The sequence below is a fragment of the Pinus tabuliformis genome, chromosome 9, assembly GCF_031772625.1.
Source record: "Pinus tabuliformis cultivar Carrire ecotype Pingquan chromosome 9, CPIR1, whole genome shotgun sequence".
Lineage (NCBI taxonomy): Eukaryota > Viridiplantae > Streptophyta > Pinopsida > Pinales > Pinaceae > Pinus > Pinus tabuliformis.
This window is the reverse complement of record NC_142307.1, coordinates 691766222-691838310: the sequence shown is the minus strand read 5'-3', so window position 1 is coordinate 691838310 and position 72089 is coordinate 691766222.

Sequence of the window (72089 nt, the reverse complement as noted above, 5' to 3'; positions counted from 1 at the left end):
TTTGAAAGAATAGGATTTGTACGAATAAGAACCTTATGCTCCTCCAGAAGACGTTCGTTAGACATGAGATATATTTTGCTTGGATCTCCACAATTTAGATGGAATTGTGAATCTATCCCGCTTCGGTGATGATATAGAAAGAAGTATCCCATATCGAATTTATCCAGAGGCCCACCTTTGATCTGTGACCGAAGTCAAAGACCCATTTTCGTGGATCGATCGCTTCGCTGCATCATTTTACCATTTCTGTGATCCTCTTTCCTTGCACTAGGAAGCGCAAGCCCCTCCGGGACCTTATAATTCCCTAGCTTTTTTTCTCTAGCCTCTGGGATCAGATAGGAACTCTGAAAACTCGGGATCGAGCGATCATGCATTTACCTATATTGAATCGGTTCGGTCCAGTTTCAAATATTTGTTCCAACAACGAATCTTCGGAACCCTATTTTTTTTTGAAAGGATGATGGATGAAAAATTGTCCCCAATTCATCGTATACCTTTTGATCATATAGGATGCTCAGAAATGGTCGAAATAGTGAAATAGGAGGATCGATATGACTATAGCCCTTGGAAAGTCTTCTAAAGAAGAAAAAACTTTATTTGATACTGTGGATGACTGGCTACGCAGAGACCGTTTCGTTTTTGTGGGTTGGTCCGGTCTATTGCTCTTTCCTTGTGCCTGTTTTGCCTTAGGTGGATGGTTCATGTGTACAACCTTTGTGACTTCATGGTATACTCACGGATTGGCCAGTTCCTATCTGGAAGGTTGTAATTTCCTAATTGCCGCAGTTTCTACTCCTGCTAATAGTTTAGCACATTCTTTGCTGCTATTATGGGGTCCCGAAGCACAAGGAGATTTGACTCGTTGGTGTCAATTAGGTGGTCTATGGACCTTCATTGCTTCTCATGAAATATCGCTTGATGTATCACTAAATATCTCAATCAATCTAGCTATATTTACACGTTGAGGGTAGTAGTAGTTGTAGTAGTAGTTATAGGCGTATGTTTCATTAGCTTATTCTATAGCTGATTCTATTAAGTTTGTAGTGTATTTCAATGTTGACCATAACGCTAAAGGACATAGTTAGTTGCTCGTCCTTGCCAGCTATGTGGATTTAATAAGCCGATAGATGAAATGCCACGAGAATAGCCGATGCCACGAGAGACACAACCATTAGCTGATCCCTCACCCAAGACACAAGGGGGCTGGCTACAAGGGGCTGGCTTGCCGCTCCTCCATTCATAGATATGCCCTTGCCTTAGGATCCGCTTCAATGGAACCACCATTTGAATGCGTTTTATCGCCGGTAGCTGAGTGTCTCTTTATGCCCCCCCTTAGTTAGCTAACGAACCGTTAGTATCCATTTCAAGTCCTCTTCCAGTTATTCCTCCCGAGTTAGCGGGAACTGAGCCATAACGGGAATATATGCGTAGCAGAGATGGGCGGGCAAGATAGAAGGAGAAAGCCTTTCTTTATTACAACTTGAAAGAGGAGGCTGCCGTATCTCGATTGCTTTCTGCCTGAGATCTTCTCTCCCTCCTAGACTTCTTTCTTGAGGGCTGAAATGCACTCTTCCGCCTATAGATCTCGGGAGGACTCACTATATTAATAATGGATGCATAATGGGGCGCTCGCCCGGGACCGGAAATCGAGACTCTATCTATTGGATAAGTAATATGGATGCATCAACCGATATTACGTTATTAATAGACTTACTATTTAGCAAGGGGGAGCACTCAACCATTTATGCGCTATTACTTAAATGGGTTTTGGAACTCGACCTGGCAACTATAGTTCATTCCAGATTTTCCTGAATAAAGAGATCGACTTCCAACTATAGTAGCCCCGGAAGAGAAAGCTGAAATGCACTCTTAAGTGAAGATAGGGGTGGGATAGTGAATTATTACATATATTCTAAAGGGTTCCGGGTGAAAAGTAGTACTCCTAGCTTTCAATATACCTATGTTTAGCCTTACACACGAAGCCCATAACGGGCGAGTCACTTAACGTCCCTCACCGAGTGAGAGCTAAAGGCGCAGAAAGTAAGGTCCCAGAGGGGCTTGCGCTTCCTAGTGCAAGGGGAATACTACTACAGAGGGGGACAGTCCCTATAGAGGCAGATACTCATACAGAGACACGTAGAGGTTTTGACAACATGAAACTATGAAACCAAAAGCTCTGACCTCCCTCTCCGTTGGATAGATAGAAGGGCAGAGAAAGGTTCTCTACCTGGCCCTAATCCTTTTCAGAATTGGGGCCTCACAATCATTAGCCCCAACCATAGTGGGCCACACTAGTGGAACATATATATATAGGGTGATCATTGGTCTGATGCTTCGGGCGAAATCAACTCCCAGGGTATGACGGGCGGTGTGTACAGGGCCCGGGTACATATTCACCGCGGCATGCTGATTCGCGATTACTAGCGATTCCAACTTCATGTTCTCGAGTTGCAGAGAACAATCTGAACTGAGGCAATCTTTCCGGATTTGCTCCGCCTTATGGCCTTGCTTCCCATTGTCATTGCCATTGTATTGCTTTCATCGCAGCTCCTCCAGTAGATATTGATGGTATTCGTGAACCTGTTTCTGGTTCTCTTCTTTATGGAAACAATATTATCTCCGGTGCCATTATTCCTACCTCTGCAGCTATCGGTTTGCACTTCTATCCCATCTGGGAAGCAGCTTCCGTCGATGAATGGCTATACAACGGGGGTCCTTACGAGCTAATCGTTCTACACTTCCTACTTGGTGTAGCTTGCTATATGGGTCGTGAGTGGGAGCTTAGCTTCCGTCTAGGTATGCGTCCTTGGATTGCTGTTGCATACTCAGCTCCTGTTGCAGCTGCTACTGCCGTTTTCTTGATCTACCCTATTGGTCAAGGAAGCTTCTCTGACGGTATGCCTCTAGGAATCTCTGGTACTTTCAATTTCATGATTGTATTCCAGGCTGAGCACAATATCCTTATGCATCCATTCCACATGTTGGGTGTAGCTGGCGTATTCGGCGACTCTATATTTAGTGCTATGCATGGTTCTTTGGTAACTTCCAGTTTGATCAGGGAAACTACTGAGAATCAGTCCGCAAATGCAGGTTACAAATTTGGTCAGGAGGAAGAAACCTACAATATTGTGGCTGCTCACGGTTATTTCGGCCGATTGATCTTCCAATATGCTAGTTTCAACAACTCCCGTTCTTTACATTTCTTCTTAGCTGCTTGGCCCATAGCAGGTATCTGGTTTACCGCTCTAGGCATAAGCACTATGGCTTTCAACCTAAATGGATTCAATTTCAACCAATCCGTAGTTGACAGTCAAGGCCGTGTAATTAACACTTGGGCTGATATCATTAATCGTGCTAACCTAGGTATGGAAGTTATGCATGAACGTAATGCTCACAACTTTCCTCTGCATCTAGCTGCTTGGACCAAGTGGTCCATACATGAAAAAAAATAATAATAATAATAATAAGATGCTTTTATTTTTCTTCCTACGATTTTCCCTGGCATAGCTGGGCTATCCTGGACTTGAACCAGAGACCTCGCCCGTGAAGTAAATCCTCGCACCTGCGATACTATCCAATCAACTAATTGGAAGAGAATCAATAGATTCTTTTTCAGGAGCGATTGATGGTTATCACTTCGGGCCTCTTGGTTACCCTCAATGCGGGAGGTCTGACTAATGGATATTTTGATTGGAAGGAGCCAGGCCCACTCCAACACTTCAGTAACCGGTACCAGCTCCAGACACGACCGGAGCTCACACTTCGCTAACTAAACATCGCCACCAGCGAGCTAACACGCATAAGAGCCCAGCTGGGGCCGTGGTGATAATTAGCCTAGAGGACGGATTCGGACCAGCGGAGAGACCCGCAAACCATATAAGCTGCATCCTTGAATTTGTTTTCCCCTTGAAGCTTGACAATACCATTACCAATTGTGTGTCTGAATGAAATGTCACAAATCTCCATAATGGTGATGACTTGACTTCTAGAAATCCCGCAACCACTTTACTAAGATATTGATAAGTATAAGGGTCACTATCATAGTCAATGTTTGGAATATGAAAACCATGGGGAATATCTGCAATAACTAGGGCATAATCCCTTTTAGGTATGATTTTAGCAATGTCTTCACAGTCGCCTTGTATTACTTGATATTGAATAGTGTCTAGCCCATTCGAAATGAAATGAGTAAGAGTTGGATCAAGTTCAACATTCTTCATACGTTGCTTCCTCAGTGATTCGATCTTTATTTTTTCAATAAAGGTTCTGAAACTATCTGGTGCTCCATTATCATCCTTCTTCATCTTCTATAAAATAAACAAATATATGTGTAAGTTATAAATTAAAAATAGTACACAGATGAATAAAAATGAATGTATAAATCAAGATACCTTTTTAAATGCAAGATAAAAAACATTTAATGTTGATGTACAACTTGAATTTGGATAGTTACGTACAACATCATCCCAACTATCTTCATTCAACAATTCAACCATTTGGTCTTGAATTTTCATGTAAACTTTGTGACTTCATAGATAAAGTAACAAAAAGTTAATATAATGATATGTATAACAAATACTACCAAGAACAATACGTTTTATTTAAAATAAAATTATAATCTAGAAATAAATAAAAATAATTCAACAAACTTACTTTTGAAATTCCTTAGACATTTCCTCCAATGATAATTCCCCTGACCTCAAATGAGACAATATTGTTTTGACAAATTTTTCATCTTTCACTCCTTGCATTTCTCTCCAAGGTGTGATAGTCATATCTTCTAGAAGTTGCTTCATTTCAGGACCTGATTTACTGCTACTACATATCAATGGCTTAGATTTTTCTACCTTCTGCTTTTAATGCCAATGTTTCACCACATGCTAAAAATATCATTAATCAACTCCCATACATCTCCAGTGCTAAATTCCAATTGGAAAATGTTATCAACACCTCTAAATAAATCACTAATTTTGCCGCCTTTTACACCTTTTGAATTGATTTTCTCTTCAATTTGATAGCCTATTTCCATACAACATTCCTATCGAAAATCTACAGTGACATTTATCCTATCCCCACCACATTTTTCTTGAAATTCACTATGAATAAATCTAACCCTTTGGATGAAAGTCATAGAAATCTTATATTCATTATCTTAATTATAATCCCATGCCACTAACTTTGCTTCTATATCTGATAAACCATCATAAATGATACATTTCATTGTTTCAAAATGTGGGTTATTAGGATATTCCTCCATCAATTGTCTTTGAGCTTCTACAGAATGGTTCCCCCTAAGCACATAATAATTGTATTCAAAACATTTTGACTTATCAAATGCTTCTTTGTTGGGAACATGAACTAGATCAACAAGAAGCACATAACTAACCACATGAGCATATGGATTGTACCTCATCAATGTCTTCAAGTTGTGAACATGCTGATGATGTGGCTTTCTGACTTGATATTGGCACTGTCCCTCACTTGCCTTATAAGTTTGTCTGACATTAAGCTGAAATGTACAAGCACCATCAATTAAGTTTCTCTTTATCAAATTTTGTCGAATGGAATTTTGTTTGTTTTGATAATGCAATCCTCTAAATCATCTCCTGGTGTAATGATTTCTCTGCTTTCTTTTGAGGTTTCACTAGGTTCTTGATTGCTGGTAATGACTACTTCAAAATCTTCAACTTTATTTTCTTCTTCATAACATTCTCATCATTAACTGTAACAGATTTATTCTTGGTCATTGTTACTTTAGGTATTTTATGGCTCTTCTCAGTTCCAATGTCATCTTCAATAATGGAAACATATGCTTCACTGTCAGTTTCAACTTCATCTTCAAAAGTAACTTGTCTACCCTTGCTAGATTTATCCACTAGAGGCCTTTTTTTCTGAAACCTTGGATGTAGTTTTGTAGCATTATCAATTACTACATTTTACTTGTTTTCCATATCTTCTTCTGACACTAAATAGAAACGGCTGACAACTTTCATAATATCATGCTCTATGAAATGAATGCCTCCCAACCTAATTGAACAACTTTCAATAAAATTCTGCCAAACAAAATATTATATGTCAATAAAAACAAAGTTAATAAAAATATAGTGAGACAGTTACAAGAACACAAAATACAAATATAAATAACAATACTTACAATATTTTGTTTCGTCTCATTTACAATTTGTTTACACAGCTTTGTAGATACCTCTCTCGTGTCATACAATGAATATGATAGCCGGTATTTAATCCTTTCATGTGACTTGGGAGGTTTTGTAAGTATGTAAACTTCACCGTCAGGTATTGAACACATATCTATGACTCTTCCCATCACTTCATAAATTCCATTATCATTCGGTATATCAATATATAGATATATATATTCACATTTTGGCTTTCTCTTTCTTTCACATACCAGATTCTTGATGGACATTGCACTTCTTTTGAATTCTTCCAGTATGAAATCATCATCTTATCATTTGAGGCACTTGAAATATTTGTAGCCATGAGCTTAGGTGGAGTTTGTTCACCAATGTTTTTTGAAGATCCACCTTTAAGAGTCATTGGTTCAGAAAGATTCACAGAAATCTTCTTTGATGCCATTTTCTTCAAAATAAGAAACACGTAAATCAATAAATAATGAAAACATATTAACTTAAATTAACAACGAAAATATATCATAAATTTTTAATTTGTATAATCAGATCATTGAAATTAAAAAAATATTAATACTAAGAGAATCGCCCTCCACCCTACGGGCGGGTGTGCCATCGGGGTGGGGGGGGGAGAGGCTGTGGCAACAACTTCTACCATTTCTCACCACATTGATCTCCTTCTCCGTCTTCAATATAACCCTCAAGGGGGAGGCTAAGGTGTACACTGAAGATAGAGAAGGAGATCAATGTGGCGAGAAATGGTAGAAGTTGTTGCCATAGCCCCCCTCCACCCGCACCACCCCGGTCGCTCGCTCGCCCATGGGGTGGCTGCCAAGGTGGCATGGGGGGCTGCCACATCCTTCTCCCTGCGCCATCCCGGTGGCCCGCTGGGCATGGTGGCATGAGGGGGGCTGCAACAACAACTTCTACCATTTCTCCCCACATTGATCTCCTTCTTCATCCTCAATCTACCCCTCAGCCTCCCCCTTGAGGGGTAGATTGAAGATGGAGAAGAAGATCAATATGGAGAGAAATGGTATAAACCCCCTAGTGGCCTGCCCGCTTGTGGGTTGGCAAGTGATTCCACCTCGCGGGTGGGTGGGCCACTGGGCTGGCGTGGGGTGGGGTTTCCGCAACCCACCCCGTGCCACCTCTGCAGCCCGCTCGCCCGCTTGGTGGGCTATTAGGTGATTCTCGGAATCGCCCAACAACGCACCAGGCGGGTGGGCAGGTTGTCGGAGTGGTGTGGGGTGGGGTTATGGTGGCCCACCCCGCGCCACCCCAATGGGCTGCCCGCCTACCTAGTGGGCTATTGGGTGATTCCCGAAATCACCCAACAGCCCACCAGGGAATCACCCAATAGCCCACCAGGCAGGCGGGTGGGTTGCCTGGGTGGGCTATAGCAACCCCACCTAGCGCCACCCCGACGACCTTCCCGCCTGCCCAGTGGGCTATTGGGCGACTCCCGAAATTTCCTAACAGCCCACCTGGCAGGTGAACGGGTCACCAGGGTGGGATGTTGCAGCCCCACCCCGTGCCACATAGTGGCCCGCCCGCTCGCTCGGTGGGCTATTGGGCGATTTCGGGAATCACTCAATAGCCCACTGGGCGAATAGGCGGGCCGTGGGAGTGGCATGGGGTGGGGTTGTAGTAGCCCACCCCACACCACCCTGGTGGCCTGCCTGCCCACCCGGTGGGCTGTTGAGCAATTCCTGGAATCACCGTCGTGAGCTTTACTGGGGTGGCGCGGGGTGGGCTGCCATCGTGACCTTTACCAGGCCCACCATGCTCACGATGGACGTATTGGTTAATTTGGCTCACAAAAAGTATTCAATTAAAAAAACAAAAAATCTGCTTCATTAAACTTCTTTAATATAATAATTTTCAAGGAAAAAAATTTAACTAACCTTTTAATTGTGAGAATTCTTTGTTGAATATGTTGTTGATAGTAATGTAGCTGCTCCAAAAATTCACTCTAATTATTTCAGCGAACCTCAAAAAACCTTGATTTGATTTGAGTAATAGTGATAATGGAATTTATTATATAGGTGAAGTTACGGAGATGTTTTACCGTATGGTTAATGTGGGATTAATTTGTTTTAAAAAAAATTAACATGTTAATTTTTTTATGGCTACGAAGGAAAATATGATAAAGCGAATGTTATGGAATTGTTTTATAGTGGGGTGAATATGGGATTAATTTTTTTTAGAATGTATTATCAAAATTTAAAAAAACATTCAATTGTTTAGTAAATATTATATACTTTAACTATTAAGATAATTTAGCTAGAAGTTGTAGTTTACAATTTTAACTTTAATAATTTATTTCATAAAAAAAGATTAGCTTACATTTTTTAATAAATTGTAGAATAAAATAATGAAGGGAAATAAATCTAACAAGCTTTTTGGAGGGAAATATTTTCACAAAAAATTTTGGAGGGAAATTTCATTCTCTAAGCTATATAATATCTTTAGGAGACTCTCCATTTGTATCATTCAGCATCTTCTATTTGAAATGGATGGATCGTCCTAATAGTGAAGTTTCAATTCATACAGCATCAACATCTTCATTGTGTAACAACTCTATTCATATTGATGAATATAGCGGGAATTCTTCCACTATGAATAGAAAGTCAATTCTTCCACTTAGTCCTGATCCTAAGGACTATGAGAGAAACATTGATGAAAGAGGGGATGGAGAATTTCAAACAAATAAAGAGTCATAGATTCCACTTAGTCCTAATTCTAAGGACTATGAAAGTAGCAGTGATGATGAGCTTGACGAAAAATTTCAAAAGAATGGAGTGTCACGGTGTCCACTTAGTCGTAATTCTAAGGACGATGAGAGCAACAGTAATGAAGAGCATGATGGTGAAGTTCAAAAGAATGGAGTGTCATGGTGTCCACTTAGTCCTAATTCTAAGGAATATGAGAGCAGCAGTGTTGAAGAGCATGATGACGAATTTCAAAAGAATTGAGTGTCACAGTGCCCACTTAGTCCTAATTCTAAGGACTATGAGAGTAGCAGTGATGAAGAGCGGGATAACGAATTTCAAAAGAATGGAGTGTAAAAGTGTCCACTTAGTCCTAATTCTGAGGACTATGAGAGCAGCAGTGATGAAGAGCATGATGATGGATTTCAAAAGTATGGAGTGTCACTGTGTCCACTTAGTCCTAATTCTAAGGACTATGAGAGCAATAGTGATGAAGAGTGGGATGATGAATTTCAAAATGATGTAGTGTCATAGTGTCCACTTAGTCCTAATTCTAAGGACTCTGAGAGCAATAGTGATGAAGAGCGTGATGACGAATTTCAAAAGAATGGAGTGTCACAGTGTCCTCTTAGTCCTAATTCTATGGACTATGAGAGAAGCAGTGATGAAGGACAAGATGATGCACTTAGTCTTAATTCTAATGATTATAAAGGTAGTAGTGACAAAGGATAGGATGTAGCATTTTCAGTAAGTAAATAGTCACATTTTCGACGTAGTCCTAATTCTATGGACTATGAGAACAGCACTGACAATGCACATGAAGAAGGATATCCAATAAACATCGAGTCAAATTTTCCATTTAGTTCGAATTCTAAGGACTATGACAATAGCACTGAAGAAGGGGAGGATGAAGAATATCCTCCAAGTTAGTATTTGAAAAGCACATCTGATCATAGTGTGGATAACATTCCTCTTAATGATGATGAAAATCCTTATACAAATGATGATCCAATGATGGAGATGTTGCCAAGAAATATTGTATTGAGGAGTAGGAGCAGACATTTTTGTATCAATGCAAGATGTTCTAGTTATACAAAGGCTAGAACATAATATCTGACAAGAATAATTTCTATCAGCACTCTCATTTCAAGTGAATGTTGCCAAAAAGATTGTTTGAAACATGTGGATTTAAAATTTGTAGTAGAGAGCAGGAAGAGATATTTGTCAATGAATAAAAGCATGCAAAATTCATATTTAGTTGGGTGCATGAAATCCAAATTGTCGGGTTCTGATTATCATATTAGGACTTTATTTATCTATAGAAAATTTTTCAAATGTTTCATTCAATTGGGAATTTTCATCTCTCGAGAATTCAAGAAAATTTGGAAAAGGATCCCACATTTTATTCAAAAGTACATCATAAAAGACAGTTTGGGCCATTATCAAATACTGCAATGTCATGGATGAAAGATTTCTTTTCAAAGCATGGAGAGTGTATGCCAAATAGAGAGAAAATACATATTCTAGATAATTTTTCAAGACGAGAAATATACAACTTATATAAATAATATGCAGAAGTTGCTGAGGGACATGGCCAGTTTATTACATATCAATATTTTGTGAAGTTATGGAAGAAAGAATTCAACAATGTTCGTATTCCTAAGAAGACAAGGATGGGGATTTGCAGTACATGTGCTTCTCTTAAACCAAAAAGGAACAAATGTGGGGTCAAAAAGAGGTAACCATTCATAACTTTAACTTTTAAAATTGTATAGTCATCAACTATGAAAACATATTTCTTAATGTCTTTCTTTTATGTTGTGTAGATTCAATTGTCAAAAAATTTCAGGAGCATCGCGAACAACAAACAAATGAAAGGAAAAAGTTGTACAAGCATCAAAAGAAGTGTTATGATAATCCGAATAAATATTTGGGTTTGATAATTGATGGTATGGACCAGAAGAAAACACTTTTACCACATTTTGTTTGCACACCCAAAAATTTACAGGAGGAAAATTTTATTCGGTATCACTTGGTCAGTTGTATGGTCTTCAATGGGAAAATGTTGCGAAGGGTGTACTTCATAGCTCCAAATATTCATAATGATGAAAATCTGACCATAACCATAATTCATGATGCGATTTCTCATTGGTATGGTAATCTTCCTGAAGTTTTGTATCTATAATTGGACAACACTTGCTGTGAAAACAAAAATTAGGTTGTTTTTGGATATCTAAACATGCTTGTTGAATTGAGAATTTTTTAGAAGGTAAAGGTTGTTTTCCTTCTTGTTAGGCACACTCATGACCATATTGATCAGATGTTCAGTCGTTTTTCAGTCACATTGAGGAGGAAGGAATTTTGGAGCTTGCCATCATTAATTGAATGTATTAAGAAATCATACATGCCAGAGCCTACTTTTGATGTGTTGGAACAAACTGTTGACATGCGAAGGTTTATTCTGGGATCATATGGTGAGGGGAAATGCATTGAACAACTTAATGACATTAGCTTCCAACATCAATTTCATATCAAAAAAATTGATGGGAAAACACTAATATGGGGCAAGACGTATTCAACTACTTCGAATGGGCACCGTTATCAGGTTTGCAACTTTTGAAGTTCATTCCAGATCATCCAATATTTGCATCAAAAATATTGTTATTACAATCAGTTGGTGAAGTTCATAATGCACAAAGACAAAATAAAGATATAAATTATTCTGATTTCCTAGAATAAATTAAAAAATGTATTAGATATACATATGAGTACTTTGACATTGCTGATTCATTTTGGTGGGAGTAATTTTTCAATAATCAAAGTGATATCATTTCAACAACAACAAATGAATATATACCTTTGAAAAATCCATTTATTTGGCCACAAAATGTGTCGAATGAACATGAGGAAATAAACATTGTTGAACAACAACAATCTCAATGTATTATTAATTCTTGAGAGGCAGAGGAAAGAGAGATGTATATTGGTTCTAGAAGATCTCGTGCACAATGTGAAGCCATGGAAGACCTTTACATGGGTTCAGTACATGATATTAAGGAGGGTTGCATGATCGTAGTGCTAGCAGATGGAGATCCAAATGGCTATCCATTCTAGGTTGCTAAAGTTATAAAGGTCTTTACAGAAAATGAGGATGTTACAGGTGTTGAAGTACATTGGCATGCCACAAATACACACCCATTCAATGGTTTGTATAAGCTATAGATGGTAGTTGACAAAAAAAGGTGGGAAGAGTAAAAGAAAGGGTACAAATATAAATCGTCGTCGCACAGACATATTAAAAATGGAGGATGTTGACAAACTTGTTTATGACCTCAATTTAACAAAGAGAGGAACTCTTCGCTTCAAGACGATAGAGATTCTAAAAAGGTTGTTACTAGAAGGAACAATGTTGAGATGGGAGTCTTCTGAAACCAGTCGTAGATCTAGAAGAGTTTTGAAACCTGAAATGGTGGGCATGCATGTGGACTCAGATGGGGAAATAGTTGGAGAAGAATATGGAACATCTTCATCAGCATCTAGTCACTCCTCTGAAGATGTGAATTATGATGGTGTGTAAGAAAATATGAGTGATTTTGAATAACTGTTTAAGATAGTTTATATAACTGATGTATGCATCGTATCTTGAAATAAATTTTTGATTTCCATATGGTGTTAAATGAGAAGTTATGAAGCATTTTTATGTTGTTGGATTATTTGTCTTAATTATGATAATTTTTATTATTTAGAATATCTACAATGCAACATTAAATTACAGATATAATGTATGTTTCGTTCAATATACAAATAATGACTTGAATTAATTTAGTGATGTAATTTGTTCATAATGTCATGGTTTTTTAATTTTATGGTTGAAAAAAATTCAAATTATTTTGTATCTAGCATGTTATGGTTGAGAACATGTTGAATTTATACTTAGGAAAGAAAATTGTTATTCTACCAAAAACATTAGTGTGTTTTTTTTCCTTATAAACAACTTTGTTTGGCACATAAAAATTCAGTTCTATTAGCCTTTTTTAAAAAAATTGAAGATTGACCATAAAAAAAATCATCGTTCCAGTATCATCACTTTTTCGTTTTCAAGTTGTATTTTGCACGAAAATTTCGTTTTCACTGCCATTTTTAAAACATGTTCAAAATTGACCCTAAAAAAAAAAAAAAACATCATTCCAGTATACACACTTTTCGTTTTTAGCATTGTTTTTGATGTTTTTCGGGGTTTTTTGGCCAAAGTTCCCGTTTTGAGTTTATAGTTCCTGTTTCAAAGTTTACATTGCTTTCATTTAACTTCACAACCTTAGCTCTGATACCATGTTGAAGAATCTAGGACAAATGTAGTTAATATGATTCTTCTTAGCATGATAACTATTTGTGAGGTGTTTTTCCATTTTTCTTATTATTCGAATCTTGATTAATTGTTATTAGAGTGTGTCTTAATTAGTTCATCAAATAGCTACCAAAAAAAAGAGACAAGAACACAAGATGTTGGCATTCTACCAGGGCCAAAATTGGAGAGGAAAACAAGGATAAAATTCTTCTTATAGAGATTCCAATTGACGAATACCAAGACCCTTGACAAAATTGACTCAAGCTTACCTCAAAGATACTTATCACTGTCCTTGGCACTGTTCGGCCTTCAATCCATGGTTTATAGACTTTATGTCATTGTACTCCTTCATTTTTCGTTCTCCTTATACCTTTGTTGTCTTCTCATAGTCCTCAGCTCCTCTTCCATGACTACTACAGTTCTTTACTAAGGAATAAGTTACTTTAATGATGCCACTATCTTGAGACAATCCTTCATGTCCTTTGTTATTCTTATGATGATAGGATGGTATACCACCTAGAGGTGATATGTGTGTATACAGCCTTCTAAAAGCTATATCTAGACTTCACCGAGATTTGTCACTGTGTATATATATAGTCTTCCAAGAGTTATATTAAGCTTCACCGAGAATTGTCACTGTGTATATATATAGTCTTCTGAGAGCTATATTAAACTTCACCAAGAGTTGTCACTATGTATATGTACGAGGCATACTTCATCGAGATATGTATCACCCTTGATCACTGTGTATTGCACTACTTCTTCTTCGTTGACTGTTCTAAGATGATCCAAAGGCTTATCCCTTTGTAATGCCACTTCATGTGTTATATATATGGGTTAGCGTCATGCATTAGGTTGACATGTCAACCATAAGTTGAGTCAACATATCAAGAAGATCACAGCCTTTATGAAGCTGAATTGTAAGGGATAGTGACACTTGTTCGGAGAATTGATATTTTGACAAGATGACTTTGACAATACTTCCGTTAAGACACAAAATCATAAAGACATCAAGAATATGCCTTTGACCTATGGTAAAAATATCTTTCTCATGAAACCCATGATGCAAACAATAATAATTGTTTCTTTTCTTTACATAATATTTACAAGTCATAATGAAAATCGAACCTAGTTACATTTTCTTCAATAAAATGGACCAGCACAAAGATGAGGCTTTAGCTGTTAACAAATGGGTTCAAGAGCTATGGGTGCTTCTCAAAGAAGGATATAAAATTGTGTAATGGTGTATAATACCAAGCTGGGATCTTGTTTCTCGATATCAAACCACCAAGAAGATCACCCATTTGATTGCAAATATAGACAAATATTTAAGATTATCTCCTTTGGTTCACATAGTCCAAACTCAAGAGAATGCTAGGAAGACCATGCAGGGAGAAAAGAAGATTACTGATACCATCCAAGTTTTGGTTTCTGCACGCACTTCTGCAAGCACTTCCCAAATGACACTTCTGCAAGAACTTACCAAATGACACTTGTGAAAGAACATCCCAAACATTTCCTGTCCCAAAATGCACAATGAGGACTAAGTTTATCGACACACCCCTTATAGTGGGACAAGAAAAAGCCTTTATAAGCATGGAAAATGGGTAATAAATTAAGTTGGTTCTAACAACATTGGCATGGTTGACAATTGTGGATGTGAAAAAACTCCACTTCTCAAGCAACTCTTCAAGAACGAAAATGTGAGAAATCACTTCAGTGGTGGTTTTTCACTTTCTAAAATTGTTTCACAAATTTGAACTATTACAAGTATGACGAATGAGCTTTATACACAAATAGATTTTCAAAACAATGTAACATTGGGGAAAAATATGGATGAAGAAGGCTTAAAAACATGATTGAATGAGATAGTGAAATAGAGCAGCAGGCTTTCCTTATTCATGTATGATGTTCGGGAAAAGGAAACCACAAAATTGTTGTAGGGATTAGGCATACTACGAGCTATAACTAATCACTCCATCTCCAAAATCATTGTGAGTCCCAGGTCTCACAAAACATTGTTAAAAATGGGAGTTGGAGATAAGTACATAATAACAATGGAGAAGTTGTGTAAATATTAGAGCTGGAAGTTGTTTTCATATCATGCATTTCCTTATAATAATATAAACATACCAATAATAAACAATGAGGAAAGCAACAAGTTGGTTTGTAGTAAGTGTGGAGGGCTTCCCCTATCACTAAAAGTTGTAGGGAGGGAAATGGTTGGTTGTACCAATCCACAGTAGTGGAAATGGGCTGGTCAAATGCAAGAAAATGACCGCAACCTCGATGCTTGCCTAGGTTGAGTTACGATGCACCATCCAGGGATAATATTCAATTATAGTTATGCTTTCTATTCATGGTTGGAACATTCACATAATATCAAATTAGTCATTCCAGCCATATGATTCAATTGTGTATAGGGGAGGGGTTTATACCAAGGAGATATGGCCATCAATTGATTCCTTAACAATTATTTATACACTTGAATGATTTATTTTGTATCGCCATGGGATACATCATGAGTATTTGTGCAGTCTTGATCATTCTTCCATGGAAAACTCAACAAGTTCATCTCTTCTCTCACTCCAGACTTTTCACTAGAGTTGAATTACTTTCTTAATTTTTCAAGTTTCCCTCTTGGAATTAAATGGAACCGAATATCTAAACTTCCTTTTTTTTAATCAGATTGTAGAAGAATGGGCTTCAAAAGTTAGGAGTGTAGATTTCATTTGCGGCAAGCAACCTACAAATCATAAGTGGTAAGGGACTATTCTCCAAATAATCTTCTTGAAGGAGTGCCAAAATTAATGATAAGTGCATGGATCGTTGCAGAGAGAATGATCAAGCTCATACACCACACAATTCTTACACATGTATAGTACATTAATTGATACATATGGAAAGGCATGACACCTAAAAAAAACATCCAAGTTATTTTCTAAGATGTTAAAAGATGGAATAATCCCAAATGTTGTAAAATTCAACAACATGATTCCCATATGTGGATCTTATGGATATATTGATGAAGCAGATGCCCTCATGGTCAAAATGGAACAACTTCATTGCTTTCCTGAAATAAGGACGTATAACACTCTTATAGCATTATATGCTCAAAATGGAATTATTGATAAACCATTTGTTACTTCACAAAGATGAAAGAAGTAGAACTCATTCTTGATAGTGTGGGTTGTCGAACTATTTTCTATGCATTTTTTATTAGACACATGGTCAGTGAAGTAGAGATTATTTTCAAAGAGATGGATGCATTGGGAATTCATGTGAACGAGTACTCTCAATAAGTTGTTATTATTATTTATATAGATGTTGGGGTGCTGAGGAACACATGGGCATGGTTTGAAAGGTTCAATCTTCTTGGAGGAATGAGTTCTGAATGCTATGCTACCAATATTGATGCATATGGGAAACAAGGTTATTGGTTAGAAGCTAAAAAGGTATATAAGTGCAGTCAAGAGAGGTGAAGGTCAAACTCTATTAAAATTTAATGTCATGAGCAACGCCTATGGGATTGAAAAAGTCCATGACAAGGTTTTGAATCGAGTTCATAGGCCACTCAATTCTTACACATATAATACATTAATTGATACATATGGGAATGCAGGATGCCTAAACAATTTTGTTGATAAATAGGATCCATGTTAGTCTTACTAAAGGTATGAAACATCATTAGAATGGAGTGAAAACTGCATAAACAAGTATGCAAAAGGAATTTGTATAGATTTGTCCAAGTTCATTGTACTTGAAACGTTATATGAAAATTCCATTTCAAAATTCATATCTTCTTTCGAAGAAAAATGCCAAGAACTCAAAAAATGTTTGAATACATTTGATCATTCCCCAAACTAGAATTTAGAATGGTGAGCGTTTATTTTTTAGGTTATGAGCTCCAATTTGTTACATGGCCACTTACTAAAACAACACAATGTAACTAAACAAATTTCTTGTTTCCTAAATAAACCTAAGAAGCATCATATTTTAGCCATGTCATTATTTTTATTGCTACAGTTATATGGCATGGAAGGATCCCCATTTTAGTAATAATAATCCTATTATGCTTATTCAAAGAATGTGCTATCATTTTAATGGAATGTCAGTAATATAATCTTCAATGGAGATGATGTGATAATGATTTTCTCCTTTCAGCAAAACCGTAGAAAGTGTCTAGATTGGAACTTATAAAATAGCTCACATAATAGCGTTGCATAGGAATAATACATAGTACATACAACTTTAATAAGTCTTATTTTTTTATCTATTATGATATACTGCATCACATCTAAATATAATGAATTATTAAGGAGACCTACCATAGGTACCAAGCATCTTTTTAAGTTTCCCTATCAAAAATAACCTTCATGATATTTGAGTACCCAAGATTAAAATCCCAGATAATCTAGTTCCATGTATAAAACATTGGAGTAAATATTTCTGAATTACTTAAAAATGAGGTATAGGGCAGGCTTTCATACTGTGCAGATAAATTCTCTTTCTTCTGGATAATTTCCTCCAAAAAAAGTGTACCTCAAAAGTTATCGAAGAGAAATGATGACAACGCACTTACAGAAATTAGTAACAAGCATTGCCACCTGCACAAAGGTACCTCACATAGAGTGCTCAAAAATATATTTTCAGAGAAACTTTCAAGACCCAACTATAAAATACTAAAATATGAATATCAAGCATGAGAATATAATACAAAGGATGGTGAATGATATACATAGTTCTTGATCCTAAGTTTTGGCTTATCCTGATAGTAAAAGTTAACCATTCTAGAAAATGAACCAATATCACATCCCATAAAGTGATTGACTTCAAATATGAGGCAGTGTTGAGGTGTTAATATCCCTTTGGAGACATCCACTAGTCTTGTAACCACTGCAAGGTATACATTAGTTAAGGCTTAGGACTTGGCAGGTTTAAATCCCATGTGAAAGAAAGACTATAGGTAAGAATACAATAATGCATACATGTGTTGACTTTGATCAGCCTGAGATGTGTGTGTATATACTCCTTTAGCATCAATCTTTTTAAACACTAAAACCAAGGATGTGGCTATCTAAAATAGTAAATTTGTTGAATTGTATCCTTCAATATAATAACTTTTATTGTTAATCGTTACTTGTTGGAAGGGAAGATGATAACCAATGAACAAATTTACAAAAAGAACAACGAAGATAGCAATTGTAATACTATTAATTAATGGAACCATAAGGTTGGGAATTCCTTTTCTTTAAGAACCCAAGGAATAAGTTGATCAACAAACCTCTTGCAGTGGGACAAGACAAAGACTTTATAAGTATGGAAAAATGGGTAGTAAATGATCTTTTTTCTAACAACATTTTCATGTGCAATAAGCGTGGATTTGAAAAAAAACTACTTCTCAAGCAACTCTTCAATAACAAAAAGGTGAGAAATCACTTCAGGGACAATATTTCACTTTGGAAAACTATTTCGCAAAGTTGAACTGTTACAAGTCTCTGGAATGAGCTTTATAAACAAATAAGTTTGCAAAAAAAATGTAGCATTGGGGAAAACTATGGATGAAGAAGATGTAAAAACATCGTTAAATGAGACAGTGTAGCAAAGTGGTAGGTTTTCCTTGCTCATAGATGATGTTTGGGAAAGTATGCCATGAAATTGTTGGAGGGATTCGACATAATGCAAGATGTAACTAATCAGCCCAACTCGAAAATCATTGTGAGTTCCAGGTCTCACAATGCGTTGTTAAAAAGGGGAGTTGCAAATAAGTACACAATAACAATGGAGAACTTGTCCAAATATGAGAGCTGGATCTTGTTTGTATATCATGCATTTCCTTATAATAATAGAAACATACAACCAAAGATAAATGAGGAAAACACCAAAGCTAGATCTTGTTTGTGTATCATGCATTTCCTTATAATAATAGAAACATACAACCAAGATAAATCAAGAAAACACCAAGTTGGTGTATAGTAAGTGTGGATGGCTTCCCATGTAACTAAAATTTGTAGGTAGGGCAATGGCTAGGTGTACTGATCCACAACAGTGAAAATGGGATGGTCAGAGGTAGGAAAATGACCGTAGCCTCGATGCTTGACTAAAGTTGAGTTACAGTGCACCAACCATGGGGAATATTCAATTGTAGTAATGCTTTCTATGCAAGGCTACAACAATCGCAGAAGACCAAATTATTCATGCCAACGATATGATTCCATTGTTCATAGGAGAAAGGTTGCAAGCAAGGAGAGATGGCCATTAGGTGATTTCTTAAGAAGTATTTACACACTTGCATGATTTATTTTGTATCATCATGGGATACATTATGAATATTTGTCCAATCATGGTTATTCTTTCATGGGAAACTCAATAGGTTCATTTCTTCTAGCACTCCACACTCTACACTAGAATTGAATTGTTTTCTTGATTTGTAAAGTTTCCTGGTTCGCATGAAATGGAACCATAGATATAAACCTCCTTTATTTTGATCAAAGTGTCAGCGAAATGGGCTTCAACAATCAAGAGTGTAGATCTTATTTGGGGGCAAGTAGCCTATATATGAGAAGTGGTAAGAGACTACTCTCGAAAAAATTTCTTGAAGTAGTGCTCAAAATTAAAGTGTTCCTAGATGATAAGTGCATGGATCCTTGTAGAAAGAACAATCAATTTCATAGGACACATAGTTCTTACACATGTATAATACATTAATTGATACATATGGGAAGGCAGGTCTCCTAAAAGAAGCATCCAAGTTATTTTCTAAGATGCTAAAAGATGGAATAGGCCCAAATGTTGTAAAACTAAACAACATGATTCCCATACATGGATCTTATGGATATATTGATGAAGTAGATGTCATAATGGTGAAAATGGAAGAGCTTCATTGCTTGCCTGAAACAAGGACATATAGCACTCTTATAACATTGCATGCTCAAAATGGCATTATTCATAAACCATTTGTTACTTCTGAAAGTTGAAGGAAGAAGGAATCGTTCTTGATAGTGTGGGTTGTCGAACTATTTTATATGAATTTTTTATTAGACACACAGTTATTGAAATAGAACTTGTTTTCAAGGAGATGGATCCATTGGGAATTCATGTGGATGAGTACTCTCAATCAATTGTTATTATTATGTATATAGATATTGTGGTGCTTAGGAAAGCATGGGCATGGTTTGAAAGGTTCCATCTTGTTGGAGGAATGAGTTGTGAATGTTATTCTGCAAATATTTATGCATATGGGGAACATGGTTATTGGTTAGAACATGAAAAGTTGTTTAAGTGTAGTCAAGAGAGGCGAAGGTCAAACTGTATTAAAATTTAATGTGGCTATAAGTTTGAAAAATTCGATGACAAGGTTCTAAAACCATTTCATAGGCCACATTGTTCTTACACATGTATAATACATTAATTGGTACATATGTGAAGGCAGGACATCTAAATAGTTTTGTGCATAAATAGAGTGGAGCGAAAACTGCAAAAAAAAGTATGAAAAAGGAATTAGTGTAGATTTGTCCAATTTCATTTTACTTGAAATGTTATATGAAAATTACATTTCAAATTTGATATCTTCTTTTGAAGAGAAATTCCAAGAACTCAAACAACTTGTGAATACATTTTATCATTCCCGAAACTGGTATTACAATAGTGAGGGTTTATTTTCTAGGTGACGAGCTCCAATTTGTAACATGGCTACTTATTGAAATAACACAATATAACTAAACAACCTTCTTGTTTCCTAAATAAACCTAAGAAACATCATATTTTAGTTGTCTCATTATTTTCATTGCTACAACTATATGGTGTGATAGGATCCCAATTTTAAGAATAATAATCCTCTTATGCTTATTCAAAGAATGTGCTAGAATTTTAATATAATTTCAATAATATAACCTTCAATGGAGATTATGTAATAAGGATTGTGTCCTTTCAGAAAAACCATAGAAAGTGTCTAGATTGGAACTTATAAAATAACTCAGGTAATTGTGTTGCATATGCATAATACATAGTATATACAACTTTAATAACCCTTCTTTTGTATCTATTGTGATATAGCACATCACACTCGGATACAATGAATGATTAAGGAGACCTACCACAAGTACCAAGCATAATTTTAACTTTCCCTATGGAAAAACATCCTTAATGGTATTTGAGTACCCAACCTCAAAAGCCTAGATAATTTGGTTCCATGTATAAGAATTTGGAGTAAATATTTCTGAATACTTTAAAATGATTTATAGGGTAGGATTTCATATTGTGCATAGAAATGCTCTTTTTCATATAACATTTCCTCTGGCAAAAGTGTACCTCAAAAGTTTATCTAATAGAAATTGTGACAACCCACTTGCAGAAATCAATAACAAGAATTGCAACCTGCACAAAGGTACTTGAGATAAAGTGCTCAAAAAATTGTTTTTTCAGAGCAACTTTCAAGACCTAATTGTAAAATACTAAAAGAGGAATATCAAGGATGATCAATGATATCCATAGTTCTTGATCCCAAGATATGGCTTATTGTGATAGAAAAAGTTAACCATTCTAAAAAATGAACCAATATGAGGTCCCATAAATTCATTGACTTCAAACATGATGAAATATTGAGGTGTTAATATCCCTTTGGATACATCCACCACTCTTGTAACCACTTTAAGGTATACATTAGATAAGGCTTAGGATCTAGCATGTTTAAATCCCATGTGAAAAAACGGTTATAGGTAAGAATACAATAACGCATACATGTGTGGACTTTGATCAATCTGAGATGTGTGTATATGCCCCTTTAGCAACAATCTTTTTAAACACTGAAACCAAGCATGTGGCTATCTCAAATAATAACTTTTTTGAATTGTATCCTTCAATATAACAACTTTTATTGTTAATCGTTACCTGTTGGGAGGGAAGATGAGAACCAATGACCAGAATGTTAAAAAGAACAAGCTACATAGAAATTATAATACTATCAATAAATAGAACCAAAAGGTTGGGGATTCCTTTTCTGGAAGAACATTGTTCTAAGATACATGGTAAAAATATCCAAACATAACCAATATCTATGGAATAATTACAGAAGTTTCCAATATAGTTGTGTTTAATGATGAAACATGCTGAGTCTACAGGACAATACATATCTCTAATTTTTTGTGTAAACAACAACATCCTATAAGGAAGATATAACTAATGGTAGCATTCTTCTAGTTGCGTGTAACATATAGAACAAAATAATAGAAGAGGAAACCAATAATTTAATAACCAATAATATGTATATGCATTTGGAGATTATTTGCTCCTACAGATGAAACTACATCTCACCTAGTCATACTTATTCCTATATAGCACCCATTATTATGCTCTTTTATGTAGGTATGCAAACAAAATAATTCACCTTTCACCCCGAGGTCCAGCGTTGGAGCCCGACAGTCTGATACCATTTGATACATGATTTTTAAGATGGATTTCTTAAGTTTACTAAAAAACTTTATTTTATTTCTTTAAATGCAACCTCTAGGATGGGTCCTATAATTGTGCAAACTTAAAAACGTAGTGAAACATGTCCCATTTCACAATGCAAGATCGACGTTCAAAGCATGATGTTGGAGCACTCTGATTCTCTTTGAGTTACCAATACGACCTTGGTTATGTGGGCCAATGCTTGGAGAGTTCCTGCCACCCTTTAGCAGATACCCAATTACATCCTTCGTTCAAATTAACTAAATTTTTCATTTGTGTCGAAGATAAGATAATGATTAGTCACAAAGCTTGATTGTGCTACTCTATTATTTGATTGATCATGTAGAATGTAGGTTTCCCAAATTGCTTGTGTACAAAAATATGTTCATCTCATTAAATATCAAGCAAGGTAAGTGACTCGATATATGTTCACTCAAAAAATGAAATGGAAGGAAACAAATTCTACTCAGTATTACATGTTATTTCAATTTCGTTTACAACGTTTAAGTTCAGGGGATCTTCAATATGGTCAGTCTTCTCCAATTTATTTTCATCGGCCCATGTAAGCTCTACCAATATGGGCGTAAGTGGATTATCCCTCCAAGATTCAACACCCTCAGTAGACTACATCCACCATCAGGGAAAAGTGGAAGAAAATTTGAAAATAATATCTGTCATTAAGAAAAAATAATATGTCAATAATCAAGTTAAAAGACAATTTTTTGCTCTTCCTTAGTTTATCATTTTGAGTGGGCAAAGAATGTAAGTGCTTTGATTGATCAACGAGGAAAATGAAAATAACCTTTACCCATCAACGAAACCAAATTAATGAACCTAGAAACTGGGTGTACATATTGCCAACACTATGTAAATAAGGAACATAGTTACCTTAATGGATTTCATGTCTAGCTTGTGGAAATCACACTGATATTAAGGTGGAAATTATTAGTGTCATAAATTATAGAAGAAATTGCAATAGAATTAGAGACATAATAACTTAAGGGAAGAATTAGTGTTACTCTATAACCAAAGCACGAAACCTAACGTGGTTTTGGTGATAAGCCACACTAGGTATTCCATAACAGAGACTCCAAAAGTTGGTTAAGAAACAAGAATGTCATAGTTGCAAATGGGAAACCTTGAGGACAAAGTTGAAGTTGTGTGAATAGAAAAGAGGTGATAGGGCCAAGACCATCGCAGAATTGTAGACCTATAAAGAAAGTGCCAAATCAAGTTATTTAAAAAAGAAATAAATAATTTATGATGATAGTAGGTCTTATGAAAAATAGAAATCTGATTATTTTCACACATAAAAGAAACGGGTTGGCTTACCCTTGAATTAATGGTAGAGTAGAGAAATCCTCTCAATGTATCCATATCGCAGTAGCCAACATCCAGTACCCAACTCTGTGATCCCATAAGTCCTACCATTTAAACCTAAAGTCAGCAGGGTGACTAACAATGGAGCCACACTCTACAGTTAGTTATTCACGCCTGATGGAGCAAGGGCTATATATGAATCCACTCTATGCATTTAGATATTTGTGCTTGAGGGGGGGGGGGGGGGAGGGATATATAGAAGGGACTTGTAGATCCGTAAAGAGAGTAGACAATCAAGGTATTTAACAAGGATATGCATAATATATGATCACAGTAGGTCTTAGGAAAAACATAAATCCTATTATTTTCACTTGGAAAAGGAAGGGGCTAGATTACCATCGATTTAATGGTAGAGTAGAGCAACCGTTTGAATGCATCCATATCATAGTAGTCAACATCCAATACCCAACTCCACAATCCCATAAGGCCTACCATTGAAATAATTTTAAATTGAAATTAAGCAAGGCGACTAATGGAGGAGGCACTCTCTACAATTAACTATTCGCAGGTGAGGGAGGAAGCGTTGTATAGGGAGCTACTCTCTGGAGTTACTTATTCATGCCTAAAGGAGGAACGGTTGTATAGGCTGCTGTATACAATAACTATTATTATTTTTACATGCCCTAGTTTTTGTTTCAACTACTAACTAATAATATGAGGGTGTACAAACTTTCAATCATCTAACATTGGATCCAATGGTGCAAATCGCGACATAGTGGTAGCTTGGGGAGTTGTTCGCAAAGGGAAATGCCTTATTACATGATTAGTCCATTCCATGGGACTATAGTGATCGATTAGATGTTGAATCCATAGTAATTTCTATTGACCAATGCATTTAACTAATGTTATAATATAAATTTTGTTTATCCAAACTTTAATCTTTGTGGTCTTATTGGTGGATTTCAGAATTTGCACATCCAAAATATGTTTTATCCAAAGTTTGGATTTGACTTCCAATTTGGATTTTTTAATTTTATGCAAATTTTGTACTGCTTGTGGTGGAGATCATGCGGTGGGAATGGTCTAACTTCCTTTATCTGAAGTTTGGATTCACCTTGTGATTTTTCTTTGCAAATTTTATCCAAAGTTTGAACCGTTTATGGTGGAGCCAATAGGGTGGGAATTGTCTGATAACCTTTATCCAAAGTTTGGATTGCCTTGGTTACCTTTTTAATTTTATAATTTTTTTTGCCTACCTGCCATCACTTATTGCCACCCACCATATCTTTTGACAGGTACTTCTCGTGACCTATAACAACTTCATTTCAAGGCCAACACATAGATTCTTCTCACCATTACATCATTCCATTCCACCAGTACTTCATTCCATGCCACCACCAATAGAGAGAAAAATACAGGTCTTGTTCTTCCTACCACAGGAGCTCATTTTACATCCTACAAAAAAGACACACAATAATCAGTAGGCGTCCTACAAAAAGGACATGCAATAATCAGTGAGCATCGTTGTGTATGCAATAATTAGTGAGCATCATGCAGAAAATTCAGAAATAATAAGTGAACATCACTCTACAATACACTGAGGTAATTTTAGTTTATATTCATTAATGAGTCAAGTTCATGTATATTACAATGTTTTTCTATTTGTTAGAATTTTTTTATTTTTTTCTATTAACAAGCTTAGCAATAAACATTAGTCCTTTTATACTTTGATACATCAATTGCAATAACCCTTTCACCTGCCTTTGATACATCAATCTTCAATTATGTAACTTTAGCTCTAAGTTTCGATAGCCTTAAGCTTAGAATCTGAGGAGGTCCTAGATTGAGTAGTGGGTTCAAAGCTCTGGATTAATAAAGGACTCTTTATTATATTTTCTTTATTAAATTATTGTCATTAGCTCTGATAAATAAACGAGTTTCCTAGCCCAAGGTCATCACTTACCATAGCAAAGGTCCTGAAAGGTCTTTGCTTCAATTCTCTTTGCCATGAATTAACATCTCAGGAAGGCAAAGTAGTATTTAAGTGGGGCGTGAGCTTCTTTGAAATGAACTCACTAATATCTTAGTAGGGGTAAAGATGGGAGCTCTACATGAATTTCCCCATAATAGTTTTTCTGAATTATTTTTACCTCTCACTAATCAGGTATTTTTACAACTCCTAGGTACGGGAGAAGATAAACATAAAGCATACGAAACTACTATCTGAAGGTGAAAGTCTTTCCTTTGACCTGAAATAACTCATGTAGCTAGTAAAGACACAAACTACAACTACATTTTGTAATTTCTTTTTCATATTGGAACCAAAAATCTGAACAAAAATCCTTGTCAACAACAAGTGAGGTAGGATAAAGGCCACCATTTTTTGTTTTCAAAATAAAACTACTATATTTAAGTTCCAACATCTCATCTTAAAAGAAATTATATTACAAAGTACCAGTTTACCAACTTGCAAATCATGTGACAACATCGAAAATAAACAATTGAGTTTCCTTAAGTATATGGTTGTTTCACGATACCTATACCATTTGTTACACCAAGCCATCTCGGTTACAACATGGTATCATAAAGAAAACCCACCAACTAGTTGACATGTTAAATAAAGTTTTATCTCCCCTTTCTTCATTGAATTCATTAAACTCCCTATTAGCTGGTTTAATTAACTGAAACAACAATACATGCATTACGTGAATCCACAAACCAATAACTATTGAACGGACCTAACACTTCTAGACAGATATTGCATGATTTTTCACAAGAGGGGCATCTTCATTTCCTTTTGCCACTCTCTCCCCTGACTACCTCACCATTTTAGGCAAGGGAAGAAATATGCGCCTAGTTCATAGGTGCTTACCCAGTGTATTCTTAGGGAAAACAAGCAGAATGAACGAATGTGGGCCTGGAATGAAGAAACTTGCAACATAACTGAACCTCAATTTGGCACAACCATATGATCAAGAAATGGCAAAACATAGAGCTAGATTCAAAACAAGAATACAATCCGGAAGCAACAGAACAGGTTTGTTTCCAGGGGCAGTCATCTCGTTAGGTTTAACCCATCGTAAGATTTTTTACCATGAAAATGAATGTCTTCATATGGTAACATTTCTGCTGGAATTGGATCGTCTTTCTCATAAAAGTATTTAAAATTCAATACTATAGAGATTTCTTTCCAATGGGTATTAGCTTCCTTTCACTTCTCACTACTCTAGTTTCTAGAGAAATCTGTCTTGATTTTATGTGACAATGATTTTTCCGTGACCAATTGCGGATCATGCCTCAAGTGTTATGATCAAGATCTAAATGGAGCACTTTATGTGTGATGTAAAAGCATAATATGAATCATAATATCATTTCATGGATTATGAATATGATAATATAGGAAAATATAATATGATAGTGAATCTAAAGGTCATGCCTCAAGCATTATGATCAAGATTTAAGTGGGTCACTTCATGATCTGGATCTTGTGGGGAGACCCCCAAGATCTGAAAAATTGAAATGATAGAAGAGAAAGAGGAGAACACCCAATAAACCAAACCACAAAGAAACTTTTTATTAAAACAGATAATAACTGTAAGGACTACATTGTGGTGTACCCGCTATCCTTTTATAAAATGTGACTTGTTACTTATAGTATTTTTCAGATACAATACCATGGGTCAATTCCATGGGTGAATGAATACCATGGGTGGATGTCACAATACCACGGGTCAACTCCATGGGTGAACGAATACTGTGGGTGGATGTCACCATACCACGGGTCAATTCCATGGGTGAGTAAATACCATGGATGGATGTCACAATACCATGGGTGAATGAATACCATGGGCGGATGTCACTTACAATACCATTGGGTGGATGCCACTTACAATACCATGGGTAAATTCCATGGGTGGATGAATAACATGGGTGGATGAATACCATGGGTTGATGCCATTTTCCATTCAGATCGTTCCTCCCTCCTTAAGAAGCAATGATCGCCATTGTGTGAAGTTTCCTCCTGCGAAGCCTTTGTTGAATATGAAGACCCACTGAAGAGAAGGGTTTTATGTGGTTAACCCATAACCATGATGAACAAAGATGTGACGATAGAGATACCCTGTAATGCTTATTACCAACTATGATACAAATAGTGTGCAGCCTAGCAAATGGACTTCGATGAAGTGTGAGTTTGTAGATGACCCATAACCATGATGAACGAAGATTCGAGGATAGAGATACCTTGTAATGCTTGTGACCAACTATGATACGGGTAGTGTGCGGCCTAGCAAATGGACTTCAATGAAGTGTGGGTTTGTGGATGACCCATAACCGTGACAAATGAAGATCCGAGGATAGAGATACCCTATAATGCTTGTGACCAACTGTGATACTAACAGTGTGCGGCCTAGCAAATGGACTTCAATGACAGGGATTTTGTGCAGATGACCCATAACTGTGATGTTGTTTGTTGATTAAGTAGCAGTTTCCTACATAGCCTGGGGTGGGAGGGCCCGTCTCCAAATAAACCAAGCCGAATGCTGTTATGCTGAAAATGATGAATGTGAAGCAAGTGCCTACCAAAGTGGGGTGGGAGGGCGCGTCTCCAAAGGGAACCCACTTTGAATGCTGCTCCAGAATTAAAATGGACATAAATCGGTCAATATAACTCAGAATATCTATTATAACTTGTTTTTGGAAGTAGAAGGACCATTTTCCATCTTTTCATGTGTTGGAAATCGTTATCTAGACACTCTAGAATCTCATATTCGTGTTGTAATTTTTCCATTGTCACAAAATTTCTGAAAAAATAGTTGATTTTAAATCAACGATATCTCCCACATCCGAACTCGGATTTGACCCATTTTTTTTTAAATTGGGTTATTTTTCAAGAAGAGCTCAGATATACAATCATTTTTTTTTTTGAAATTTTGCACAAAATATTCAAGAAATGATAGGTTAGTCATCGTCCACCAGTGGTTGTCAGAAAAACATTCTACAACATAGCTGATTTTAAATCAGCGATATCTCCCTCATCTAGACTCCAATTCAGCCGAATTTTTTCTGAGTTTTGGTATTTTTTCACAAGGAATCCTGATCTTGTATTTTTCTTTGTAAATATTGCACAAAATGTTTCAGATCTGGTCTGCAAACTTGTTGCCCACGAAAAAATTCCTGGAAAAAAAAATGAAAAAAAGAAAAATTATTCCTGTTTGGCCCAAGAAAGTGCTATGTGGAGGTCGCAGCACGTGCCTGAAGTTTGTTGAATATTGATGCAAAAATTTGAAACTTAAATATGCATGAAACCCTCATTTCCATGGAATCATAACCTACTCTGATACCACTAATATGGATCTTGGGGTAGGCCCCCAAGATCTGAAAAATTGAAATGCCAGAAGAAAAAGAGGAGAATGCCCAATAAACCAAACCACAATTTTTTTTTTTATATTAAAACAGATAATAACTGTAAGGACTACATTGTGCTGGACCCACTGTCCTTTTACAAAATCTGACTTGTTACTTATAGTATTTTTCAGATACAATACCATGGGTCAATTCCATGGGTGAATGAATACCATGGGTGGATGTCACAATACCACAGGTGAATTCCATGGGTGAATGAATACCATGGGTGGATGTCACCATACCACGAGTCAATTCCATGGATGAATAAATACCATGGGTAGATGTCACAATACCATGGCCAAATATCATGGGTTAATGAATACCATGGGTGGATTTCACTTACAATATTATGGGTGGATAAATACCATGGGTGGATGTCACTTACAATACCATGGGTAAATTCCATGGGTGAATGAATAACATGGGTGGATGAACACCATGGGTTGATTCCATTTTCCATTTGGATCACTTCATGTGTGATGTAAATTAATAATATGAATCATAATATCATTTTGTGGATTATGAATATTATAATCTGGGAAATATAATATGATAGTGAATATGAGGGTGAATATAATCAAGTATGCTATAGAATTGAATTATGTTAAATTTGGCTTCAGAATACTATTGTGTAAATCATTAGCTAAATGTTCCTTCACCCCGGATTACAAATTTGGAGTTGAGTGACCAAATATTCAATGACATATTTCACTTACACATTTCCAGGGATTTCATGGGCATGCAAGTGTAATTCATGCATGCGAGTGGGTTATGTTAAGTATAATTCATGATGTTGGTGGGTTATGTTTTCTTTTTTGGGCGTGCACATGTAATGTAGTGGTTCTAACATTGGCACATTCAAGGGCATACCTTAGCTTTATAATATTTTAATATGCAGTGCAGTTCTAGGTTTGATGAAGGCGATTTAATGCACAAAGTGTCTTTTATCTTAAGGGAAGTGCTTCTACCCTTACTTATCTCCTGTCTAGCGATGTAAATCATATGAAAGAATATAATGGAGTTATTTGCGTATCCAAATGGTTGAATAACAAAATTCGAAATGGTTTAATTACATAATGAGATTTGAGAATGATTAAACCACAATATGGAACAATCCTTCACAAATCTTAGTCCAAAGCTTGAAAAGTTCCATCGAACAGTTTTGAAGCATAACCATTATAGAAAAATCAAATGAAATTTTCATAAAATAGGCTAAAATCAATATAGGTCTAGACTTGAATATGATACACTTATTTGTATGTTTAATAGGTGGTTAGCAAAATTTTGAAAATTAGTTATATTTAATTAATAATAAGTCTCTATTACAAATTGACTATATTACATGCAACTATAGTTAATTTGGTATTATTATTAAAATGGTGAATCAAATTTAATATTACATTGGTTTAAATTACACAAATGTATATTAAAAATTACCCACCTCCCTCTCACACTTCGCTTTTATATAATAAAAGCATATAAATCATTATATATAAAACTTTGGTTCATATAAAGGTTCTTGGATCACAGATACTTGTCTCAAAGGATGTGAATGGATCGTGGATAGCACACTCATAGGCATTAATGGCCTTGTTGGGTTCCTTGGATCCCTCTCTATAAAGGCATTTCAAACTCAACTCATTTTTTTTCCTACTGTACAAATGTATAATTAGACGGTCATATAATGTTGTTTGGGTGTTGTGAATTATATTTCTAATTGGGATGTTTAGAATTTTATTTCTACCAAATGTGAATTGATTAGTTCTTTGGAGTGCATTATAAATGGTTAAGGATTTTAGCCCGGGCAGGGACTCTCGTTACTTGTAGCCCTCTTGTTAATGAACATACACCTACTGAATTGATATTGTAATCAATGAATAGATATATAACAAGTTAATATTGTTGGCATATTTTGATCTGGATCTTGATTTCGTGTGCACACCTTATTTGAATTTGTGAAAACAATTATCCTATTAGTGCCTAGATTTACCTTAGGCTGAAAAAGGTAGGATCTAGGGCCAACATCAAACCACGCTTAACCTAGTCGCTAGCCCTACCAGGTCAGGAGAGGGCTCTCTCCAGGTCAATCTCAGCAAAAGATGATCACTAAAGGCTTGATATGACTGATATAACTACTGATCTTAGGCTAGGTATGTGTGCAAAAGAGTTTGATTGAATAAAGTGATGTTTTTGTGGGCTCAAATGGAAAAGCAGATTTTGGGTGTGGGGAATGACGCTCAGTTTTGCAGAGATCTCAATGGGGAAAGGTAGGAAACTAATTTTGGCACTTTAAATAGAATGAGGTGGAGGGATTAGACATGTGAGGAGTTGAAGAGGGCAAGAGAATCCATGGATCCTCTCCAAACAGCTGAAAACACCAAGAAACTAAAGCAAACCTCAAGTAGAGCACTGCAATTTCAATGGATTCTACTTACACTCTTGTTTGATTTAGTTAGGAAGAAAAAAGACAGATAATTTCATACATAACACATAAGTAAATTCACAATTACAGAGAAAATCATTGTACCAAAACAAATGCCACAAGGATGCCAAAGAGTGCTGCAAACCCTGGTCTCAATTCCTTAGCCAAAATGCTGATATGAGTGTACATTGAAGCTCCTTGCTTTCTCAAGAGTCCAACCATGTTAATGACTGAAATATCACAAGATGTAGACAAATAACAACTCATCCTAGCCTTTAGGGTTTTAGCTCATGAGTTTAGGAGTTGTTCCAACTAATTCTAAACTGAGAACTAAAAATTAGACAGTGGAACAACTTGCCTCTAGAAACTAGGGAACTGATTCATTCAGTTGAAAACTAGCTTCTCATAGATGAATCCACCTTCATGAGTGAAAATTTGACATAATTACATCAATATCTATCGATTTAAATTGGATTACATCATAATTTTGACATCAAGAAAGAGAAATCAAACTATCAAAGAACTAGGCAAAAAACAGATTATACTTGCCCACACTGGCAAAATTTTCCCTATGCGCAATGTTAATTTCCCTATGCGTAGCACATTTTGCAGGTACTTTTGGAGGCCTTCCCGGTGTCCAAATTTGCTTCAAGTGTACTTTCTGGAAAGGTTTGCCTATCTACTTTCCAACTCAAGTGGAATTTTTTAATTTGGCCTCCATTTTCCCCTCCAAAATTCAGTTCTCCAAACATTGCTCCATGTGTGTCAAAATAGGGATAGTAAGGTCATTTTTTGAGTGTTTTTGACCTTTTTGAGGGCTCAAAACCTGCCAAAATTTCTTGGCCATTGGTAGGCATGCATATTTTTCCAAGACAAATCCAAAGATGCTGAGTTTTTGTCATTTGGAGGCTTCCATCAAAAGCGAGCACCTGGTGGCACTGTGCATTGGGCAGAAAAGCCTATTTTTGCTCAAAAATTTCTAGTTCCGCACTTTCTCTTGGTATTTCTTGCAGTCCCACACCCATTGGTCATGTCTCCAGCACACCTGACTACATTGTTTCTTTGTTAAAGTTGCGGACTACTGAGTGCACAATGCCACTACCTAGGTGCACCATGCCCTTTTATAGGAGACTTTTGGAGGCCTTCCCGATGTCCAAATTGGGGGCAGGATAGCTCGTTGGAAAGACTATTAAGTCTACTTTTCAAAACAACTAGAATATTTCAATTTTGAGTTCATTTGCCCTGTAAAAAATAAAATCTCCCAAGACTGGTCAAAATGTGCCAAATGAGGCTGCCTCAAGGCAAAGTGCTATTGCAGTCAACTTTGAAGGTCTTCTTCAACTCAAAATTGAGCTCATGATAGCTCATTGGAAATTCCTTTGTGTCTAGTTATAATTTGACACATCAAGTAAGTCATTTTTCCAACCAAGCTAGGAGAAAACCTGATTTTCCCAAGGTCACTTCAGAGTTACATCAATTCTCCTGAGGCAACTGTATTTTTTACATTTCTCTAAAACCATGACACCGGCGTAAAAATTGAATGAGTTTTTTATTACTTGGAATATTTTTGAAAAAAACCTCTTTCATGTTTCCCAAATTCGTCCTTTATTTCTTAAAAACATCATTGGAGTAAAACCTATCCTGATGTGTGAAACAAAGGATTTGTCGAAATGAAGTGAAATGAAGGGGATAAGGGGCTTCTAAATTCTTGAGAAAATTTTGGGAAGTAGGGAGGGATGTTAGAAAGTATGGGAAAGTATAATTTCAAAGATTTAGTGAGGGGAAGTGGTCCAAAAGGGAAAAACACAGGCCTAGTCTAGAAAATTGTCAAGTTGTAGCAAGAAACTAGGGTTTGTGAAAAAATGAGTAATTTGGGGGATCTCAGTGATGGGAAGTGTTTAATAAGGTACATTAAGGATATGGGAAAGTGTATGAACATCAGGATACAAATTTTGCCGATTATTTAACCATCCAAGAGAAATTACCTTCAAAACCCTAGGAGAGGGAAATGAACCTTACCTAAGCACAATTGAAGCATGAACAAGGTGTAAAATGACCCATTGGAATCTGGCATGATGATGAAAACCCTTTGAATGATGGTACACTCAGTTGAATGGTGACATGGACCGACATTTGGACAACTTTGGAAGGAGTAAAAGCAAACCCTGGACCTAATACCTAGTGACCAAATTTTACTTGAAGACTCACTGAAATGACAAAATTTGACCTTGACACTTTAAAATCACTTTGTAAGAGCATGTTTGGTCACTGGAGGAAGACTGCAAAGACTGACACTAGCATATCATAATGCAAGCTATATTGTGTTGAATCACTACCATGTGATTAGTTGTAATGCAACCATAAGAGTGTGGAGGCGAGCTAGTATAAAAGGAAAAACAATGAGAAAAAATGTTTTAATTGTGAGAAATAGACAAGAGGTATTTAAAATAATAATTCATTAATATATATAAAATTTTGCAAGTGATGAATGTTACAATGAAAACCTGCATATATATTCCAGAGGAGGTGTCCATTCGTGATTGGGCATGTCTTTTAGACATGCCTTTTCACTTAACTTAATGGATATTTAACATAATCAATATTTGATTATTTAATATTTACATTTATTTTATTTATTTATTTGTTATGATTTATATTCATGACATAGCCCTTTCCTTTAGAAGCTTTGTCCTCAAAGCTTAATTTTAGACAATTTTATTCAGTTCACGTTTTTCATCTTAGCATAAGTAATTTGTCACTCGTACCTTAGAATGTAGAATTATCCGGTAATGTTGCCTCAAAACTAGGTTTTTTTTTTTTTTTAACACTGATTTTTTTCTTTTTTTATTATTGATTTATTTTCTTTTTTTTTAATACTAATTTTTTTTGTTAGTAATCAATTAAATTATAACATATATATATATATATATATATATATATATATATATATATATATATATATATATATATAGTTTCTTTTTTAATAATCGTATGATCGAATTAAAGAAAAAATGACGTCACATTCTGCTCGGGTCGTGTTCGTTGACCTTGACCGTGACCTCCCATTAAACCATAGCTCTTGGCTCCTGTTTTGGTCATGACCTCATGGCTTGCAGAGATAGCAAAAACACCTATCATCACCTCGCAACATGGCTAGACAAACCATTGCGCCTTCAATTTTCCACGTGCTAAGCACTGAAGCGCTAACTGCTGCAAACCTTGGGGACTGAAGGCGGAGGTGGATGCACAATTGTGTGGTAGTGTGGAAGTAGATGGGGGTACAAGTGGAAGGGGACATGAGTTATAAGAGGAGGTACAGGAACACAGTAGCTGGGGGGATGTGAACAACGATAATGTGTAAAAGGGGGAGTGGATAACTATAGCACTAACGAGCACTTCTGACTGAATTTGATGATTCAAGGATGATGTTCTGATCTAGGTTGTCTACAGAGTAGAAATATCATAATACAAGTCCTCGCTATTGATATCCTTGGAAAGCATTCTAGAAAATTTATCTTCATCATTCATATAAAGGTCCCCTATCATTCTCATATAGGACACAATCACTACATATTCAATGAATTTTTCATCAGGATACCCAACTGCAAAAACTTGTTGAGTAAATTTGTGGTCCAGACTACCAAACAAGCGAGCCAGCCCAAAATATCCTAACTTCAGTTGGCCGTCAAAACAGATCAACAAGTTATTTGGTTTCATATCCTTGTGCAAAACCCATTTTTTATGGAAAACAGTAAGCCCTTCAACGTTATTTTCATATAGGATTTTATATCAACCAAGGAAGAATTTTTAGCTAGCATTAGAGGACACATTTTCTCCATAGGGTAACCCTTGCTATACTACCATGTATTTACTAGGATAAGAACTTGCAAATCCCAAAGGGTAAGCACACCTCTAGAAGAACTTGACATAAAAGAATTCTCGCAGGGGCCAAGTACAACTGAAGAAACATATTCTTTTTCTGGTCTTTCTTTCAATGTCCATGCATTATTTTGTACCCTTAAGTCCCACAGATGAATTCCATTATGTTTATTGCTATAAAATATCATTGGAGAGCCCTCTGTAGCATAGCTTTGAAAACTTAGCACTGCTCTTTTCTTATTAATGTTTGAAATTCTAGAGTATCTCTCAACATTGCCCCCCCGGTACATAATTAGCAAAAAATACATTAACAGTGTCATTGCTTGATGCCACGACAACTTGGAATCCCCCAGAAAATATCATGACATGAAAGGCTTGACCATCATCTAGAGAATAAGTTAGTCTTGAATGGAAAGATATGTATTTTTCTAGTCTACAACTGTCCCATATTTTAACTGTACAATCATCTGAGGCTATTACAAAAAGGTTGTGATCATGTGAACCTGCAATATCATAAACCACTAATTGATGCTCCTGAAAATGTGAAACTGTAATTCCCTAAGGTCGCCATGTTCCATCAAGAACAAACGTTCAAAAATACGAAGACAACATCACTGCTTCAGGTGATGATGAGGAACTTGAAATTCGATCAATAATGTCCCAAAGAGAAGTGCATTTAGTCATATCTGTTCATGTGGTTCCAACTCTAATTACCTTAATAACTTGTTTGGGGGTAGAAAAGTTGTTATTCAACATAGAACGAATAACAATTTTAGGTGGGAAAGAACCTTTTCAGCCTCCAGTATCCTGGTTCCATACTTCATTCAAAGAGAGTCTTATGGATGGTAACATTTTTTGTACAGTTTCAGATTTCTTTTCACTCGCAGGGCATATATATACTGGGACACCTTCATAAGATGAAGCATAGTTCAAACTGATACTTACCCCAACATGTGGAGGTGTCACAACAGTAGAAATTTGAAGCTTCCCAAGGTTTTCTAACTCCTGACTATGTTCTTTATTTTGCATTGTACTGGAAAGATTTTGGAGATAGATTTTCATTGCATCTAGAAGTCTTCGAGGTGAAAAACTTGGATGTGAGATAGGCAAGGAAGCAACAACAACTGTATGCACATCAATGTCACCATTTACAAATAACCCATTTGCATCTTCAAGCACAATCCTGTTCGATAAGGAAAATAGGTCACATGCCTCCTCTCCTTATTCACATGATATTCATTTGGATCATCATCTTGATCTATATCATTCTCATCCACATTAAGATCAACTTCATTTTGATCCTTATCTTGATCTATATCAGTGTCATGGAATCATCCTCTTGATCATTTTCTGTAACATCTTCATCTTCAAAATTATAATCACCTAATGCTTCATCTTCTTCACCATCCTAATTGATATCATTTTCATATAAATCATTATCTATTATATTTTCATTTTCATTATCATCGTTCTGATCAACATCTTTTCCTCCTTCATCTTGTTTCTTTTCTTCATTGTTGTTATGATCTTTACTATCGATTTCTTTTCAGCATGCTTTCACCTCTGCAAAGGATTTTTGTATATGCTGAAATGCTTCTTGAATTTTACTAAAATGCTCAATGTATTCGGGATGTGAACGTAATGGCACATTGTGCAGCAAACAACATTCAAAGATACACATGATCATATTGTGCGCCATGGTTCTCATACCATTGAAGCAACAAAACTAATAGCTTGTTGACTTAATGTAAACTTACACAAGAGGTACTTAAAATAATAATTTATTAATATATATAAAATTGTACAAGTGATGAATGTTACAATGAGGACCCGCATATATATACCTGAGCAGGTGTCCTTTCATGACTGGAAATGTCTTTTAGACATGCCTTTTCACTTAACCTAATGACTATTTAACATAATCAATATTTGATTATTTAATATTTACATTTATTTTATTTATTTATTTGTTATGAATTATATTCATAACAGTTTGAATGTGGTTTTTTGGTATGAGAAAGGCATTGAAATGGGGTCAAGGGATATCACTAAGCCACAATGAATGCATTGGAAGAGTGTGATGTAGAGAAGTGAGATGTCAAGGACAAATCACAAAAGTATCATCACATAGAAAAAAGCATGGAGCAAAGCTAGTGGAAATTTCATTGATGTCTTCAAATTAGCAAGCGAAGAAAATGCTCTGCAAAGTTAGAAACATCTGCCAAATTGTTTTGAGGCTTAATATTTATTTTCATTAAATTTATTGATTTTTAATATTTCTTTTTATTTTTGCATCAACTTTTTTTGAATTTATTTTGTTAGAATTAATGGAGAAAGTTAATATTTTCCTACATTTGGTTGTTGTAGGATAGGATTGAGACCCTAGATCCTATTCTTTAGGGAGTCGTTTGAACCACCTTTTTTATGTGCTAGTTTATATGTAACAGGATTTGTGTGAATGGATGTATAGCATTCTCCCGATGTAGTCTCTCACCTAAGAGGTGCCCACTTTGATCAATAAAGTCGATTCTTAATTTTTTATCATGGTATCAGAGCTAAGGGACAATTGAGGGTGAGTGAAGTGCCAAGTAAGGCTGGTGTGAAGGGTGTAATATCCTGTGTGAATGATTTTTGGTATAGCTGTTGCTGGCTATGTCGGCGTAGGAGAAGGAAACCTTGGGATAGTGTTGTAAATAGAATATTTGCAATCAATTGTGAGTGATCTTCTAAGTGATTTGTGTTAGCGTTGTGAGGAGTTCAGTGCGTACAAGCAAAATTACCATAGTGATATGCACTAATTTGTGGATATGCCCAAACCTGGAACACAGTGGAAGCAATTTTTGTGCGTTTTCATCCATTGCCTCTGCTAGTTGAACCTCAATTGGCCATTGACTAGCAATGTCGCATTGTTTGTGGTACTTTCTGCATGAACCTGTGGCTTGGAGGATTGATTCGATGCATGAGAGATACATCGGATATGTTGTGGTGTGGATCAAAGGGCAGCCTATAGTGCTGGTGGACACGCGTGAAGCATGGTGATTGAGATCATCTACGTGCGTGGTCAAGGAAACCAAGTGAAGCAAGATATACTGCAACTTACTACGTGGTCATTCAAGGAGCTTTTGTGCTCAAGGAGACTTTGTTTCTGGGCAAGGATATCTGAGTGTTGCATGCTTTGTTCACTGATTTGAGGATCAATGTGGATAGCATTCCAGATTGTGCAGATATGTGATGAGCCCCATAAATGGGTAATTATATGCACTCATTTTTCCTCTTAATTTGATTTAATCCACCATTCTCATTAGTTTATTGCATTTTTGTTTTTTATATTTATGCTAATAGAGTGAATTGGATTAGTCATTATGTCAAAAAGTCTAATGTGTGTTTTATGCAGATTTTTGGTCAATTTTGAGACAAAATCAAAGGTTTAATGACCAATTGGCAGCCAAATTTGAGGAAGAACAAGGGACAGGATTTGTAGGAGGATGTCCACTTCATTTATGAACCCTTACCTCAAATTCTCCATAAAAAAATCAGAGCACAATGCCAAGGGCCAACCAAGCAAGTCAAGTAGGACTGTTGTTATCTTCAGTTCCAGCAAGCCGAGTTCCTTGATTTTAGGAGAACTGTTGGAGGAATCCAATTGTATAAATAAGAAGGCTTAGGGCCTCAATTTTTTTGGTTATATGGTAGCCATTTGATAGTCTATTTTTGCACTTTAGTGCAGCCCTTGTACTCAGCTCATTTTCGAGCTCTTTTTGCCGACAATTTTATGATGTAACTATTATTTTTTTATCAATGAAGATGAATCCAGCTTTGAACCAGCACTAATCTTTCCTAGGGGGCTGTCGCTCTTGGGGTTGGGCCCAAACCAAGTGCCTAGCACATCCTTTGTGTATTTACATGTTTTTTTCTTGCATTCATAGAATAATTTCTGTTGTTTAGGTTAAATCTTGTTTTGTTAATTAGATTGCTTTTGATGATTAGAATAGTTGTTCTTGCTTCAGGTTGATAGGATACTTTGCTGCACTAACAAAAAAAGATCCACAAAAAGGCTACCAAGCAGGCCTTGATCTCCTTTCTCCCTCCTTGGGACCATGAATTAAGACCAAGGCACTCTTGCTGCCACCAAAACACTATTTTTTCTTTCCAATGCAATTGCTAGTGTGAGATCTCGAGTTGGAGAAGTTGATATCAGTTGTATTTACATGCTTGGATCTGTTCTTGTCCAATTTCCATGGCTTTCTTGCATAAATTTTTGTCCGTAATGTCTTTTTCAACACTTTTCTGGCTTTTAGGTCAGAATTAGGTTAAAATAAGCAAAAAACTATTTTTTAGTTCTTGCTTGGGTCAATTTTGAAAAGTAAGTATCCAGCTCACTGTAGAACACTCCATCTTATCATCCTTCCATCACACAACCTGCTCTAGTTCATCTCCCAAGATTCCCCCACTCATTCGCCATACTTTCCCAAACTGCCCTAATTTCTATGTTTTTGTGCAAAATTGCTTTCTTGGCCTTTGAACAAATCCAACCATCTCCTTCATTCCTGATCTTCATTTACAAGGTCCTAGACCCCTTAACATCTCCATCCAGCCTTCATTTCCCTTCTCCCACCGTTTTTCCACCTCCAATCCTCCAAAAACCACTTTCAGCCTCCTCTTGTAGATCCTCCTATAGAACCTCCTGTAGATCCCTTGCAGCCTTCTGTAGAAGTTCATGAGAGTGATTTTTTGAAGTCTAATCACAGTGGAAATCTCCAGAAGGGTACTAGGGACTCCTTAGTTCCTCTCCACACCTTCCTCACCTCCTGCAAATGCCCACTCCATCTCCCTTCGCCACCAAACCCCTGCATAGTCACAAATAGTTAAAACACAAGCATAAAAATTCTGCATAAAATTGCTCAAAAGTACAAAAAGATTATTTTTCCATATTTTCCTTTAGAAATAGCTTTAATACATGCATTTTACCTTTTTAGTAGTCAATTTCATCCATTTTAGTAGTTTCATCTCTTTTCTTACAAAAGTAGGGTTAGTGGGTAAAATTAGGGTTTGCTAGGGTTTGTGTTTCCTTTCAGTTTTCATCTTCTTTCTGCAAATAGACTAGCCTCTTTCGAGTTAGCTTTCTTCCATCACAATTAAAATCTTTTTCTGAGAACTCATAGAAGTTGGCTTAAGCTCCTAGCATACTTGTGCCAGCTGATCAAGTGACAGCCTGCAGTAAGAGCTAGTAATTGTGCATACAACACCGTCGCTTCCAAGTTCGTTACGAAATATCGGGTTGATAAAAGTAAAGTACGAGCCCTAGGATTTGTAACATCATTGTTGCAATATTGGAGCTCACCATATTTTTGGTGTTGTAGCTGGGGAAGCGTCAGAGTATTTTGTGATTACTGTTTTTCTTCTATTTTCTACTCCAACCTTCTACTAAGTAGTTTATTTCACTTCAATTCTGCAAATTTCATTTCAGCAAATGTAGATTAGACATTTCCTGCTTTCATTTCAAATTCTGTAATTTTCATTTCAGCAAGCGTAGATTAGACATTTCCCGCTTTCATTTCAAATTCTGCAATTTCCATTTCAGCAAGCATAAATTAGTCATTTCCTGCTTTCATTTCAATTCTACAATTTCCATTTCAGTGAGCGTAAATTAGTCATTTCCTACTTTCATTTCAGTTCTGCAATTCCATTTCAGCAAGATTCATTTCAGTTAGTTGCAATTTGTTGTTCAATCAATTTTAGTTTTGTAGGTACAAGCAGAAAAAAACAAAAATAAACCAAAAAGATTTCCTTTCATGCCTCGTAGGAATAGAGATAATTCAGGAAAAATTTTGCCCAACACCCCCACTACTTCACATAGCCAACCTTCTCTCTTCTTCAATGACTATGATCAAGAAGAACCCTTAGGTGGACAACAAGACATATTTGAAGAGCCTATAGGGGAGAAGAAGAAGAAAACATTCCTCTAGAGCCCATGGCTGAAAACAGAAATGTTGGGAGCAGTACCTTTTCTTCAACTCACCCTTTAGAGGTGAACTTGAAAATCTGCTGGAATATTTCAAGAGTGAGATGAGGCACATGCTTTCCATGCATATCAAAAGAAAACAAGAGGAAGCAGATAGGGCTTTGGCCATCTTTGTCCCAGGTACACTAGAAAGCATCCTAGGAACAAATGTCCATTCTACTTCGTAGAAGTGTGTTTTGTCTATGAAGAAGACCATCCTACAAATCAATGCCCTTCCTTACCTGGAATCAAAGTTGCATATCAGAGGGCCAAAGGAGCCATTGAACCACTCTATTTCATGAACTAAAGGAGGCCACCTGGACCCAGACCTTACTAGCAGGGAATGCAAGGGACATCCTAGACCTATTACAACCCCTATCAAGCCACTTCCATACCTTCCTGGGGTCCCCCTACTCATCCTTCCTGGTCCACACCCCATCCTTGGCCATATCCTCCTCAATATCATGCTCAACCAGCTACTCATCCATTTCACCCCTATGTTCAACCACAACCTCAATGGAATGCACCTCATTAGGGGTGGAGGCCCCAGTAAAACACTCCTCTCGCTCCTTTGTCTCCAACACCTGCTCAACCGCAACCATTACCTATTGCTCCACTAAGGCAACCCCAAATACTTGCTCAACCGAACCCGAACACGAGTAATAGATAGGCCCAGCAAGTATATAGTAGGGAACCACCATTTCCAAACCCGCACATTGGAGTAGCTCAACCCAATTGCAAAACTGAGGTATAACACTTCCAAACAACTCCTCTTGAGCTCAATGATATTCACCATAGCTCAGGAAGAGTATTGCAAAAAATATATTATATTGATATCATTGAAGGACCACATCCAACAGAAGAAGATGCAAAAGAGAAGGTCAAAGAACCACTAGTTGCGCTTGATAAAGAGAAGACAAAAGAATTAGAGATCGAGAGAGCTCCCTCATGGTTGTCATCAAATATTCCATGTATTCAAGAGAAGAATCAGCAAAAAGAGGAAGATATGAAGTTCAAGGTAGAAGAAGACATGAAGAATGATCCAGATCAACAGAAAGGCCAAGGACATCACAGTTATATTGAGATATGGTTCTAAACGGTCACTAAGGTGCAACATCACTCTCTTCCTAAACTATGCTTGATCCCTTTAAAGTCAAATCATTTGGTCTCTGAAATCCGGATACCTATCAAAGCATGCATTTCAAGCCTCTACATCATATTGTCTCTCATCTTGATATGCACATGGCTCCATTGGAAGTATTCTTATACTTGAAAATGATTTTGTTTCTCAAGTAGGGTAGGGTAGAAAAAAAAAGAGAAAAATGAAAAAAATGAAAAAATGAAAAATAAGAGAAAAATAAAAATCTAAGGTGAAAACCTTCTTGGAGGCACCTCAGATTGGCTCATTGATTGAAAACCTCAATGAGGCGGTCAATGGGTTAGAAAGAAGAGAAAAGAAAAAGAGAATAAGATCCTTTGTTGAAAACGTCACTTGGAGGCACCCAAGGCAGGCAATTAGGGTGAAAACCTCCTTGAGGCCCTAGTTGTTTCCAAAGAAAAAAGAGAAAAAGAAAAAGAAAAATGAATTTCCAGTTGTATTGCAGCATTGTAGGAGAACTTCATGAAGTAGAAATAGGTGCCAAAAAATCTCTGAAATGAATAACAACACCTATCCTACCTTCCCTCACCCTTCTCTATCATTTTTGACATTCTTTCCACCTCACTGTGCTTCTTTTCTGAAAACTGTGTTTTCTACAGGAGGTTCCTGTAGAAATTACAGACGGCTAGAAATGGATTTTAAAAGCAGTTTGGGGAACAAGGAAGCTTCATAAAGGGTTTATAAATCCTCCTGCAATCTTCAAACCTCTCTTCCATCATTTCCAAGTCTTCATTATAGCCCAAGCTCATTTCTTTACTGTCCCAAAACCGCGGGATGCTTTGACACAAAAAACATAGAGCAATTTTTTTTTTTTCCCTAACTTGAAAACCATGCATCCATTTAAAAAACTGTTTCATGGGGAGTTGTATAGGGATGATGGCAACATCCTCAAGCAATTTCAACCAATTCTAGTGCACGATTTCGAATAAATAAACCTCCATCACGTTCATCCATTTTTGCATTTTCCCCATATTCGTGCATCCATTTAAAAACATGTTTCATGATGAGATGCATATGGGTGATAGTAACACGTGCAAGAAATTTCAGCCAATTCCAGTGCATGGTTTCCAAGAAATTTACCTCCATCACCTTTAGCCATTTTCAGTTTTTCTCGAAATTCGTGCATCCATTGACCACAACGTTTCTATGGGAGGTGCATAATGATGATGGAAACATGCTCAAAAAATTTTATGTCAATCCAGTCTACCGTTTGGGAGCTATGGACAAAACAAGTCATTGTCCTGCAAAAATATAGCATCAGCAGCATGAGGGTGCAAATTTGAAGGTTGAAGCAGACTCCTGAAGATCAAATCCAGCCAGAAATGAACCTGCACAAAGCACAGCCACATATTAGCAACCAAACAAACATGCATCCATAGAAACAAAGGTATGCAACATAAGGAAAGGCCACAACACCTCACAGCAAAACGCATTCGACTTCCAGGTAAGTGACTAAACCCGTTCCTCTGTTGCATGAATGTAATTTAAAAACTGCATGGACAGTGATATGGTTGTGATTAAATGGGATCGGTGGCTAGCTAACTATCCACCCTCGTCTAGTTCAGACAACACCTCGTCTAGTTCTACAACGCTTCGCCAGAAATCATACAGCACACGTGTCTAGTCAACTCACAAGAAATCTAAAAATGCATGTAGTGGTAGATGTTTTGAACTCCAGCACAAATAATTGGGAGCGATTACAAGTAGAAAGCGTAAAGTCTCATGATAGCATTGCAGCAGGGACCAACAGTCCAAATAATGCCAACTCACATTTTTGCCAACTCACCATCAACGGAAATATCTCATAGAAAACATAAGTACTCTGCCTCAAAATCATTCACCACCATTGTTTCCATTTTGTCACCGTCCCTGCAGCTGCAACAAGCTCTATAGCACCTCCATAGCCTAGAAACCATCATTCTCTGTTGTTTTCTATTATTGGCGTTCTACAGGAGTAGTAACAAGTTCTACACGAGCACCTACAACCAGTTCTACAGGAGGGGCAGTGAGCTATTTTTTTTAAGAAGAAAACACGGGTTTTTGCAAAATTTCTGGCTTCAGGAGGTAGGTTCCATGCATACCCACCATGATTATCAATATGTGGAAGGAATAATATAATTTTAAGGAAGGATTAAACCTGAAAAATAAGAGTAATTGCATTCAAAATTTATGTCTATTTCTTAAAAAAGAAGAGAAAAAATAGTTTTATATGTTGCATGTTTTTGCAAAGAAGTAATGCAATTTTAGGGAAGAATTAAGCCTGAAGAAGGGATAAATTGTACTAAAAAAGGTCTACCTATTTCTTAAAAAAAAACACAGTTTTCCCATGTTTTCCTGTTTTCTTCAGAATTCTTGTCTCCATCCCTACATTTGGTGTTCAAAAGGGGTATAAGCACAATTACCGAAGGATTCATAGACTCTAGCATTAAGTTTGAGGCGGGGAGTCTAGATCAGCTGGCTCACCATGGCTTAATTAAAACTTTAGTGGAAGAAGCCCTCCATACATTCACACTCGTATAGCATAGAAAGTCTTCAGAAACATGACAACAGAAGGTGACATAAAAAGTATGACTTATGATATCAGTCCTTCTGATAGTGAGGAAGAAGAGTAGAAAGGGGGAGAAGATGAAGTAACGGATGACTCAGCAGGACAAGAAAAGGAGAAGGAAGAAACTAAAATAGAAGAGGAGAAGGATGAAGAGACTGAACAGGAAGAAACAGAGAAAACAAAGAAATAAAAAGAGACAGAATGAGGAGAAAAAGAAGAAGCAGAGGAAAAACAAAGAAAAGGGTCCCCTGAGACTCTAGAAAGAGAGGCAGCAGCTAGCCGCACTACCCTGATCACACCAATTAAACCAAAAGAAAAGAGAAAAGGGTAGGCCTCCATGTATTTCAAGGCCAGGAAAAGCACAAGAATTCAAATAAGAAGAATAGGAGGAGGAGTGGAAGGACATGGACAAGAAGGTAGAATTTGATGGCACACATGAGCAAACCACATCAAAATCTTGGGATGATAGGGAGGCCACCAGGACCATCAAAGATGAGGAGATAGACTAGTTGCTCAGAGGATGAGCAACACATTTAGTAGGGGGGTGATGATGAGCTCCAGAAATGGGTAATTATATGGGCTCATTTTGCCTCTTAATTCAACTTAATCCACCATACTCATTATTTTATTGCATGTTTTTTATTATATTTATGCTAATAGAGTTAATTGGGTTAGTCATTATGCCAAAAAGTCTAATGTGTGCTTTATGCATATTTTTGGTCAATTTTGAGACAAAATCAAAGGTTTAGTGAGCATTTGGCAACCAAATTCGAGGAAGAACAAGGGAGAGGATTTGTAGGAGGATGTCCCCTTCATTTATGAACACTTACCTTGAATTCTCCATCAAAAACTCAGAGCACAATGCCAAGGGGCAGCCAAGCAAGTCAAGTAGGATTGTTGTTATCTTCAGTTCCAAGAAGCCGAGTTCCTTGATTTTAGGAGGACTGTTGGAGGACTCCATTTGTATAAATAAGAAGAATTAGGGCCTTAATATTTTTAGCTAGATGGTAGTCATTTGATAGTCTATTTTCACACTTTAGTGCAACCCTTGTACTCAACGCATTTTCGAGCTCTTTTTGTAGACAATTTTGTGATGTAACTATTATTTTTTTATCAATGAAGATGAATCCAGCTTTGAACCAGCACTGATCTTTCTTAGGGGGTTGTAGCTCTTAGTTTTGGGCCCAACCCAAGTGCCTAACACCTCCTTTGTGTATTTATATGTTTTTTTCTTGCATTCATGGAATAATTTATGTTGTTTAGGTTAAATCTTGTTTTGTTAATTAGGTTTCTTTTGATGATTAGAATAGTTGTTCTTGTTTCAGGTTGATTAGATAGTTTGCTACAATAATAGAAAAATTATCCACAATAAGGCTATCAGGCAGGCCTTGATCTCCTTTCTCCCTCCTTGGGACCACGAATTGAGACCAAGGCACTCTTGCTTCCACCAAAACATTGTTTTTTCTTTCCAATGAAATTTCTAGTGTGAGATCTCAAGTTGGAGAAGTTGATATCAATTTTATTTACATGCTTAGATCTGTTCTTGTTTAGTTTCCATTGATTTCTTTTTTAACTTCCTGTCCATAAATTTCTGTTCAACACTTTTTTGGTTTTTAGGTCAGAATTAGGTTAAAACAGGTAAAACTCTATTTTTTTAGTTCTTTCTTGCTTTAGTTTTGAAAATTAAGTGTGCAGATCACTTGTAGAACACTCCATCTTATCATACTTCCATCACACAACTTGCTTCAATTCATCTCCCAATATTTCCCCACTCATTCGCCATACTTTCCTAAACTACCCTAATTTCTATGTTTTTGTGTAAAATTGCTTTCTTGGCCTTTGAAAAGATCCAACCATCTCCTTCATTCCTGATCTTCATTTACAAGGTACTAGACCCCTTAACATCTCCATCTAGCCTTCATTTCCCTTATCCCACCATTTTTCCACCTCCAAACCTCCAAAAACCACTTTTGGCCTCCTCCTGTAGATCCTCCTGTAGAACCTCCTGGGGATCCCCTGCAGCCGCCTGTACAAGTTCAAGCGAGTGATTTTTTGAAGTCTGTTTGTAATGGAAGTCTCCAGAAGGGTACTAGGGACTCCTTATGTCCTCTCCACACTTTCCTCACCTCCTGCAAATGCTCACTCCATCTCCCTTCGCCACCAAACCTCTGCACAGTCACAAATAGTTAAAACACAAGCATAATAATTCTACATAAAATTGCTCAAAAGTACAAAAATATGATTTTTCCATATTTTCCTTCAGAAGTAGATTGAATACATGCATTTTACCTTTTTAGTAGTCAATTTCATCCATTTTAGTAGTTTCATCTCTTTTCTTGCAAAAGTAGGGTTAGTGGGTAAAATTAGGGTTTGCTAGGGTTTGTGTTTCCTTTCAGTTTTCATCTTCTTTCTGCAAATAGACTAGCCTCTTTCAAGTTAGCTTTCTTCCATCACAGTTAAAAGCTTCTTCTGAGAACTCATAGAAGTTGGCTTAAGCTCCTAGCAAACTTGTGCCAACTTATCAAGTGACAGCTTGCAGTAAGAGCTAGTACTTGTGCATATAGCACCGTCACTTTCAAGTTTTTTACAAACTACCAGGTTGATAAAAGTAAAGTAGAGGGCCCCAAGATTTGCAGCATCATTGCCGCAATACTAGAGCTCACCAATATGCGTGCTTGAGGTAACCTGGTGATCGAGCTACGTGCTTGATGGATTGGTCTAAGGTTGATGTGGAAGCTTTTGTTGATCCACACCTACTGATCGAAGTGTGCATCAGTGGAGATCGCATCTGTGGTGCCTGTTCATGGATTGTAGACTGATATGCATTGATAGAGGTCATGGTGTTCATCCTCTAGTGTGTGGATCAATCAATATCTATTGGTGGGTGGATCTTGAAGATCGAAGGATCATACATTGTGGTGATCAGCATAAAAAGGTGCTCCATTTCTTTGTTCAATGGAAGTGTGGTGGTCATGGAGAGTTGACGGAGGTGGGATCTAACCCATAGAAACCTATGGGTTATTCCTCGTCGATCTGTGACAACATTTTTTCTCTACCAAACTGTGATGAGGCAGAGGAGATCGAGGAATTGAACGAAGGACAACTCATCTTGAAAAGCTTTCTGACTAAATTATGGCTCCGATTGACATGTTGCTGGTTATGGTGATTCATTCCATACATATGCCATATACATTGGGACATTCTTCCCTTTAACATGCTGATATCCTTGCAAAGACAATTATGTCTTCACAATAGAAAATGATCGAATTTTTTAATTTATTCCCAAAGCTTTTCAACAAAGGACTCCAAATGTTTGGGTGCATCTTATCTGAGTGTAAATTTCTCTCTGTGTGTGTGATGGTGTTGAAGCTTTCCATTTGATATTGGCAGATCTTGGGGGGTGATTCTAATCTTTATCACTAGGGATCAATTTGTTCGTGTAATGGTGCAATAATGAAAAGAATTTGCTCAAAGATTGTCGAGCAACAAGTACCCCACTGTGTGCGATATATAGTGGTATATGGTACTGATGACATCACAACATTCATTACATCCCTTCATTAATTCTTACTAGATATAGTAATTGAATTCGCTCCTTGATAAATTGCTGGAGGCTGAAAGGATTTTGGAGTGTGGGAGTCAATCGCTCGAGCTGTGAGGCAATCTAAATTTTGTTGGTGTAGAATTGTTGCCTTATCAAAAATTAGTAGTGTAGCGGGTAGTGGATTGTTCCTGATCGAAGTGTTCTTGCGCACTCGATGCAGGGGAGAAAAGATAAGGAGAAATGGGTCAACAAAGGAGAATGAAATAGTCTCGAAGAAAACTAAGGAGAAAGCATCAATGGAGAGATGCAATAACTTGTTTTTTTGAAATTGGTGAAGAGTTTCTAGTCAACGCTAAAGGACTTATAGCTGGTCAAGTCAAGGATCATGATGCAGATCTAGAATTTGATGAAATTGTTAAGAGGTTAATGTCGGATCTACTGTCTTTTTTAGGTATGAATTATGAAAGCTAGGGAACTAGAATGAAAACAACATTATGGAACATAAATCTATTGAATTATGTTGAAGATGTTATCAATTGAAACTATGTTAGTGGAGATGCATCAACATTATGTCTTATAACATATGCATTAAATGGAAACATCATGTTCAACATATTACATCAATATGGTAAGATTCAAAATGCAAAATTTTTCTGGGATATTTTAGAAATGAAGTAAATTTTGAATAAGGGAAAAGATGATGAAGGTATTACTCTTGAAAATAATGATTGTGTTTTCAATCCCATAACTGATTGTGAAAGTGAACATGTCAACGGTGAAGATTCAATGATGGGTGATGAATGTGTGCCTGTGATTGACATTAAAATAGGTGATGATGAAGAAACAACCATTATTGTGGAATCTAAATTTTTTTATGAAGAATGATTCCTTGATGCAGAGACCTATGAAGTCAAATTTGATGAGATCTATGTATCTCATGATGAGTGGGTCAATATGATGCATGAAAAGCATCTTATTGATGAGTTGTTGTTTAGTGAGAAGAAAATCCTATCTCCATATTCGAATCAAATGCAGGAAAACATGTTTGCAACAACATAATTGAGTAAAGAGGTTGAAGGCATGAATCAACAAACTATGTCAATAGAGAGAGATGGAGAACTGAAATATCTCTTGAAGGAGAAGGAAGACAAGAGAAAATATGAATCTAATTGTCTTTAAGTGTGCAGATATTGGCATTCAAGAAGAAACAATTGAAAAGTCCCAAGAACATACAACATTGAATGTTAACCTACAATCGAGATCAAGAAAGAGGAGGATAAGAGTTCAAGCATTCTGCCTTTGGGGTAGAAAACGTAAAAAGGAGGAGAAGCTCCATCACTACCTTATGGAAAGAAAAGTGAATATGAAACTTCACTGACGAATGAACAAGCATGGAATCTCAAGCAAGAAGACAAAAATGAAAGCTCAGTTACCAAGTGTTTTATGTACTATTGTAAGCCTAGCTAAGACTAGACCAGTAGGCATATGTTATTTTTCCAAGCACCCTTTCTCTATTAAGGTGGAGTGCAAGAATTAATGGAGAAAATCAGTCATGTCCTAGATTTGGTTGGTTTTTGTTGTAGGATAGGATTGAGACCCTCCAATTAGGTCTAAGATCCAATTATTTAGGAAGTGGTTCAAACCACCCTATCTATGTGCTAGTTTATATGTAATAGGCATTTGTGTGAATGGATGTAGAGCGTTCTGCCAGAGGAAGTCTCCAGGTGTAGTCTCTCACCTGAGAGCTACCCAATTTGATCAATAAAGTTTATTCTTTATTTTTTATCATATTTTCATTAAATTTATTAATTTTTAATATTTCTTTTTATTTTTTGAACAACCTGTTTTGAATCCCTATTAAAGTTAATTATTCTTTTCGTGAAGATGATGAATCTCAGTAAGGGTTCGAAAAGCATTGATCCAAAATCCGATGTGATCTATCGAGAGGAATTTTTCTTTAGAATCATGAATCACAAAAGCTTCCACTCTAAAATTTCTTTCTATATTGAAAGAAAAAATTCAAACAGATATACTTTTATCAAGATTATAAAATTTAATAAACCATAAACATATTTAATCTAACCATTAATTTCTATCTCCGAGTATTTACTATATAATTCAAATTTAAAATAAAAAATAAACCTGATATCAGTGGATGTGACTAATTTATATTTAGTCAATAATAAATATAATATATCAAAATAATAACGATAGTTTTATATATGAATCACACCCATATTTATTGTCTCCAATGACAATTTTATCATTAAAGTTTAATGGTTCACACATTGATATCCGAAGACACTAGATAGATAGTAAATAAGCGATATCACTTTCTTTTATTTTCAGAATATACTAGTTCAGATTCATAACTTTGTATGTACCAAGTTGGAGGAATCAAGTATCTTGAAATGCAAACTTCGTTTAGTGAAAAAAGAAATCTATAATTGCACGCAAGAGTCGCCTCATCCCAAAGGAGTTTATGGAAAATTTTGAGAAAATCTAAGAAACTTTTGGTTTATCTATCCAAAAGGGATAAACTTTGTTATGATTATACGGATTTAAGATCGATTTAGTATAGCGAAGAATAGTGTTTTTATTTTTAAGATTTTTCATCCAAAGGGATATTCCAAAACTAAGTATGAAAGATATGCTTAATTTTTTCCATGCTATGGAGTTAAGACATGTACCCTTTAAAATAAGCCAAAATATTTCTAAATAAAATTAATATCCATATTTAGTTAGTTTTAATTAAGAACATAAAATAGCAATAATCTCAAAGTCACTATGGTAACTCAATTTCCATTTGTTGTTGATATTGTAATCTAATGTGATAAACATATTTCACACATTGTCACCATACTACACAATAGATATATATATGTGTGTGTGTGTGTGTGTGGAAAGAAACAAAATGTTAAAATGATAAATTTTAATGTTGTATATAACAAACTATTCAATATCCAAAGGAAAAAAATATATTTGAAGTTGAAAAAATATAATGAGCCTAGATCCATTTTAATTCCAATCTACCAAACGTTAAGAGGGATCAAATCTATTTTCACTCTAAAAGAGGTTTTCATCTCAAGGGATTTGATCCCTCTCAAACCTTTGTAGATTCAGAGTAAGATGGATCTATGTTGGTATTTTACCAGTAATTGTGTCAAGAGAGACTTTCCAGTGAAATATGAAAGAGGTGTTGTAATGTCATATTATGTTATGTAAACATTTCCACTCAATCAAATTACATAAAAATAAAAATAAAAATAAAAATTTTTAGTAATTAAACCAACATAGATTCTTTTTAACTCTAGATGTATCAAGCGTGTAAACATTTACTGAAGTTTTACACTCAAAAATAAGTTTAGACCTCCACTCTTCATAGATTTAGAGTTAAAAATGGATTTAGACTGCTATATATACCTTTAATGATGGTATTTATATATTTGTAATAAAAAATGATTAATAAAAAATTTATTTAAATAACATTGACATATTTAAACAAAATTTTATTAGTTAGATTTCCAAGAGGGTTACATAGAATAGATAGTGACAGGGTGTACTAATAAGGAAGATGTAAAGGCCATTGATTTGAAACTCCTTGTGTATATATCTAGCCATGTTAAGTGTTATTATGGCTCTAAATGGAGTGTGATCCCTGGAAGGTTTTGATGGATTAAATACTTGTCGTCTCTCAAACCAAAAAATTAAACATTTATTCATCTCAAAACTCACACTACTTAGAAAAAACAATAAAAATATGAATTGGATTAAATTTCAATATTTCTTTTTAGTTTATCGAAGTTTTAAATTTGTCATAAGCAAAAGAAAGAAACTCACAAATACAATTGTAATAAAAATTGATGTCGACCATCTAGATAACTTAAATTTCCAAATACAAATTATTTATTCGAGGCGTATTACTGTCATTTAATGTTAATAAATAACTTTAAGATTAAAAGATTAAAAAATAATTTATATAAATCAGATTCAATAAATTTAGATAATTTTAATGTTTTAGTTTTTAAATTAATTTATAAGTTGCTATCGAATGAAGTTGAAATCATTTGAATATATATTTAATGGAAAATTGGAATAGAAAAGGATTATTTTTTTCCAAAATAGTTAAGTTTGAAAAATTAAAATAATATGTGAAAAAGTTGGGTATAGGATTATACAAAATTAATACCAAGGTATATTATTCTTTTAAAAGTAATATGTGAAATAAAAAATTGAAACTCCTAATTGTTTAAAAAGTAGGAGCTGCTTAAATATGTTAGTTATAATTTAATTATATGTAATATAAAATTATATTAACTTTTATATTAAAATTTTTTAGTTTGTTTTGGGTAGCTTAATTGATAATGGTTGTGGAACTGAAGTCTCATTTAATTGGAAGTCCGAGGTTCAAATCTTCCCCTCGATTGGGGTGAGAATTTGGCAATGATGAAGATGTAGTCCTACCAAACTTACGAAAAAATCATATTAGATTTTTTTAATTTAAAATTTCAATTGAATCATAATTATTGTCTTACAAAATTTAATGTCTTAACTACTTTGTGTTGTGGTTAGCCACAAGGGAAATCAAGCTGATGGTAAAGAGGGTTGTTTTCTTGTAGATCTAGCCTCAAAACATTCTAAAATTAATTTTTTTCCTAGCTAGCTTACTGATAAACAAATTTCTATGAATTTTGAAAAAATTACAACATATCTGCTGAAAGTTTAAGGCCATACTAGATATCTCATTTGATATGCACCAAGTGAGCATTGAGGTTGACTAGGAATGAGTATTAGTTGTGATGAACTATCTAAATTTCATTGAGGCATGCAATGATCTCATTGTAATCCTTATATTTTTCTTTGATCACTTAGCCGATGAGCATCTCCAATTTCCAATGAAGAGTAATGGAATTAAATTATTGATTGTGTCATCCCTTGGTGCAACTAGGATCATGCACACAACTAACAACTTCATTTTGGATTTCTGAGTTAGAATAGACCCAATGATTATTTGTGGTTAAAGATTCTAATTGGTGAATATCTATCTATATTTGAGGGGAGTTGGTAGAGTGGACAATGTTGGTAGCATAATGGGCCCATGTCTATGCTTGAGGTCTTCTTAAATGGCCACGACCTTCATAACCCTATCAGGATCTCATTCCAGGATGTCATTCTATGACATGACATAATACATAGGAGTAGGCCAACTGCAAAAGTGAAAAAACACCAAAGGTGGCAAAAGACAAAGGGCCAAACAAGACAACCAAGGGAGATAAAATAGGAAGGTTAAAAGGAATATGCCTAGACGAGATGAGCGATATATTGAGACTATAGAAGCCAAAACTAGCTATATGTGTTGCACATTGAATAATGATGAAATAAACTAGAGTAGTACCAGAGTTTGTAATGACACTAGGTCACCTTGCACACCAACAACTGAATATCACCATGTAGAGAGAAACAAACTTAAATTCTAAAAATATTATACATAGGAAGTGTTACTCGTTTCATGATGGCCCATCAGGCTTAGACAAACAATGTTCAAATTTCTCCTCTCCAATGGACAACATGAATTATTAGATGAAGTTCCTTTGAAGCCTTGTCCTTGCACATGGTGTCAAATCCTATTGAGTTACAACTACTGAAAAATTCCAATCCGAATGCACTATGGCCTCTAGTTCTTAATACAGTAGGAAGGTTCTCTCACTTTTAGTAGTAGTTATTCATTTGCACAACAAAATAAACTTTGAGCAACAACCAGAATTGTGTGAGATGCCATTGAAGGTTATGTATTTTATCATAGTGTTGTATGCTTATGAGGCTATTTTCATGTCTGAGTGCAGGGGAAGGATGGTTATGAAAATAACCTCTTTAATGCAAGGTGATGGGCCTACAAATTAAGTAAAACATAAGTCTCATATATCCTTTTCTAGGCACATTAATCCTTATCTTCTTCACTTTATAACATATTTATTAACCTTTAATAATTTATTAGGAAAGTTATATATGTTTTTCATATTTTTTGTGCCTATTATGTTTACTATGTAGGATATTGAGGATATTTGGCATAGACGAAGAGGATATATAGTCAGATATATCTTTAGACCCCATCCCCTATTGTAGGATGACCAAACTCGGCTAGCTTAAATAACTTATTACTCATGCATGTACTTGTGATGTCACTCAAGGAAAAAGATGTTATTTTCTAGGATTTTTGGAGTGAAATAATTCCTCTTTTCTAGATGACTTCCCCTTAGCCATTTTATATAAATACAAGGCTTGAGTATCCCATTAGGAGTCAAAATTTTGAAGCAAAAACTTAGTAGTAGTCAAGTGAATGCATTAGCCTAGAAGCTCTAGTTTTGCAATTTCTTATGTAAAAGCACTTTTTCTTATCAATGAAAAGAATTTTTGGTTCTTAGACTATTATCTCTTTAGGAATCTCAGCCGCCTTGGTTCAGTTCTAAATCTATTTTCTTAAAATCCCTCTTTGTAGTCTTGTCTTACATGCTTTAGTTTCGTTATGCATTTATGAACATTACTTTTCTTCATGGTTTGTAAATTAGCTTACTTACAACTCTTCTTATGAATCATGTTTTGGTATGCCTAGTAGTAGTTATTTCATATACGTAGCTTTCCTTTTTCATGAATTAGTTTACCTTATTTTATGTTCTTCACTTGTTCCTCATTCATTGTTTTATGTTGTTACTACATATTTTATGGTTTGCAGAGCTACATGAAACTTGACCATTGCCAATTAGCTGAATAAAATTTTTCATCAAAGGCATAAGTACATGGAAAATAACTTTTTACCATCCTTTAGCCTCCCTTTATATCATCTTTCCTTCAAATCACATCTATAGTGCATTTTTATTCTCACTAGATTATCTCCTGTATTAAAACATGGAATTCTATAGTAGCCAAAGTTTTGCATCAAAAAATAATCTAGGTTTACATCCAAAACATGGTTAACCATTCATGACATTTACAACATTCCCATTCCTGATGATGGAATTGGTAAGCCAACCTACCTCAAATATCCTTTCAGGTAGTAATTTGATACAAATTTAATTTTTGTATCAAACTAGGTTTTGAGGTTTTTATGCATTATTTCAACTACATGTTTGTTTTCAATGCTCAATATAGTATACCATACTTTATTTCAACGTGATTGAATTTGTTTTCCTCATTTTCCTAGAAACAATATAGATTTTCTTGTTGCATAAACAACATAATTGTCTATGTGTAACACAATTTCTCCTGAGTTTCTTTTCACCTTCATAAGATCAACACATGAAAATAATAATACATGTTTCACACATATTGTTCCCCTCTCTTAAAAATGTATGAACTCTGGGTTAAAAACTAAAGTCAATATCCTTGGGAATTGCAACATTCTCGCTGCAATTCCAAGGGCCGTAACATTTTGGTATCATTGTCGAGGAGGTTTCAAAGAATGCATTGTTTTGTTCCCAAGTTGGTTGACTTCTTTTACTTTTTACAAAAACAAGAAGATATGAATTAGTCATAAGTTTCATTAGAAAAATAGAAAAATGCATTGCATTAGTGTTTATTTAAGAAAAATCACAAAAATATTATTTATTTCTTTATACCTAAAAGAATCAAGGATAACATAGGATTTTTTTTACCAAAAAGCCCCACTTGCACAAAGAACAAACCTTCTTTTTATGACTATGAGCTTCCTACTCTATCCACAAAGCGTATTGAGGTCCTTTTAGGTGCAAAAGCAAGGTTTTTTGGTGGGATTATGGAAGGAAAAGTACCTTTGTGACCCACAAAAACCATGGATACAAATTTAAGAAACCTGAAAATTTTACTATCAAGGAGAAAAATGGAGAAGAAAAATGAAATATATCAGTCCATCTTCTCTCCCACACTTCCATGGATTGGATATTGAGGACCCAAACACTTTCATGTTTGAATTTGTTATAGTTTGTAGGACATATGTTTACACACTATATGAGCAAATGCTCAAATTGCTCCCCCCTACTCTCAAGCACGTATCCCTTCATTGGTTCATGAGAATAGAAGGGGGTGTCATCACTTCGTGGGGATAAATGCAACAAGCTTTCAGACCCAAGTATAGGGACTATTGCAGATCAAGAGACACATGGGATGAGATATTATGAATGATTTAAGGAGCATATGAATCCCTAGAAGTTTTTGAGGAAATATTTAAGTTAAGTTACATGAGAGCACACAACTGCACTCTAGATCTAGATTACTTGAAATTAGTCTTTCCATGGGGATTCAGAGAAGAAATCATGGAGACCCTCAACATGTTATCCAATGGAGATATTGATCAGCTCAACTACGAAGACATCAAAACCGTTTTTTGAAAATCATTTTAGAGTTTTAGAAAAAGGGATAGAACAAATAAGGGTTTGACAAGTTCCTCTTCATACACCAAAATTACTAAGAATGAGATAGGAGGTATACTATATGACTGAATTTGATGTATTACACACCCTTTCTATGTAGATGGATACAATACAAAAAAAATATCCCAAGAAGAAACAGAAAGGGCATTAGCTATATTTTTCCCTAGATCTGCCAATAGGAATCGTAGGAATGAGTGTCCCTTAGATGTCATAGAGATATGATTTGTTTGAAGAAAATCACACATATAACAAATTTCCATATTTTCCAAGTTTGAAAGCCTTGTACCATGGATAAAAAGGAGGTATGTAGCAACTTTTCTTTCTCAAACAAAAGAGGCCATAAGGCCCTAGACAATATCAACAAGGTATGAACAACCCATCCTCTTTAAGTACAAATTATAATGAAATTTTCAACCTTTGTATCCACTCAGAGCCTCATGTTAGTTTATGCACACTACATTTCCTTATCCTCCCAAAAATTTCATTCCTCCTTTTCATCCATATCAATAGTAGCCTTCTCATTGGAGTAAACCATCTTCAAGAATGAGGGCTTAGGAATCCTAACCAATTTCCATAAGGCCTCCTCATCCCCAAGTAAAATTACCCCAAAAAAATCGTCCAAAACAACCTTAGATGCCTACTCAATGAAAATTTAATCCTAACAACACTAAGGTTCAACCAGTCCATAGTGCAGAAACCTATTATCTAAATTATGCTATAGAAATTTAAGATATCAACCTTAGGTCTATGAATGTCATCATTAATTCCCACCCACCTTCTCTGACAAAAATTCTATAAGAATATAAGGAAGATCCCGCACTTTAATTCAAAAAACCTCCCTATCCTGAAAAGCTGACCACTTACAAGACACACACGCCAAAAGAATTTGAACATATAGGAGAATTGATAAATCTATGTGTTAATATTCTCCTCCTATAGGCCATCAAGGATCTTCTTATATTCAATAAATTCGTCAAAAATTAATTCCTTGGAAGGCTAGTAAGAAGGAAAATATATGCCTCTACTCTCAATGTCTTATGGCATCTAACTAATTTTATGCTTTGGAAGGGAATCATTAAAAAGCATTTAGATCTTGGAATCTTGGTAGTAGATATTCACATCAGTGATATTTTAGTTCCTAATACTCTCATTGACTGGGGAGTTGTAATAAATGTAATGACCAAGGACACTATGATTAAGCTCAATATCCAAGCATCCCTAAGGAAGACCACCATAGTGCTACAACTTTTTAATACATCCATAATAGCACTTGAAGGCATCATTGAGGGTGTCATGGTCTCCATCATTCCCGTAAATATCCCATAGATTTCCATGTCCTTCATCCCAAAATCACATTTAGTGGATACCCTCTTATCTTAGGAAGACCTTTGTTAGCCACTTCAAATGACGAAATTAGCTTTAGGGCTGGAAATATGGAAATCACAAATAGGTAGCTGACAAAATAGCGTCTATTATATCCCATCGATCAACCTCTCAGTGATGATTGTTTTCCTACTTTGGTAGAAGAAGAAGACGAAAAAAATAAAAATAATAAGAATAAGACATTTATGTATCATCACCCTACATCTTATTTACATTAGAAACCACCATAAGAAGTGGACAGTTAGATTAAGATAATCTTATTAACAAATTTATGCAAAATAAATATCTTTCTGCAATGAATATTGATGGATTTAACGATGAATCTACATAACAGCCTAGCTATTCTTAATATAGTTCATGGGTAGATCTGACGACATTGGTTATGACCAACATACTTTAAAAACCATAGAAGGTTGTGTTAGGTGGACTAATACCTCTTGTGGATAAGACAGATCTCCCTAAATCTTAAATGTAATCTAGTGACAAACAAGAAAAGAGTTTCTACCTTAGCTTACGATTGATTGAAACAAGTAATATGTGAGGAATCACTTACTAGTTTAACATAATGCTTGTCAAAGTCCTTTTAGTGCCTTCCACGGATGGCTTCTTCTCAATGCTTTAGAGATCTTTCCAGCACCTTCCACAACTTCTCCATGATGTTTTGAAGAAGATTTACACAAACATAAACACACAAAGGATCAAAGCATCTAGTATATAGAATGAAATATAAGTGAAATACTTAACTCAACATATATCATAAATTAAATCGATAAATAATCATAACCTAAGTGAGTGATCAAGGAATCCCAAAAATGATATCAAGATAAACATGGTTAGGAAAGAAAAACTGCTTTTTATTGAATAAAAAGGGAGCAAAAAACTACAACCTCAAAGCCTTTATGCCACAAGCCTCTTCCCACAATCTCCAACCTCCTAGTTGGATGAAAAGCCTCCTAGCCCTATTTTTATAGGATAAGCCTACCTTCAATGGTCCTCTCCGATCCTTTGGCCTCTGTTTTATTTATAAGATAGGAGGAGGAGGATTGGGATCCTCTGCCTAAGGGATGAGATCCTGAAAATGGTGGTATAAGGGATCGATAAAAATATGGAATTAGCTCCATGATGTGAGGGATCAAGCTTGAGTAATAATCCTTTTGATGTTGTTAGTTGGGAAATATTCGACTAACAAAGCTTCTAGACTTTAATTTTTATTTTTTACTTGTGTTGATTCATATGTACAAGCCACAGTGTAATATAGAGCACACTTTTGTGTAGTAATAGCCCCTTCTGCATATGCATAGAAATTGACTAGGGAACTGTGCAAGAAGTCAAAAATAGATTTTTGGGCCTTGAGATCCAGGAATTTCATTCTCGTTGGGATTGTTTAGATGCTAGCCTCATATAGGGATTCTTTGGAACACTTTGATAGATAGTGAAAGATCGAAATTGACGATCATTTGCCCAATGCAACAAAATGATGTGTAATAGATTTCCCCCTAGAGTGTAAAGTTAGAAAATATGTTTGATTACTGAAGCATTTTGTCATGTGAAGGTTCAGGTTAGAAACCATAGTTAGAGACCTAAAACAATCAATAAAATTTTACAATGCAATATAAAATCATCGGTGAGGTGGACATTCTCATACTAAGTGCATAAATGTCTCAAAGAACCAGTACATAACCACACTTAAATATACATGTCAATAGAAGACATAGTATTGATGTAGCCATCAATGGATCTATGTTTACTATCATGAATATTTGATAACTCTATACAGCCTGGATGGATGAAACCAAATCTAGGTTCTTGATCTCAATCTCTTGATTTGTAGTATGAATCTAACCATGTGAGTGAATGCTTCATAGATGAACATGGTAGAAACCATTGTACTATCAGTCAATGATTTGAATCGCTAACAAGCACGACAGAAATCACCTATAACGACAATGGTTCTCAATGTACTTTCAGCAGAATCTATGAAGTGTGAAAAGATATCCTGAAGTTGAACACTCATAGAATCATTCAATCAAAGGTAAATTATGAGAATGTGTCATTGAAGGAAAGAAACCTTCCATTGAGGCATGCAGGCTCCAAGGTACTCAAGAAGGTTTCTAGATCAACTTCCTAGATAGTGAGTTGAAGTAGATAGGAATCAACTCATTGCAAGAGGGCCTACGAGACGAAACTCATGTCAATTTTTGAAGAACAGCAGTTCGGAGTAATCTGGGACTGACTTAGAGATGGACGATGTGATTGAAGGCTACGAATTGCAAGGTAATTTTCATTGTGGCTAGACTTCTCATGAACATATCGACAACACGACATTCTGATATGGAAGAATTCGACTAAAAAATGGGACCAAAAACCAGTTTAAAGACTTTGAATGGGGTGTTGTCAACTATGAGGCAAATGAGTTTCATAACCTAGACACAAAGGTGATGGAGTGTCCTATTCAAGAGCGACATACTAACTTTTACAATATAAAAACAAATATTCTTTCCCAATATTCCCCCACCATTGGTGTCAAGTACCTCTTTATTTTTGGCAAGCTTGAGGAGGATAACATATGGTTGTCTTGTAAGGCCACCCTTTAGATGAGTCCTTTGCGGTAATTTTAATGAACCTTAGGAAGGATTGGTTCGATATTGTTATGATTAACGATTCCTACACTATTTAAGTTGTAAGAGTCCAATGAAGGGGTAACTTGCTATCGTTTTCATGTTTAAAGAGTTTGAAAAGACACAAAAATAAAAAGTGTTTAGTTCTTTCAATGAATTTTTTTTAATGAGACTAGAGAAAGTAAATATTTGTGTTTTTCACTTTTAGGGAGTCAAGAGAAAAATGGAAGTAAATTCCATAGTGTCATTTTTCATAAATTTAGTCTCTGATGCATAAAAAAGGGTAAAATATTGGAGGAGAGAACACTATTGGCCATGATTATTCAACCTATACATTTTCATAAATAGTCTAATTCAGTCTATAAAAGGGGTAAACTTATACTGAATAGATGACGATTCATTTACTTTTATGAGTTCTATTAGTCAAGTACGCAATGATATTTTAATGTTTAGGGAGTCTGAAAAGGGCTTAAAGAGAACTTGAGGGTTTCCTTTTTTGTAAGTTTTAACAAGACTTTCAAAAAGGTGATAAAATTGTTCTCATACCACTGACTTTAAATTTAATTAACGAGCAGGAAAAGAAAGAAAGAACTCGACATTTTCATGTACATTTTACAAGCATGAAAATATAGCAAAAGATGCTTGGAATTTTCATGAGTTTAATGACTTTTGAAAATAATAACCAAAATGGACTCTAGGTAGGTTTCATTTTTACACAAGCTTGAAATAGAGAAAAACTATGCTTGGAGTTTCTTTCATTTCTTAGTGAGCTTGACAGAACAAAAGAACCATCCTTAGAGAAAATTTGTTTAATTTTTTAATGAGGTTGACATAGTAAAATAACCATCCTCATGACAGTTTGTTTCATTTTTTAAACGAGGTTGACACACTGAAAGAAACATCCTCACAAGAACTAGTTTCATTTTTTAACAAGGTTGACACAGTAAAAGAAGCATCCTCATACGTATTTGTTTCATTTTTAATGAGGTTGACATAATAAAAGAACCATCCTCACAAGTATTTGTTTAATATTTTAACGACGTTAGCAAAATAAAAGAATCATCCTCAAAAGTATTTGTTTCATTTTTTAATGAGGTTGACATAGTAAACGAACCATCCTCCTAGGATGTTGTTTCATTTTTTAACAAGGATGACACAGTAAAATGACCATACTCAGGGTTGTTTTATGTTTATGCAAGATTGAAATAAAAATAACTATGCTCGTAAGAAATTGTTTCATTTTTTAACAAGGTTGTAAAAGAACTATCCTCTCAGGTATTTGTTTCATTTTTTAATGAGGTTGACGTAATAAAAGAACCATCCCCATATGTATTTTTTTTCCCTTTTTATGAGGTTGACACAGTAAAAGGACCATCCTCATAAGTATTGGTTTCAATTTTTAACAAGGTTGACATAGTAAAAGAACAGTCCTCACAAGCTTTGTTTCAATTTTTAATCAGGTTGACACAGTAAAATAACCATCCTCCTAAGTATTTTTTTCATTTTTTAACGAGGTTGACATAGTAAAAGAGCCATCCCCGAAGTATTTTTTTCATTTTTTAACGAGGTTGATAGAGTAAAATAACCATCCTCTTGGGAATTTATTTCATTTTTTAATGAGGTTGACACAGTAAAAAAAACCATCCTCAGGGGTTGCTTCATGTTTATGCGAGCTTCAAGAAAAAATAACTATGCTCATAAGAACCTGTTTCAAATTCCCTCATAGGTTTCCCTATGACAATTACTGGATCTAAGTCATAATAAATCGATAAAACTATGAAAAGCTCACTTTCATTGGTAACTGAAAACATGGGACTAGTTTCCACATAATTGACATGTGGTGGGTTAGATACCACTTGCATATAAGGAACATTAAGGGATGTTAGATGGCTGGTATTTGAATCAAGACAAATGAATATATGTGGTCAATCGCCACAATGTTTCCAATGCTAAGGAAAGACATCACTTGAAAGAGTGTGGACACGATAACTTTCATAACATAGACATAGTCTTGCCCAAGGAGAAAATTGAAATCCAAGGGGCCCGGGAATACCACAAGATCAATACATATAGTCTTTCCTTCTGAGTAATAGGTAACTTAGGAAGGATCTCTAAAGGTTTATGGATGGTTATGTTAAAATCAAAAATATTCTTTGTAACAGGCTCAAGCTTAGGGGAACCCAAAGCTTGCCAAGCAGATGAGGATAAAACACTGACAAGAACACCGTCATGTACATTTGTGCAGCGCACATTCTTACCATATGCTTTCATGATGATTAGGAAAGAAGTGGAAGAAGGAATATGAGGTCCCCTCAATATACTCTAATAAGAGGAAATAACCTCATTACATGGAGGGGGATAACAGGAAACAGATGAAATGCCCCATGTGTAGAAGAATATGAGGTAACAAGAAGAACCTAAGTAGTATTAATTGTACTATATAAAGGGAGATTGTGATTGACCGAAGATTGAATTGAATTGACCACTTGATCAACCAATGTCTCATAAACTTGATTCATATGTGTTTTACTCTGTAATTGAAGAGGGGGATTGGCTATACATGGAATTATATCATTCACTTCATCAACTAATGATAGGTTTGGAGAAATTTTACAGTAACCAATTATAAGTTATTGTTGTAAAACAATATGTTTTTCCAACAATTTTGAGGCTTCATCCATATGAGGGAAAAGGTCACTATGATGAATCCCTTTGCATAACCTACAATGAAACCTAACTTTAGCCTTTTTCCTAGGAACCCCACAACAACTGGTTAATGGATCAACAATAAGTTGATAAGAATTATTTGAGAATACTTCCAAGACCCTAATAATACTAGGACAATTAATAAGGAAGTGGTCGCCCTTACAAATATTGCAAGGGTATTTGGGCTTGTGATGCATGTTGGAAGTTTCCTCAAAATTACCAATATCTACTGCCATGGTTGGTTGATTTACTTATTTTTTATCTTGCTTCTTCTTCTTCTTCTTCCCTTTTTTCTTCTTCTTAGTCACTTGCTTATTAACATCAAGGCGTTTACCAAGTGAAGAAGAAGAAAGCGAGGAGGACATGTTTCATGAAGAAGGTAAAGATTCAACATGAGGTTGGTGATGTTGAGATGGTGAACTTGGTTGAGGTGAAAAACTCGGTTGAGGTGCAATAGTATGGGTATTTGGAATCAAATAATTTGAAAACAAGCACACCAATAAACCTATCATGAATCCATGTTGTGACAAAATAGCCATATAAGGAGGACCGACATTTGAAAATTCAGGAAAAGGACTAGGATTACCATTAAAATGGGTTTCTTTAATTGTAACTTCTGACATTGTTGGCATTAGATTCAACATTGATAAATTTATTGCCAATATTAACAATTCAAAATCACCATCCACACCTAAGGTCTGTAAAAAGTAAAAACAAGAAAATAGCATGCGTTTGTAAATCTAAGGAGTCAAACCATGCAAATAATTTTTTCATAGTGAAATCACTAGTTGATGATGTAATATAACGTCGCAGATATCAATGTGAAAAGTAAATAAATACAGAGAGGATGGAACTAGTTATAATGACGACCTACCTAATGTTATCGATTTGGTGCAAGTAACTTCACTTATGACATCTCGAGTGAAAAATACCCTCCAAAAAGGTCCAAGTGATTCTATCGAATGTCTATTCCAGGTACAACAAAGACTTCCTCTTCAGCTTCACCTTGGGTGATAGCCCTAATATTATGGTCTCTAAGGTTACCAATTAAAACAATTTAGCCTAGGGGTATATTCGTTGAGCGAACATACACGCAAGGGAAGAGTAACAAATCCCAATCCCCTTGAAAGTTCCTCAACATGGTTAATTTTAAGTTTACTTCCACTCCAAAGTACGTTTCAACACAATTTTTAATACGTGTAAATCACACTACCGCAACCAATGAAGTGGGGTCAATCACTCCACTGGGTCTCACATGATATTGCGCTTAACTCCTTTCTAAGTGGAGCTTCCCATATCCAAATTGTAGTAGATGGATTTACTCCATATCATAATATTCTAATGTTTGTTTATAACTTTGGAAGGTTAACTGACCTCCCTTTTCCAAAACCTTACAACCTAATCTAATGTACTTGAAAAAGAGCCCTAAAATAATAAAAAAATCGAAATTGATTTTATTAATGTTTTTTGAAGATATGTTACTTACTCAAAGGTAAATGGACATGAAATTGATGGTGTTATATCTTGACGGAAAAACTCAATGCAAATGATCATGAAATTGTAATCTTTAATTTTTGATGAATTGTAACTAAAATAAGGGAAGAGATTTCATTAAATTTTTAAAAAATACAAGAATTAATGAATTGTTATCAAGATACATAGTAGAGAGAATGTAATATATAAGATTCTTGGCTCTTCTTTGAGAAATGCAACCTAAATTCCTCAAAATATAAGTTGCAAGAAGCAAAATTTTGATTTTATCAACTTCTCTCATCCCTGACAAAAAAAAAACAATTATTTCTTCCTTCAACATACACAAGCTATAATTTCAATTTGATGTAATGAGTTGTAAACCATTAAAAGCAGAAGATTGTGTTGTCTTCTAGAGAGAAATAACCATTAATCACTTTTCGCAAAACAATAAACTCATAAACACAAGTTCTCTCTTCAAAAATCCTAAATTTTCCTAATACTAATGACATTTTGCAATTGAGAAAACAAAGTACTCAATCGTATGCTCTGACATAAAAAAGGGCTTACTGAAACTATCTCAACAATGACGAGTCCTTCCATTGATTAATTATTGATTCACCAGATAAAACTTCGAACCTTGATGTGCAAAGGTAGAGAATTCTTCAAAAAGGAAACGCAAAAATCCAAATCAAAATAAAGAGGAGATTTCTAAAAGGTAATCAATAGTAATTAAACAAAACAACAAAAAATTGTGGACTCAACAATGAGAAGGCTTAAATTTTCAAAAAAAATTATGCATGTGCGCAGGAAACCAATAAATTTCAATGCATATATGCATTGTTTCTAAATGCTAAGTGCACAAAAATAAACTCTATGAGTAAATATAAAGTGCACACAATGGGAAAATTAAATAAAAAATAAAAATAAGCTAAACAAATCATAAAATCTAGACTTTCAATATTTTTAGGCACTCTCAGAGGGCTATGAAAAAGGATCAAAAGTTAAAACAAATAGAATGATGGAGAATGAGACGTTCCCCGACATATTCACCAATTTGTTAGGAAAACTAATCCCTCTTATGGACAAGACGTATCTCCCTAAATATAAAAAAAAATATAACAACAAACTAGAAAGTAACCGCTACCTTTCCTTAGCTTACGATTAATTGAAACAAGCAATATGCGAGGGATCACTTGCCAATTTACTGAAATTCCTATCGAATTCCTTTTAGTGCCTTCCACAGGAGGCTTTTCCTCGCTCCTCGTTGGTTTAGAGATCATTCTAGTGCTTTCCACAACTTCTCCATGATGTTTTGAAGGAGATATGCATTGATAGAAATACACAGAGGACCAAAGCATCTAGTATATAAAATGAAAGATAAATGAAATACTTAACTCATCATATATGATAAATTGAATCAATAACCAATCATAACCTATGTGAGTGAACAAGGAATCCCACAAATGATATCAAAATAGACATGATTAGGAAAGAACAACTCATTTTCATTGAATGAAAAGGGAGAACAAACTTACAACCTCAAAGCCTTCATGTTGCAAGCCTCTTCCCACAATCTCGAACATCCTCCATGGATGAAAAGCCTCTTAGCCCTATTTCTACAACATAAGCCCCCATTCAATGGTCCTCTTCAATCCTTTAGCCTATGTTTGATTTATAGTCTGAGAGGAGGAGGTTTTGGATCCTCTTCCTAAGGGATGAGATGCAAAAAATGGTGGGATAAGGGATTCAAAAAGGGAGGGGAGTAGCTCCATGATGGGGGGGATCAGCCTTGAGTAAACATCCACTCGAAGTTTTTAGTTGGGAAAGATTCGACTAAAAAATATTCTATACTTTACTTTTTATTTTTTACTTATGTTGATTCATATGCGTAGGCCATAGTGTAATAGGAAGTGAAATTTTGTGCATAATCTAATGGTCTCTTCTACATATGCGTAGAAATTGACTAGGGAACTGTGGAGGAAGTCAAAAATAGGTTTTTGGGCCTTGAGATTTAGGAATTTCATTCTCTTTGGGATTGTTTAGATTTTATCCTTTCAGGGGGATGATTTGGAACACTTTGATTGATAAAGAAAGATCCAAACTGGTGGCCATTTTCCCAATATGAAAAAATGACATGTAATGTGTGGCCCTTCCAAAACTGTCAAAAACAACCCCTTTCTTTCAATTTATCAAGAGGAGAAACTACTCATTGTTTTGAGGTAAAATATTGTTTCTCTTGGATGGGATTATAAGGAAATGAAGGGATTACATCCCTCTATATGCATTCATCGTATATATATCAAAGAGTACCACAAACTTGTTCATTCACCACAAAGAAAAATGAACCCTATAATAGAAGACATTGCAAAAGAACAACTGCAAAAATTCCTAGGTTTAGGATTCATCTATCTAGTCTCGTATAGTGAAATGGTAAATCCCTTTGGTATTATCGCAAAAAGGAATGGGAAATAGAGAATATATGTTTATTATAGAGAAAAAAATAAATCCACTAGTAAAGATCATTTTCCTTTTCCCTTAATTGATGTATTTTTCGATGTTGTTCTAGTGAAAGAGTTCCTCTCATTTTTGGATGGACTCAATGGATATAATGAGATCCAAATTAGCCCTAAATATCATGATATAACCAATTTTCCATGCCCATGGGGAACCTTTTCTTATAAATTTCTTCCATTTGACATGTGCAATTCTCCTACTACCCTCCAAGAGGTGGTGTTGAGTATTTTATCTTACTTTATACATGATTAAGTGGTAATCTACATGGATGAAATTACACCCTATGTGGACGGTTTCCAAGAAGCTCTCTCCAACCCATGCAAATTTTTCTAGAGCTTCATATAGATGAAACTCTCCTTAAGCCCTAAAAACTTCTTGCTTTTTATAAATGAAGGGATTGTTTTAGGTAATTTTCTCTCTGAAAAATAAATTTAGGTAAATCCTAATAAAATGGCCATCATTAAAAAAGTTCTCATTCCTAAAAAATAGAAATATGTTAGGGATTTTCTAAATGTTGTTGACTATTACAGAAGATTCGTCAAGGATTTTAGTAAGATTTCTTTACCTTTATTTTCTTTTCTAATGAAAGATTTAGATTTTTGTTGGAGAGATTTATGTTAAAAGGAATTTGATGAAATCAAAGAGAAAACGATCACTACAACATTCCTTAGAGGTTAAAATTGGAAATTTTCCTTCTAAATCCATATAGGCACATCATATAAAGAGGTAGGTGAAATACTATGGCATCTTAAAGGTTAATTTCTTTATGTATTTTATTTATTTAGCACGTATCTGTTAGAAGTCGAGCCTAACTATAGAATCAATGAGAAACAACTCTTTGTTTTATACATTCTTTGAACAAATTTAGCCCTTACATGACTAGCTATTAGAAATTCGTATAAACTAACCATGTAACAATTAAGTATTTGCTGAAAAAGGCAGATATAAATGCTCACATAACTAGATGGTTACTTCTGTTAGGGTCCTATAATTTATGGGATCAATGATCATTGAGTATTTTCTTTCAGTATTTCAGATTGTAAATAATATAGTTTTCTACAAATGATTTCCTAAAAAAAGAGATAGAAAAGTGAAAATAAAAAATGGAAAGAGGGTATAAATAAAAAAGCAAAAGAAAAAAGAAAAGAAATGATAAAAGTACCCCATAAAGAAAAAAAAAAAAAAACCTGAAAGTGATGCTAGTTTAAGTTCCACTACTAGCCTTCTGGCATTGTAAAATAATAAACAGATGAAATTTTGTGTAGCTTCTTTAAAATGCCACAATTTGTTTATGCTTGAGACATATAGTTTAATAATGCTCAAGTTGTTTTCAATTTATGTTAAATAGGTTAGAGTGAATAACTTAACCAAATAGTTTAATCTTGGTTAAGATTAGATAGGTAGAAATAGGTGAATAATGGTAATCCAATTGTTTAATCTGGATTAATTTAGTTTACTAGATTAGTCTATCATTTGAAATAAATAGCCTTTGTCTTTGAGAATAAGAATTGAAAGGGTTTTCATACCCAAATGCACCCACATTCGCTTTTTTAGCATTAGAATTGGGAAATGAGGATTTTTATGTAATATGTCTCAAGTACTCATTTATCCAAAGTTTGCACCTTAGGTTATGTATTACGTGTTGAAACATTTGGTGGACCCTCATGTGTTAACTCTCCCTACACTTCACCACCTCCTGACCACTCAACACCAACATCCGACAGCTCACGATGTCTTTCAGACCCCCCCGAAGCAACAAGGTTTAACGATTGTGGGGGACGGGGGGGGGGGATGGGGGTGTCTGAAAAGTGGTTTACCACTCCCCGACATGGAACCATCATGTGAGTTCGGATGCCCCCCCATAAACCTGATACCACCGCACCCCCCCTTCGAAAGCGATATTTCCTTCCCACCTATCATGCATTCCCACTCACGGTAGTCTGCACGTCCTATCATAGCCGCCACTCCCACCGTGCCACCTCACCCATGTCCTGTCATTCCTGCCAATAGTCCCGCTGAACTCTTTCTCCAATCCCCAGCTACCACATCTAAGATTGTTTCAGCCTCCATTAATATCCTCATCATTTACGTGTGCCATTACAAGGAGTTTAATACCTAAAGAGACCATTTATCTAACAGTTGAGGCCAATTTCATTGTTGATAAATATATAATTTCACACTCCAATCACACTTTCTTTCCATCGCTTGTTTAATATAATTCCCTCCTCTTCGTACTGAAATTCTTTTCGCAACATTCATACTACCCATCATTCATTAATCTCCAGTGGTACACCACTCTTAATTTCCCAAATTACTGGAAACACAACGATTTCTATTTATTGTAGTCTTTGATCCTCATCCCACAAACCACTACGGTAGCTAAAACTTCCCATGTGATCAATCTGATGCTTAATCCCCCTATTGATTTAGACCATATCCCACTTGCAGACCGAGATTATAACATCACAGAAACTCAATGCGAATTCGACTTGTTCGAACTGTGTTGTTGGTTATGAGATAACTTACTTGACTAGTCTGATGAGATATATCTCTAGAAATCCAGGCTCCATCTATTTTCTATTCCCAAATCTTATCATTTTCCTGAGCTTTTCCTTAGATGCCAAGCCTCTTATCTTATAAGAAAGAGGGCCATAATTCTCTGATAGGTCCCTATACTACTAGTGATTACCCCATTACTATTGTAGTTGTATCCGTTATTAATATTGTTGTGCCCATATTGTCCCCATATTTTTATTACTGTGCCCCATAAAATCCCTCTATTGTTATTTTTGTGGCTTTATATTATTATTGTTAGGTCGGCTGGGTTACATTGTGACTCCTTAGACTCTTATATATAGAAAGGAGGTTTTGTCATTTGAATCATCTAAGAATTTCTCATTTATGTTATGTAAAGGAGGTTGCCCCCTCGAAGAGCCTGAATTCTAAGGAGTTGATCTATCTTTTCTATCTTTTTCTTGAGCTGGTTTCATAACATTTGGTATTAGAGCTTTGGATTCTAGGGTTTCACTGCTCCAAACAGGTCATTTTGGAATGTTCACTATAACATTTTTTCTACGATGTTTCAGAAGCTAAAGAAAAAACCCATTTGAGAAGAAATTGCGCTGAATCTTGGGTCCAAATTTTAGAGCTTCTCGCGCTATATTTGTGGAGATATGATCTGAGGAATTTGATCTTTTTGTAGACTCCTGAATTACATTGCAAATAGGTGACCTGGGGAAAATCGTCGTAACTTTCTTTCTGAGCATTGGATTGAAATTTCGTAAGAAGTTACAGAAAGAGGATGGGTTGTAGCTTCTTGTATATATATTTTAGAGCCAAAAGTTGAAACAGTGACTTGTGGCACATCGTACAAGTTCGATCTACTGAAGTAGTCTATAATCAAGTCACTGTGGGAAATTGTGCATAACTATTTCTTGGAGAATCCAATTTGGATCATACTGGTGGCATTAGAAAGAGGACACAGAGGGCTACTATTGGTCACAATTTCAGAACTCGATGAATGGCAATTACAGAGATACATCAGATTCAATATCAGGCTCCTACAAAGTGAAGAAAGGTGTGTAGTTTTTTTAAAATTTTTCCATAAGCTTGGTTTGAAAAATTAGTTTGAAGGAATTCAAAGGGAATAGTAAAGCATTATTATCAGTAATTGATGCCCCAAGGAAAGAAAACGCAAACACCTAGTAAGCAACCTGAAAGCTCTAGCATGACTCATGAAGAAGAGGAAGAAATGAAACATGATATATCAAAATTACGAGACCAAGTGCAACAAGTGTCACTTGCACAAAAAGGAACATAATCTAAGATGGATGGTTTAAAGAAATATCTAGAAGCTAAGATGGATGGGTTAAAGAAAGGCATATAAGCTAAGATGTATTTTTTAAAGAAAGGTGTAGAAGCTAAGATGAATGACGTGGAAGCTAAGATGGACAATTTGAAGATAGATTTGAAGACAAACATGGAAGAATTGAAGATAAATATGAATAAGTTGCTACAAGAAATGGTCACTAACGGTGAAAGGGTAGTAAATGA